The 72,089-nt window shown below is 32.2% G+C and overlaps 5 protein-coding genes and 1 non-coding gene across 6 annotated transcripts; 2 read left to right on the forward strand and 4 right to left on the reverse strand.

Moving 5' to 3' along the window:
* Window positions 1-972: 972 nt before the first annotated feature.
* Window positions 973-3,632, reverse strand: LOC112701470 (protein FAR1-RELATED SEQUENCE 5-like). The gene is made up of 4 exons (XM_025752221.1): window positions 3,621-3,632; window positions 1,894-3,510; window positions 1,128-1,793; window positions 973-1,041 (listed from the first exon to the last, which is right to left on the reverse strand). The coding sequence occupies exons 1-4, from the start codon at window positions 3,630-3,632 to the stop codon at window positions 973-975; spliced, it is 2,364 nt and encodes a 787-aa protein (XP_025608006.1).
* Window positions 3,633-4,476: 844 nt separating this feature from the next.
* On the forward strand, window positions 4,477-4,547 carry TRNAC-GCA (transfer RNA cysteine (anticodon GCA)). The gene has a single exon. It is a non-coding gene; the product is annotated as a tRNA-Cys (tRNA).
* Window positions 4,548-14,090: 9,543 nt separating this feature from the next.
* On the reverse strand, window positions 14,091-14,949 carry LOC112703101 (uncharacterized). Its single transcript, XM_025754418.3, has one exon. It carries the CDS (start codon window positions 14,840-14,842, stop codon window positions 14,234-14,236), a length of 609 nt encoding a protein of 202 aa, XP_025610203.1. The 5' UTR covers window positions 14,843-14,949; the 3' UTR covers window positions 14,091-14,233.
* Window positions 14,950-16,128: 1,179 nt separating this feature from the next.
* LOC112704090 (uncharacterized) lies at window positions 16,129-17,598 on the reverse strand. The gene has a single exon (XM_025755647.3). The coding sequence runs from the start codon at window positions 17,207-17,209 to the stop codon at window positions 16,631-16,633; it is 579 nt and encodes a 192-aa protein (XP_025611432.1). The 5' UTR covers window positions 17,210-17,598; the 3' UTR covers window positions 16,129-16,630.
* Window positions 17,599-18,920: 1,322 nt separating this feature from the next.
* Window positions 18,921-25,536, reverse strand: LOC112703102 (homeobox-leucine zipper protein ATHB-15). Its single transcript, XM_025754419.3, has 18 exons — window positions 24,487-25,536; window positions 24,240-24,399; window positions 23,924-24,024; window positions 23,724-23,814; window positions 23,455-23,550; window positions 23,259-23,372; window positions 23,041-23,124; window positions 22,739-22,894; window positions 22,573-22,647; window positions 22,319-22,425; window positions 22,053-22,245; window positions 21,448-21,633; window positions 21,269-21,349; window positions 20,515-20,649; window positions 20,088-20,413; window positions 19,648-19,753; window positions 19,340-19,489; window positions 18,921-19,246 (listed from the first exon to the last, which is right to left on the reverse strand). The coding sequence occupies exons 1-18, from the start codon at window positions 24,690-24,692 to the stop codon at window positions 19,100-19,102; spliced, it is 2,514 nt and encodes an 837-aa protein (XP_025610204.1). The 5' UTR covers window positions 24,693-25,536; the 3' UTR covers window positions 18,921-19,099.
* A 9,221-nt stretch (window positions 25,537-34,757) lies between these two features.
* LOC112703103 (GATA transcription factor 9) lies at window positions 34,758-36,161 on the forward strand. The gene is made up of 2 exons (XM_025754421.3): window positions 34,758-35,185; window positions 35,269-36,161. Exons 1-2 carry the CDS (start codon window positions 34,883-34,885, stop codon window positions 35,890-35,892), a joined length of 927 nt encoding a protein of 308 aa, XP_025610206.1. The 5' UTR covers window positions 34,758-34,882; the 3' UTR covers window positions 35,893-36,161.
* The last annotated feature ends 35,928 nt before the right edge of the window (window positions 36,162-72,089 follow it).

Genomic DNA, 72,089 nt, shown 5'->3' on the forward strand with positions numbered 1-72,089 from the left:
AACCGATGCACATAGCAATCTTACTGCAAGGTGCAAAAAATATTAAAATTTAACTAATAACTAAAAATCTTCTCATCATTAAAGAACAATGAAATGAGAGCACATAGTTTAAAGCACTATGTTATTAACATAAAAAGAAACCTGTCATAGAAATAGTCACAGAGATGATGATAGAGGATAACAAAGGACTATTTTACATTATTTTCTTCTATTTTTAGAGACTTCAATGTGTGAAAAAATAATTAACTCATCTCAATTTCTCAAAAATTGAGATGAATTAAAAAAATTGAGTGACTATTTTTTACTAACAGGATGCATTTTTGTAAGTCTCTTGTGTCTCATACTAGTGAAAAAGTAGCACTTTAAAATAGAAATATAATCATAAAACAGCAGACAACTTAGAATAATGAATTTAAAAGAGTCCATTGTTGTCTTTGTATGATCTATCACTAACTAACCTGCATAGCATAACTAATGAATGAATTGAAGTTAAAAGGATTGAGTTTTGCCATTGTATGATCTACCACCAACTAACTTACATAACATTACTAGTGCATGAATTTGAATATCCTTGTTATTATATGAAGAGTAATATAAGATCCAAGCATTCAGACTTATGAAACACTAATACCCAAAACAAAAGACAAGATGAAAAAATCCCTCAAATTTTAACATAAACACCATATTTATTCCCAGCTTTCATCTTTCATCTTTCATCAATGTAGCTTAAAATTGGTAATCAGTAACTACAAAAACTCAATTAGACATAATTAAAAGTTAGAACTTAAACCCAACATACACCAAATTAGACAGGATTAGTTTCCCACATTTGTGATGTATTTAAATAGAAGATATCCATATTTCAAAAAGACAAAAAAAAACTAAAGGTTAAATCAAAGGTAATTTGAGCTGGAACAAGTAAATAATACGTAATACACATTACAAATTAAATGAAACAAAAATAATATAGAACTAATTAATTTCATTGGCTCCATCGTCCTCATTTCCAAATTCATAATTAGAGTCATCTATCTCCATATCCTGAAATAACACAAAATTTATGAGCAACACATGAAAAATCTTAAAGTAGTCAGTAAATAAAATATCAAAGTTGAGAAATGTCTCACTTGATCTCTGCTAGATTCAGAACTAGAATTTACCGCACATTCACCTTCATCTTCCTCATAAATGAAGTCTTCTTCCTCATCCCACATAGCCTCATATGCATCATCATCTGTAGGTAGACTATGCCGTTCATGTGAACCCCTATCATACTTACTCCGATCTGGACATGTAGTTTTGTTATGTCCGAGCTCCCGGCATATACTACACCGTTGTCCGGCACGATCCTTAGCTCTTCTACGAATTGGGGGGTCACGAGGATCTGTATGAGTGGCAGGAATTGCACTATTAGAAGCAACTGCACTAGCAGTATCATCGGCTTTCATTTTATCCACTGTGTTTATCGCCCAATCCCTCATGCTCCTGAACCTATCATCTTTACCTGCTGATAGTGTAGCCACCAATCTAAACCAGTCCATCAAACACCAGTATTGGGTAGACTTTAAGCAATCCCAAGTGAACCCCTTTGTATCTTGTATTTGTTGTTTCACATTTTTGGTCCACCTATCTAGAACTAAACATTTTGGCAATTCACAAATGTCAAGTGTAACTAAAACAGATAGAATGTGTTCGCAAGGAATGCCAAATGACTCCATCCTCATACAAGAGCAAGTAAACTCCATTGGTAAATCACAGAAAGATACTTGCCATGTATCGTTAGGACTACCATACTTAACCACCGTGTATAACATATAAGAACCAACATCAATGCAATCTAACACTTTCATTGAACCAGACCTTATAATAATAGGGCGAAATAGAAAAAAATACCTCTCTTGTATATAAATTAGCTGCAGACTTCTCCAATGACAATAAATGAGTTTGCATCACAGGTACTCCATGTGCACATTCAAAGTCTGCTAGACTATCTTTGAAACGAATGTAGGCAACACATCTATCAAAGTGCTCTACAAAATCTCTTAAATTATACCTGGACTTGACATACTTTGCAATAACTGAGTGCAACCCCTCACATCGAGAAGTGGTCCTAAACCCAGCAAAGAACTTCCCACGGATATGTGCTGTTGCCCAACTATGACGGTTATCATACATATCAATTATCCATTGCTTGTCTTGCACATCAAACTCTTCAACCATCCGATCCCACTTACTACGGAATACACCAACCTCGTAATCACCCAGCATGCACTTCTTAAACTGCGATGTGAACCTAGGATTACCTACATTACTTGTGGCATTGCGAATAAGGTGCCAAGCACATAGGCGATGATGTGCATTAGGAAAAATTTTTTCGATTGCATTTTTCATTGAAAGGGCACCATCTGTGATAACTGAAATTGGGGCCTTCCCCTTCATTGCTTCCAGTAAACTTTTTAACAACCAAATATATGTTTGCTCTGACTCATCACACACAAGAGCGGCCGCAAAGACAACTGTGCGGTTATGGTTATTAACACCCGAAAAAACGACAAGCGGACAATGATATTTGTTCTTCTTGTAAGTAGCGTCAAAAGCCAATACATCACCAAACAATTGATAATCCATTTGGCTTATTCCATCACACCAAAATAAATTCTTTATCGAGTGAAACCTATCAACCTCATATCTTATAACCATGACAGGATCAATGGACTTCATCTTCCTCAAAAATTGAAGAGCTGCACTAGCATCACCCTTCAATCGTCGACGTTGCTGTGCGACTTGATTGTACAAGTCCCTGGGCAAAAAGGGAACATTGTGGTGACCACCAGATTGGCTTGAGAGTGCTGCAAAAATATGTGCAGTGCCTAATCCACCCTTCCTCATTATATTTATTTGCTCAATATCTGCAGCAGGTATTTTTCTGTGACCAGGAAGCATTGCAGTAAAAATTGGAGGAAGAAGGTCATGATTGTGCAAATCAGAAAATTTTGAAACAATCCAGCGACCACTAACAACGTCAAATGACACCTGAACCTTTGCCTTACAGCCACATCTAGTTTCAGCTCTAGGCTCTTGTTTTCTGGTATGCATATTATCTGCCTTTTTTCGTCGGAAGCCCTCGCGACAACAAACAAAATTCTGTCGATTGATTATCCCATTGTGCTTTCGCGTCTTACTTTTTCGACCACTAAATCCCTTTGACTTGGCAAATGCATTGTAGAAATCAAAAGCCACTCCTAGATCACTGAAATGATATCTTTTTATATCAACATCTACAATATTCAAGAACTCAGTCTTTCCTATGTCCTCCCACCCGTCAATCTTATAAGATTCATCCAATTGATCAAAATGGGTACCTTCATTGGATTCAGAAGCACCAACTTCTGCATTTGCCAAGTTAGCATCCATGAAGATATCATCGTCCAGGAGCTCATCACTGTTTCTCAAGGGATTCTCCAAATTCCCGTGAAACCCGTCAACATTATTGGTGTCATCTACATAATCCTACATGAACAAATTAATTTAGGCTAGGTATTTGATGGCATGATGCAAGAAATCTATCAAAATTAATCCTAAGAGTGTGACTTAGGGTTTCAGATTGATGAAAAACCTACCTCATTAGACATTGGGATTCAGATTACTTCCTCGCAGAGATTGAGAGATAAGATATACGCCGTAAATTTTATAAAGAAAAAAGCTTGTAAGGGTGTAAAATATGAAACTTAGGAGATGTATAGTTGAACATCAACAGAATTAATATTAGAGTGAAGAAGAAGATAATGATGTTGATGTTGACGAAGGAGACAATTGTGTGTTTAACTAGTTGGAAATTATGAAATTCAATTTTGTGTGTGGGTGAAATTTAGGATTTAGTAAAATTTTTTATGGAAATAACAAATTCTATTGGGCTGTAGTTCATATACCACTAATTGCAAAAAAAAAAATTGATTATAATTGACAAAATATAACCCACCGTTGGATCAAATTTAATAATGATCTAACCGTTGATTTAAGTTTTCACCACAATTGGTGAAAAAACAAGTGAGGACCACCGAATCATTCACCATCTTTTTATGCACTAGACAATCTCCATATCTTTTTTTTTTTTAGTAAATGACAATCTCCATATCTATTGTCTTTTCTATAGACTAACCCAAGTTGACTAAACAACTGTCTTTTTCTTTTCTCTTGGTCTGGAAGCAATTGTCGTGTACCCTAATAAAACTTAAGCCCAACAATCAGTTTTCGATTTAGGGCTTAGGCCCATGTTGATGTTAAAAGTTTCTCATGTCCCAAAAAAAGTTTCTAGTATACTGATGCCGTTATTAATGTTTATGTAAAACATTTTGTATGAAAAAATAATTTAAAAAATTAAATCATACCATCAAGATTATCATTTAGTTTGATTAACAGGAAAACATTTATTGTACATCATTTTTATTATTATATATTTAAACATTTAACATTCAAGGGTCCATAGCTCAGTGGTAGAGCATTTGACTGCAGATCAAGAGGTCACCGGTTTGAACCGGTTGGGCCCTAATGTATATATTTTCATCTAGCCTTCTATCCTAAATTCAAAGTTCAATTAATCATACTTGGTTATGGATAATCTACTTTTGCTTATTTAGGCCACAGGGTGTATCTTATGTTTGCCACTAACTATATATGAATGCGGCACATGCTTAACAAAGAGTTCATCTAGATTCTGAAGGAACCTATTACTTTATGTAAATAAATTAAAAAGGATTTTCAGAAAATGCGTTAAATTAAAATAATGGGAAAAGGCTCTAATTATGATCCAAATATCCAATCCTTGAACGGATAACGCAAAATTTTATCCAATCCTTCATCTGAATTATTGTGATGATGAGCAATGGATATATAGATGCTTTTCCACTTCTCAAAAGAGCAACCTATACTACTTTAATAACAGGTTCCAATCTTTGGATCTAAAAGATTTAAACATAATAATCCCATCTGGCTAATTCAGATAACCTTTGATTTTTGAATGGCTGGACTAAAAAGAAATTAAAAGCAATTGATTCTTTTGCATCCTAAGTAGTAGTGTGTCACTAAGCATACATAAACTAAAGTAATGGGGGCACAAACTTCTCCCATAATTGACAATTTAATCATAAGTATATTGTTGTTATAACCGGAAAAAAACAGACACAAAATAATGGATTAATTGCCCTTTAATTAGTTTTTAATGCTTGAGATGCAACTTTTGTTCTATGAGCTGCTTTTACTGAACAAAACTTTCTATTGTAAATTTAAGTAAACTTAACCTTGTTAATAAATGATTTTTTAAAAGATATAATTGTTGATGTATATTTTTTTTATCAGTTTAAGTTTTTGAAAAAAAAATTATAATATAATATCAGAATTGTTATGACTTAATAGTTTAGAATTTAATTTTATTGACCCCAAAAAATTAGCATAAAATAACAAAATTCAGATAGATTTAAAATAGACTTTTGCGTGAAGAGACGTAATTTAATATGTAATATAATTTATTTTTGATATGTTTTTTTCTTTGACTTGGTTTAGATGAGTCTGCGGCTATTGTAGTTGTTTTGATTTGAACTAGCTTTATTGTACTTCCCTCACTTTTTTCACTTTTGTGAGGTTGTAAGCATTGAAAAAAAAAAAGAGTATGTTAGAGATGTCATTTTTTATGTGAATTTCTTTTTATTGACAATAGAGGTAGTTTCGTGACATTTTTAATTAGTGTAACTACTTTAAAATTTTTTGTTAGATTAAAACATACATAGGAATTTTATTTATATATTCATGTGATTCGATGAAAACATATATCAAATTTAACAGTTTCAAAATATGTGGATGAAATTCTGGGGTACTACTCGGAAGCATCAAATAATAATATTGCAGTGTACTTAATGGTAGAGAGACATATTTCAGATTTAGTGATAGTTTTTGTTAATCCTTTGGATTCTATCTTTACCTTTAATTTTCTTGTTCTTGTTGTTCCGTAAATTCCGTGAGGACAACTAGTACCTCTTACTTAGGATTTAAGCAAAATTGGAACCCTCACATGATGCTTTTGTATATATAACACAAATAAAGTACAAGAAATTGAAGTTGAAGACTCTTAATTCTTAAACATGGCCCCCATTGGATAGGATATATATCAAAGTAAGACATTGCATGGGAGACCACCACTATTTTATATATATAAATATATCCTATTGTATTATTTTTTTAATTCTTACCAATTATTTTATTTATTGGATGGATCCATAAACTGCGAAATCTTTTTTTTTCTATCTCTATTTCTATTAGCGGAAATGAGCGTTTTGATTTTTTGTTGACTAATAATTTGAGCAAGTCTTGAATGGGTTTTCGAAAGTTTAATATATATAAACGAATTTTTATCCTACGTTTTTGAGTTATATACTCTAGTTTATTTTTGCTCATGATACTTTGATGAATAATAATTTAATTTTTTTTTCAGTTATTATTTTTTCTGTTTAATCTATATAGAATACACTATATTTTGTTATGGAAGAATATGAGAGAGTAAATAAAATTTATTATTTTTTATTAATAACTAATAATATTTTAAAAAATAAATTAAAAATATATTATTAAATTATTAGACTAAAAAATTAAATTAATAATTAAAAATATTAATAAAAATAATAAATTCTACTGCATCTTAATTTTTTTTTGTTAAGTAATAGAACCAAAGAACTTAAATTATTTTTGAGATCAATATTTTAAAACCAAAATGTTGAAACCTATATATACTTTATATATAGTTTGAATTGAATTAATAAACAATTATATATTTAATTATATTTTATAACATAAAAATTTAGCAATTAATAATTTATTGTGTATAAAATATATTTTTCATTTGACAATTCTTTTATTATACTATTATGAATAATTTTGATTATTTTAGTAGATAATTATTTAATTAAAAAATATGTAAATTCATATAATATAAAATGACTAATTAATTTTATAATTGATAATATTTTTGTTAGAAATTATTACGTTTCGTGTGTTGGCTAAAGTTTGGAATAAGGCGGCTAGGTTGGAATTTGCCACCACTAAATCCAACATACAAGCTTCCTTTGGTAACCAAAAGATTTTCATTTTTATTTATTTATTTTCGTTTTAAATTTTTTCTTAGTCCTATATATCGTTTAAACTTTAAAGTAATTAAGCACTAGTTTTATAACACTAGCTACTTGAAAGCTTTTTTGGCAGAGTCAATATTCAATGGTTGAGTAAACAATTATTTAATTATAGAAGTGGCCAAAAGCAATAAGCCAAAGCTCTTTTCTTCCTTAGCTTGCACTATGCTATATATAATAAACATTTTGTTATTAAAGCAATAATTAAAGAGAAACACAACCCTTAATATGGTAGCCTTCTATTAGGTATTTAAATATATTTTTAAAATTACTTGGTAGAAGGAAGTAAATCTATGTTATTATTGCGCATTATTTACCTGGTATAGATGTTTAATTTGATTAATCAAGTTCAAATTGTTTGGTGATACTATACGTGTAGTATATGCATAATTTTATAATAATAATACTTTTGGATGTTACTTCCATCTATATTATTGATTTTAATAATTTAGGTTGCGTTTGTTTCTAAAAATAGAATAGGATAAGATAGTGAGAATATAATAGGATAAGATACTGATGGATAGAAATTTAAAATTTTGTGTTTTTATATTTTATTTGATGATAAATTAGAACAAATTATGAAAATTTAATTTATTCTTATTTTTTTCATTAAAAAATTTGAGATGAAAAATATAACAATAAAAAATATAATTATGAAAAATTAACAAGAATAATAAAAAATAAAAATAAAAAATAAGTTGTGTCTCTTATCAGTGTCTCTGTGTCTTTTCTATTAAGATAGACACAAAATATACTAATTCAATGTCTTTGGACATATTATCTCTGTCTATGTCTCTTCTGCCAAATACAATTTTGTATTTTAGTATCCCTATTTCAGATCATGTCTCTGTAAATAAACACAGTCTTATTGTTAGTATTTATTTCTATGCATTCCAAGTGTCACAAATCGAATGGTTTGAAGTAAGAATATAATAATTTAGTTTTATGTGCCAGCCATGCATTACATATAGTAACTAAAATCAAATCATGAAGTTCCACTACTAAACCTAAAAAATTCAAATATTTTCGTTAACTTAATTTGTCTCTAAATTAGACAATAATTCCAACTTGAGTCCTTAGTCATAGGCCAGTAGGACAATAAACAGCGTACCAAAATCTCTAATAACAAGGTTATTATTGTAATTAATAGGAAAATTGAGGAGGAAAAGACATACAAAAGAAGAGTGGGGAAATAAGAGAATGCTTAGCATCAAAGAAAATGAACTTTTGCTACCTGCCCCCACTTCTTTGTGTAACATACCTTCTAGCACCATTGGCGTCTTCCCCTAGATTTTTGGAAAGAAATTAAAATCTAGCAAAATGCATATAAACTAAAAGATATAAAAATGTTTGCTTCCATGATATTTTTCCTTGACATCCATAGATTTTTCTTGTGGTCTTTTTCTTCAAATTTACGGAACTTGTACCGATATTTTCTTACAAAAAATATCATATAATTTAGAATCATGCTAATTAGTATTGAATATTGATTTTATGCAATTTTTGCCTAAAATATAATAAATAAAGAGATAATAATAATCTAAAATTATTTTATTTAATTTAATATTCATAATTTTATATATATAATACTTATAATTACATATTTATTATATCTTATATTATTCAATTATTCTATTGGTAATTAAAGTATACAAAATAAACTAATTTTATGCTGTTTTTGATTGATTTTTAATTTTATTGTCTCCAAAAATAAAAATATTTTTGTTTTAACATTGTGGTAACAAAATATTTAACTATTCACAATTTTTGATATTAAATTACTATAAGTTGATAACCATCCACAATAATGTAACATGTTCGTATAATTTTATTGTACGAAAATATAAAACAATAATTTTAGATAATATTAATTCATAGAAGTTTCTATGAAATAAAGCCAAGTGGATGCAGCGTTCTTCCTGTAAAATTAAACCAATTTGTTGGTGACCTTTAAATATTAATTCATACAAATATTTGCTCATATACAGCGACGTCCCCCCAAAATTGCGCGCGAGTGTACAAAAATGACACGGTTAAAATCTTAAACCAGATTTAATTACATTGACTTTAAATTAAATGAAATTAATTAATTTATTAAAATTTATTTATTGAATAATGGTAGGTGCTAGCTAGCTCAATCATAATTTTAGATTGCACCATGTTTATATACATTCACAATGATATTGACTGCTCAACCACCACTTCCAATTATTACAAGACAAAACAAACATTCGAAGAAAGAGACAAGGTTTATGCATGAAACGTTCAAAGTATTAAATAATGAAAATATATATATATATATATATATATGTATATATATATAATACACACTCGAAATTCCAATAATTGAGTTGCACGAAATCCGTTGCTAGACTCAGATTGCATTTTGAAATCCAAAAAATCTAACACAAGAAACTCGTAGAAATGACACATAAGTAGCCACATCAAACGGCGGAGTTTACTTAAATTGTTATAGAATTTCGTGGATGAAAACTCAACCACGTATTCTCGTTTAAATTGAAGGCAGGGAAGGAGATAAGGGGCGAGCGGCGGCTTCGACCCCAATTTTTTTTAATAGTAATAAGTTATTATGTATAATTTAATTTTTTTAAAAATTATTTATTATTTTATTTAATATAAATAAAAGTTCAATCTAATTTAAATATTAATAATTTTTAATATCTACAAAATAAGTAATAATATTAAAGAAATCTAAAAAAATATTATTACTAATATTTTTTAGTTAAATAAAAATTTTCAAATCTCATAAAGTGAATTCTTTTTCTTCTTGTGGTCATTTTTTTTATTCATTTGGTATTAATTTTCTCTGTTTCAACTGCTATAATTAAGAGATCTTTTTCAACTATGAATATTGTGAAAAATAACTTAGAGACAAAATAAAAGATGAATTTTTTGCTAATTGTCATTTAATTATATTGAAAAGAAAATTACTGAAAAATTTAACACAAATTCTATTATTGGTGAATTTTATGATACGAAGATTCGACCACTTCGTTAATAAAAAGTATACACATATTTTTTTTACTTTAAAATATATTCTCTGTCGGTATATTTTTGTAATACATCTTACATTATATAATTTTTTTACATAATTTTTAATATTATAAGTGTTTTTGCCCCCCCATAATATCATTTCTGGATCCGTCTCTGATTGAAGGGCAACCATATTTGATTATTTCTTCTTTTTGTTTTTTAACATTCCATTAATTAATAACTGGATTTTTTTTGGTAAAAAATAAAATTGTTATTAAATTTAAAAAAAATATGTTGTACATGATAATTTTTTTCCATTTTTTCGGGTAAAAAAAAATAATTTTTAATCTTTACCAAAACTTTACTCTTTATCATAATATTATTCTTAATCATGATTAATTAGTCTTTAAAAAATACTTAAGTATTATTGATGTAAATTTCTATATAAAAGAATTGATTAGTATTTGATTGATAGTCTTTTTTATTAAGGACTCAATACACTATTCATCATGATTTCCATAACTAAATATTTATCATGAATGAACCCTAAGTAATTAACCCGTTAAAATAATGATTTGAGATGCAAAGTATATGCAACAATAATATTAAGATTCTAGCATCCATGGGAGCTTATATATATATATATACAAGTCAACTTTTATACAAAGCTGCATCGACCCAAAAAAGAAAAAGCACATAAAAGCATAAGAAGTACTTTGAATTTTGCCATGCGGTCAAACAGTATATCATGCATGCTTTCCCGTTGTGCCTAATTAAAGAGACACTCTCTCACGTTTAAAACTATTCATTCCTCAAGCAGCCCCTAATTATAATTAAATGCAAGCTAGCACCATGCATTACTAATTATCAATAATATTTCGGAGGGAATAAAAAATCAATTAAAACATTTTAAAATGATCTCATTAATATTTATTAATTATCGTTAAAATCATTGTTTAGGTATAATAAATATATCGTTACGAATATTATGTTATATAAAATAATACTTAAAGAAGGATCACCAAGGAGCTTTATAACATATATATATATAGTAAGAAAATTTGTTCTTTAATTTGTAAGATTAAATTCATTTTAATTCAATAAATTAAGAAAAACCTAAATATCTGCTTTTTGATGATACATTAATAACTTGTGTTGATACGTAACAGGACCTGCAACAACAATTACTATATTATATATTAGCCTATTACAACCTAAAGTTTTCTTTAATTTAATTTCTTATACACACAATACACCATTTTAATTCTTTTTTCTTCTGGCATATGGTAACATGAAAACAATCATTTTACTATTTTAGGCATGTATTTTGAGCATACAATTATAAGTAGGATTATGGTAGGTAACCAATAATTTTTTCAAATAATATGAACTAAAGGTGTACATAGGTCGGGTCACACTGGATTTGGCTTAACCCAAACTCGGCTCGAAATATAGATCGGGCCTAATTTTTAGACTCTAATCCGATTTTAAATTCGATAAAATTTACACACTTTCGGGTCGGGTGAAAACTGGATAAAAATCATGTCTTTAGCATGTAAAAATTACTTAATCTCCAATTATTATTTTACAATTCACATAGTAAAATTTACTTAAAAAAATATAATAAGAACCAACCCTTCTCTAAAATTAAAGCATAATCATAATCAATACTAATATTATCTAATAACACCAAATATTTAAATCAATACAAATAACACTATTATGTATTAGTCTAAAATCTTATGCATTTTAAATATAAAATATTAACTTATAATCTTATAATGACTAATAACACAAAATATTAAGGTTTACAATATTTAAATTTCACATAAGAATAACCATAATTCATCACTAATAACACAAAATATTAATTGTGTATGATGATCGGGCCACTGGGTCGAGTTCGGGTGACCCGAGCTATGACCGGATCTATTTTTGAAACTTTTACCCGATCCTAAACCCGATGAAATCACACTAAATTAGTCCCTAAAGTGTTTGGGGCCGAACCGGGTCTTCGGACCGAACCGAGTCATGTACACCCCCTAACATGAACAACCACTAATTAAATTAAAACACACTACATCTTCAAATTATTCATTTAAATTTTAATATTAGAATAATCATTTACACACTTAGTAAAATAAACATCCGATATATTTATTATTTACATTATTTAGTATTTTCATTGTCTACCTATATTTTGGCTTATAAGTAATATATATCTAAGAATGATTGTGATGGCATGAAGATTGATTACACGTGAAGCATGTCGAAAATAGAAGGCAAAGGTGATGAGTTCTAAAAGTGACACATGTCTCCCAATCAAACTTAGATTAATTAATTTTTCCTTACAATAATTTCATAGAAAAATAGTAGCAAACACTTCACCTAAGCTTTTGGCTTTACGAGCTGCCACCTTTCAATTCAATTGTGATTGTTGATAAAAGTTAAAAATGACTAGGTCCTTTTATTTGTTTTAATTTAATTTGAGTGTGCCATCTTTTTTAATTTGCCCACAAGAAAGAACAAATCCAGGTATCCACCTCACCTACAATAATTATTTCCAGAAATTGACATTTTGGAATTTGCTGTTAATTATTTAACTATTTATTGTTCATAATAGCAACTCATCAACTTAACAAACTTTGTCTGACCTACCCCGCTATTAATTAAATCACTGTCTTATCATTTTCATTTGATTTGATATCAGCAGTATTAGTGGTGCCATTTACACTCTAATTTTGACAAATAAATCATGTTTAATAATTTCCTTTATTTAACAAGCTATCCAATATAAATCACAAGGCATTTCACTAATAATAAAAAGTTCCAGTTACTTTGAACATTTATGTAAATTTTGTATACATTTTTTTTATTTTTCTTATATTAAAATTTGTTTAGAGTCAATACAATTAAAATTGAAGTATTTAGATTATAAAAATTCTGGTATTATCTCATGAAATTATTTGTCTAATCTATAAAATTTAAGTTAATAAAATAAAAGAGAGACATAAACAGTTATATTTCTAATGTCTACTCTCTAATCCAAAATTTATGAATATATATTTAGTTAGTAGATGAAATGAATTAAAATGTATAATTAATTAATTGACATTATTAGTTCATAATAAAAAGTTATTTTCAAATTGCCTTGTGTTATTACAGCCTTGAGGCATGTAAATGGTAATGGGAACCTAAAAAACATAGCATGTTAAACAAAGTCAATATTATTGCCACCTTTTTCTTCATCTTTAATTTAATTTCTGTAGAGAGGTGACACTTTAGTTGATTTATTATATCTATATAGCAACCACTTAAGCATCAGAAAAGTGGTATATTGGAAAACTTGAAAATCTCATTAACTTGGCATGAAAAAGGGGAAGAAATAAAGAAATAAAGAGGAAAAAGCAAAAGTAAGGAAAAGAGAAGCAAAATTAAAGTTATTAAGAAAGGCAACAATATTTTGATGAGGGGCCAGCTATATAATTTTACTTAGTCATTATTATTATGTTAGTGGAATCATATGAAGAGTGGGGTTCGTTTTGTTGCTGTAAAATTAAACCCAATTTAATTAACTTCTAATCCAAATTAAAATATTTTGGATCACCAATCACACCAATCATATGCCATAAGTCCAAATAATTCAAGATTATGTTGCTAATGACTGTTGGTATAATATTGTGTTATTCATCATCTAGCCAGCTAGAGAGCATAATAAATATATGGAATAATAATAATAATCAGGATGATTATTAATAAAGCTTGATTATTATGCATGTTAGGAAAGAGATGCATTATTCATTGTAGATGCAAAGATTCAATATATTCCGAGTACAAGGAGGTGTACGCAGGGAGAAAATAAATAATAAATAATAAAGATTCCTTAAATTCCAATCCGATTTATTGGTATATTCACTCATATAGCTATAAATTATTGATTTTATTATTGTTTATTATTACACGTTGAAGTAGAATACAAACATGTATATCTTTATTAATTGAACTCAGGATCATGATGATGAAAACATATATCCAAAAATATGATGAACTAATAATAATTAACATTAATCTTGCTTCCTTAACTCCTTGTAGAACCTCTTGATGAACTCTTCCGCCGCCTTATCAACCTGGTGGTCATCTTTGTCGTCGTTATAAAGCGGGAACGGCGAGTCCGTCACTCTCAGCTGCCTCACCATTGGACTCCGCCCGAACCCTGGAAGCGCTGGCGAAGCCTCCACCATAGCCATCATCACCTGATCATTATTATTATTGTTGTTGTTGTTTAAGATCTCCAACACCGCCTTGAGCGCGTTCGCGGTGACCACGTCGTCGTCCAGAGTGGGTGGCGCGTGAGTGCATGCGAAGAAGTGGTGGTTGTGATTGCGGTGGCGCTTGCCGATTGGGAAGAAGTAGTGGTTGTTGGGAGTGTTGCTGCAGCTGAACTCGTACTCCCTTGGGGCGGAGAACTGTAGATTAGGGTTGTTTGAGTGGTGGTGGTGATGGAACATGAGGTTGTAGATGGCTTTTCCGGCGAGCTTGCGGCGGCGCTTGAGGAACATGTTGAGATCCATCATGAGCTTTCCCTTTGATATGCCTCTTCTAAGCATGAAAAATACTACACGTACCATGTTCCACACTTTCTTTGCCATTATTGGTATATTATTGCTTTCCATTTTTGAGAGAGAGAGAGAGAAAGAAGAGAATTGAAGAGAGAATGGATTGAAGAGAAGGGAAGGGGTGTGAGGACCTTATATAGTACTCATTAGGAATCAACTACCTTAAGCTTGTGAACCAAAATGTTATTATATGTATATAACAGTAGAAATTCATTTTTATTTAGCCCTAACTTTATAATAATTTACAATTTAAATCAAATAAATTTTAAAAAATTACTTCATGTTAACAAAAAAAGGTTAATTTCTTAACATTATTTTGTATATAAATATAAGAGTAATGCTTATCACTAATAAAATAAAAAGCTAAATATTAAATAATAAATTCTAAATTTTAAATTATAATAGTATAAAAATATTACTTATATCCTTAATACTTTTCTATAATAAGTCGATTATTCACGTCAATAAATAATTTAATAATTTAATATATTTGATTAAATTATTAAAAATAATATACGCATTTATATGTTATTATCTTTAATCTTCGTACGAAGACCCTTTTTTTAGATCAAGTATAGTCATTATTGTATAATAATACATCCTGTGCTAGAATTATAATAACCTAACCCTAATTAAGAAACCTGGGTGCATACACCACATACTAGTTTGGATACTTTATGTATTTCTTTTATTATTTTATTGACCCCATCGATCTATCATTATTGGTGGAGTGCTGCGCTTCCTTTTTGAGTTTGAGATATTTTGGAATAATTCATACCAGACATCCTTTTGGGGTTTGCTTTTTTATTTTATTTTTGAAAGATCTTTGTTTTCATTTCTAGATTGGTGGCTATTACTTAATATATATGTAACAGTGAATGACCTAAAGCCAAAGGCTATAACTATTTATGTGTTTACATCCATTAGAAAAATGTTCAAGATACATCAGAATTAAGAATTCTCAGCATGCATGCATATATATATGTGGTAGAATTAAGAATAACATATATATATATATATATATATATATATATATATATATATATATATATATATATATATATATATATATATATGAGACGTATGTATAGATAGGTTTAGTTTAAACAAGATGCACGTGACGTCTCTATACCATTTTCTTTATTTATTATTCTGCAAATTTATCAATCATTTATTCTATCTTTAACTTGATAAGAGGAATATTTTGCTTAAAGTCAAATATAATAAATTAATAATTAAATAAACAAGAAATAGTTTCTCTTCGAATTAGTAATATTGAAATGATATACACTCACAAAAGCTAGTAAGCGGGAGGATTATTATTAGTTCAATGTGCAATAAGCTAAGCAAATTGAATTTATTACACAATAAGAGCTGTATGTAAGATTGGCAATAATATCCAGAATACATTATACATATTATTTTAATTTATTGGATAAAACAAGAAATAAAAGACATGGATACCCTGATGACCTAAAACGCAACATGGACTATAACCCTCTCAAGTCTCAAGAGAAAGAAGGAAAAACAAGAAGTGGCACCACATACCAACTTCCAAAAACTATAATTTATGTATGCATGGGTTCAAAGACCTGAAAAAAAACCCTTATAATGAAGGTGACTTGGGTCTTCTTCCCATTACACACAAATTGAAACATCGGTCAGCAGAGAGAAAATTATAGGGAACAGGTAAACAAAGATAGTACATAACCATGTTCCCCTTAATTAGTACGAAAAAGTAGCTCATTGAAAATTATACGTATATAGACAAATTGTCTAAAATACATTAATTTTTCAATTACTACTTTTTCTAAATTGATAGTCAAAAACCGTTAAAGAACATAATTAATTTGCAAGAGTGAGATCACTGATCTCTCTTGTGATTGCAGGAATGCAACTTGAACTCCTTGCAATGGATCCTATCTTTGGTCCATTGTTGGTGTCCCTAGGGTTAAAGGACTTAGCCCTTCTCCCTTCCATTTTGTTCTTCTTCAGCATGGCTTTCATGGCTTCAGCTTGGAACAAAACAGGGAAAGCCCTACCATACTTGTTGAACCTAACACAAGCATTGATGTGTAAGTTCAGTGCTTCCTCCTTCTTCCCTCCGTTCTTCTCCAACTCTTCCTTCACCGCCTCCGAACACAACCCGCACACAAACTTGCCGGAGAATTTGGCGCGAACGCGGCCTATGTACTCCGGCGTGCACTCTTCGGACATGCCACAACACTCGCACTTTGCATCCTCTACCTCACTTATTGGTGTAAGTGTCTTCAAATCATTGATCTCTTCTTTCGCCAGCTCGAACGAGATGTCTGAGAAGGTCCGTTGAATATGATTATTATTACATAGTGACTGCTTCGGTGGCTTCGCAATGTTGTTCCTACACAAATTAGGGTTTGAGAAACTCTCTCCACAGGGAGCCATACTTTTGAATTGAATTGAAGTTGGTTACTTTGAGAGAAAATAAGAGCTTTGGTCTTGAATAATGAAACTACAGTGAATATATTAAGTTGTTGGAGAATGAAGGAAGGATCCTATTTATAATGAATCTACTTGTTTCTAAGGATGAGACAATTGTACATGTGTGGATCTTAGAAACTGGAATGTCAGTTTTCAAGATCGTGAACTCGCTAGATTTTTCAGGAAAGGATGTGATGAGTCGAGTAGCTTTTATTTCAAATCAGAGGTCTGTAATCTGTATACAATGCAACTGGACTAATAACTTGCAATCCATGCTGATGGGTAGTTGTGGCTACAAGAAAAGGTATGGTTCACCTGCATTAACAATTAATTATCATCATGATTTCTTTATCTAGCTAGTTGATCATACTTAAATAATAATGTATATACACACATTCAATATTTAATTTTTACATTATTCAGGGTAGAATAAAGACATTATTGTGTGAGTGTATCAAAATTTAGAATAATTTAAATTCTCCAAAATAAAATAAGTGTTACAAAAAAAAATTGATCAATATTGAATAATTAAAAGTTCATTTCTATATTTATTTTTAATATAATTTTGTGGGTTCTACTAAATGATTAGTTTTTCATCTCTTGTCCACTATACAAATATGCTCCATTTAGAGGATCTAAATATGTAGTATTTCCTAATTGTTACTCTCTTGGCCCTTCGGTATCCACTCATTTTAACTTTATCTCATGTAATTTGGATTGCCATGATGGCCATGCTTAATCAGCACACTGAAAAGAAAATCTTTCAAGAAAATGAAAAAAAAAAATAACTTCCTTTCTTTTTGTTAGGATGATGTACAAGGATCAATGTATCATATCCATGCAATAGGAAAGTTAGTTGACATTAATAAAAAGTTGTTCCCTTTGGCAATTGCATTATTCATATGTGGTCCATTGCAAGCAGAATACCAATTACTATAAAGTGTGGGGTGTATTCACATGTTGGCACGGTGAAACCATACATATATACTTTGGCTCTACTTTTTCTGCTTTAGTAAAATATAATTACATGAAGGAAGAAAGGGACTTGGCTATGTATGGAGCACGAGCTTTTACTCAATATATATATATATATATATATATATATATATATATATATATATATATATATATATATATATACTTTTCATTTCACGAGCTTAAAAGTAAGAAAGGAAAGTAAATAAATGAAGTTGGTTTCAGCTCTCATCTTTCAAGGAAGATATTATTCAATAAAGTTGCAGTCCCTATCTATCTAGTGAATCATGCTAGAGCCTTCAAGGTAAGGTAAACATGATGCAAGAATAATCTCCATGGATCCTCTCAATCAAATCTTGACTATATTTTGTTCTTCGCATAATAGTAAACTTGCCCCAAAAATGATTTGAATTTGAAATTTTAAAATAGTCATATTTAAAAATAAAATAAACTTGGTTGATTTTTGCTAACTGAGGCCTTTTTGCTCCATCCAACGGTTTAAATTTACTAATTATTACTAAACTTTTATAGCTTCCGTAAATTTGGTCACTGTGATGAGGCAACCAAATGAACAGGGTTTGGTGAAAGTACTGCCTAGTAAGGAAAAGTATCACTTATCTTTTATTTATGTGCATCTTAATTGTGTAAACGATTTCAAAACTTGACAGTAAAATTATGTACTATATATATAATAATAATAGACTGGGAATCAGACATTAATAAACATAATAACGTAGGTTAACACATAAAGTAGGTTTTACAGGCAATCCAAGTCTTAGGCATCAAATATAAGAAATTAAAACAACAGCAGCCAACAAAATATGTCTTGAAGAGTTGGTGTTCGACACTTGCGGTTCCTAGACTTAAAACACATAATGTTTAAACAAAAGACCAATTCATAAACATAAAGCAAATACAATGTGCATTCTCCTCTTCATTCAGCACCTTCCAAGCCACTACTCTTTCGTAAGAGATTGGTCGCCCCATACTTGAAAGACATATGCCACCTTGAAGGCATGCAAAACCCTACAAAGCAAGAGAAATCAACACAACGATCTATAAAGAGAACTGTATAAAGCAACAAAAATGCTGCAATCTGAAAAATAAAATGTAAAGTACCTGTTGAATGATTTGGGGAAACTCTGAGCAGAGAATCTTTCTGCCATGATCATCAAATATCTTCTCTAGAGTTATATCCTGCAGTGCAACTAAGGTAGTCTCCAGCATGTCAAGCCCTGCTTGGTTTGCAAAAGTAAACACTGGCAATGCCTGCAAAAACCAAGTTTCAATGAATGCTCTTTCTAATTGGTAAATGATTAAAATAACTGGAAAGAATCAAACTTGAAATCTGACTGTTATATTCTCTCAGGAGTTGCTTTAAGGTTTGAGAAATAGTGTTGTGAAATTGAAATAAATTCAAAGGATACCTTTAGAGTGCAGCACAATAATGCATCCGAGTGATGCCACAATGACTTGAGAAGAGATTCGTTCCCCTCATTATTCGATTTAAGTAGCTCAACACCCAAGTAGCACCTACAAATTAGAACTGTCAAACATCATTCTAGTGTTTGAAATTGCAGCAGGAGAAACCAGAAATTCACTCAATGTGCAAATGCAATACATGTAATCTATTAACTTATATGGATGTCTCAATCAATTGATTAATAATAAGAAAGGATCAGACACCAGAGATTATATATTAAAAACTGCAACATATCATGAATTGGTGCCACAAGTCCTTATTAAACACTTGGGCATGCACATGCCTAAAAAGAAATCAGTTCCTAATGTGAACATCTCACAGAATGTGAACTGCTGTACTAAGTTTCAGAACTGTGAAGGCAAATGACACGAGAATTTTACACACCTGTAGCTATTGCAGATCCAGCGAGCAAGAGTTTGTGCTTCAGGAGTGCCTAATGGTGTCCTAAGCCCAGCTTGTGAACTCAAATGAGAAGGTGAAAGCGCTAATGCTACCCTTTGGACTGATGATATAATGCTGCGAACATACTGGCGTGCCATGGAAGCTACATGCTCTTGCATATGGCTTTCAAATGCAAATTCAAATGCTATTGTCATCACAGATCTCACAGAGCCAGAATTTCCAGAAGTTTCATTCGAAGCTCTGTTTCCAGTGGGGCCAATATCCAGGGCAGATGCAAGGTCAAGGGTACGATTTGGATTGGATGCTTCCTGCAAATTTTGCATCACGATTTGAAAAGATAGAACCTTGTCTAAAGATAAGATATTAAATACAAACAAAATATACTACTTCAACAATAATTGAGGCTAACCTTTCCAGAATCAAGAGGAATGATGCGAAATCCTGAAGGCAGAAGGGGGGCATCATCAGCGAAGGATGCATCAATTGGAGCAAAAATAAGTTCAGCACAGGTTCCAACAGCATTCTCATCCATTCCACTACATAACTATCAAAATAAATTGAATAAACTGTAAGAAAGTATTCCAAATGGTGATTGGTGAGAAAATGACACTTCTTCCTGGACTCCACTAAGTGTCTATTAACAGAGAAAGAGAGGGGCCCCAAACCATAAACATTTTTCTCATAATAGATCATAGATAGATTAATACTTTGACTATAGACTTGGTCTACAATAACACATAGTATTCATGGCAATGTGTCGTCAGACGTGCATGCAGTTAAGCTTTAAGCAACTCGGTTAAAAAAATTCGATTCTAGCCAATGCTAACATACGAAGTCATCACACTACTTTTCTTTGAATTCCAATATGCAATCAAGTTTTACATGCTGCAAAGTGCAAATCAAGAAATAAACCAAATCCAAGGCTAAACATTAGAAGCACACCATATTTTATGGAAAATCAAAAGTGACTACAAAATCATTAAATAATCCAAATTGCGTCATATGAGGGAAATGTGACCTCAAGTTATAATAAAGAACCTAAATGTTAGCTTCTACATCTTAGACTCACATCTAGCAAAATCAAGCACATTAAGTATGGACCAGATGTTACAGGAGGAAGCAGTGAAACAAGCAAGATGGGGAAAGAAACTGAAGAAACTCACTTGCAGAAGAAAGACTTCTCTGGGCATCATTGCTTCTTCAGGAGAATGAGCAATTCCTTCCAATTTAATCACTTCCAGAAACTACCATTAATTAAAAAAAAAATTTTAAAAAAGAAGTTAGAATAGATCAATCATATAATTCTTGTTAGTTATTACAGATTTTTACACCAATATATTACCTCCTCATGCTCAATAGTGTGGGCTAGAGGAAGAATAACTTGACCCCCATAATTTCCTACGCGAGATCCTGATAAGCTACAAGGACCAACTTTAATGGCAGCAGCTGAGTACGCATCCATGTTATTGTCTGCCCATTCTGACCTGTGCTCCCGCAGGAACCTCAGAAGAATGGCTGGAGGCACATTCTGAAGAAATGGAAGACAGCCATAAAAGAGAAACATCAGAGAAATATTAAAACTTAACTATGTCTCCGGTACATTTAATTAAGAGGAGCATAATTAGAAAGGAGATAATAATTATCTTTAACTAGTGATGACAAGAGTGACACATGTTAAGGAATAGCTCAATAGAAAAGCTTGATAAATGATCAACCAAGTCTTTGTATGTCCCTTTCGTAAGGCGTAATTTAGTCAACTAAGCAACTGATAGCCATTATATTGTAACAATTTGAATTCTGTGATTCTTTTTCAGTTTAACAAAAGCTAAACTGGTCATACAAAAAAGTATTCTTGACATATAACTGTCTATAACATATTCCACAGCAATAAAATATTTTAGTTTATAACTTTAGGGAAACACAAGTGAAATTTCAAAGCATCCTGACCTGTAACAGCATTGAAGCTTTGGCACATAAAACTGCATTACTGACAGAAGGAAATCCATTGGCAAAGGAAAGATTCAGACCCATCAACTTGTCAGGTGATGAGTTCACTAGAATTGTAACATCATCAACACCATCATTACCAATCGTTGACCATCCCTCATCAGTAAATCCATTGAGTGCCTCATTGAAACCACTACAAGAAAATCAATGAGTTTTCTAAATTTAGATACAATAGATATCCACCAGAGTGCCAGTAGTATTTTTACCGGCTCAGTCTCTGGCCAAGTGCTCGAAGAGCGGCTGGTCGTCTGCCCCACCCAGTGACATTAGACTGAGAAACTTCATGTGAAATCTGCCTTAGCTGACGTAGGGCCTGAATGGAATGAACAATGTAAACAATGCAAACATCTTTTTATATAATATTGGAGCTCATAAGATGATAAATTTAAATTTAAATTTCAGTAGGATCAGTAATAGCCATGGTTGTACTGTCAATATTAATACTGATACAATATCATACTGCCATTGTCGTCTTCTGAGCCAGCACCGTTGATGATTCATACAGTGGACGCAATACTTCAGGAACACTCCAAGGCTAATAATAACATAAAAATTCCAAAATTATTTCTCAATTTTCTGTTAAATAAATACAAAAACAATAAAGCAACCAAGTTAAATTCATGTACCTCCAAATCCATATGATCAACAATATGAATGATGGAGCCACCTCCTTCACAAGGTCTTATCAGGTACCCACTAGGCAACATCTCTGCTCTAACAAAATGCTGCACAGGAGGCATGGTTGGACCATTTTGTGTATTCTTAAGAGACCTCTCACAGATCTACAGCAGGGCGGATAAGAATGATTATTATATATTTCAGGATTATGCAGTACAAATTTGGGCAAGTAATTGGACATTGGAATGAGGTTGACCATAATATCTTGCTATGGACAAATCTTAAGAACATAATCTTATAAGTCACATACCACTAAGCTTCCATCTTCCAACATAGATGTGTAGCGCAGCAACCAGAAGTCGCGAGCAGGTGCCAACGTGGTTGGCGCATATAGCTGATCATCAAGGTGTAACACATGCGTATAAGAAGTTTGCTAGCAATCAAGTTACATTTTTTTTTTTTTGTGAACATCAATTAAGTTGCATAGAACCATTGGTTATATCTCATACTAATCAAGTTTAAATTTACCTGCATATAAAGCAGCTCAATGGTTCCACCATTTGCTGTGGGCAGCACATTCAGCACATCAACAGCTCGGCAATCACGGAACCATGAAGGTCGATCTTTGAGTATTTCTGCAACCTGAAAATTTTGTGGCTCATTATGTTGTGGAAGAACACAAGCAAGAAAACCAGTTTAGAAAGAACAAATTTCGAGCACTTACCCTTGTGGGTTCTAGACCCACCAGGCCGCAGGCTCGTGCTGCCACACCAGTGCAACCATGAGAAATAGCAACGATTCCAATGGAATCCGGACCAGGCTGTCACATAAGCAAAATGTAAGAAACAATATTCTAAAAATAGCTTGATCTTGCAAACATTTCCAATAGAATATGAACGTCATCCATGCCTCGTTCAAACATGAGAGAAAAAAAAACTGAAAATAACTAATTGCTTAACCAATATTAAGAGTTGTTAATTATTTCAGGGTTACCTTCATTCCAGGCATTTGGACCCACTCAACAGCAGTTCCAGTAGCCTTTGAAAGAAACTCTGCTAAAGTCTCTTCTGCAATGGACAAAAGCCTGGGAAGAATGACAGTGATTGAGTAAGGTCAAGCATGCACAGACAAATTTTTCCAGACAGAAACAATGACATAAATTGGTCCCAACGATCATTAATATTCCCACTAACCCTGCAGGACTTGCATCCCTTGGGGGATGCTGATTTGTCAAGCTGCGTTGACCACTAGTCACGGCTGATTCACAGCTTGTGTCTTTGGTTGGCAGAGAAGTCTGCAGAGCCAAAAAAAATGAACGCCATTCTAATTGAATTCCAGTATGTAAAGGATAACAGAGAATAAAATACTTCCTATAACCGGAGTTGCTAATATGACATCTAATTAATCAGAAAAACCTATAGATTAGGAAACTTGAAGAATGGAAACCGTTAACAGAAAAACTTCAAGGTAGTTTTAAACTGAAGTAAACCATTTGAACATAAATCTTACATTTTGGGTATGCTGACGAAAGTAGCCATTTTCATACACCAACTGAGAAACCTGCTTCTGCAACCTATCATTCTCCTCCATCAGCAGCTTGTTCATGGCTGTCAGTTTCCTATTCACAGCCTGAAGTCGCAAAGCCTCTTTCCTCTGCTTCTCTCTACATCTGAATCCACATACAATGTTAGCAGTTCCATCACCAAGTAACAGACTATTCACCAGAAAGGGGACAAAGAAATGGTTTTGATAATACCTTCTGTTCTGGAACCAAACTTTGATTTGCTTGGGCTCAATGTTGGAGAGAATGGGGCACTCGCGGATGAGCTGCTGGCGGCGAATGGAGCTGGGTTTGGGGCAGTCATGGTAGAGCCTCTCGAGGGCCTCAACCTGCTCAGGTGTGTAACGGACATACTTGCCGTTATCCAATCCTGGTTTACCATCCTTGCAGGACATTGACATCGCTACCTAACTACCCTCACAACTCACAAACAACAACAACAACAAATTCAACAGTGTCTTCACAAAACACCACCCCCAACCACACCAAAATTTGTTAACACTTCCAACTCAAAACAAAGAAGCAAGCTTTACCCACCTTCTTCTATATACAGCTTCCAATAAATGATCTTTCAATGAGTAAGTAACTAAGTATACATTTTTTTTCGGAGATCAGTGACTTGGAAGAAAACTTATGAAGAAAACAGCGACGATCTGAATCCCGGAATCATCCACCACAACCTCTCCTGAAGGAAAATCGAAAATCCAGAGACAGCTTGAAGAAAGAGATGATACTGCCGATTGGATTGACGTGAAGAGCTCGGAAAACAGAGTGTTCCCTCCGAACCCTCGGGGATTCAGAAGGAGTTGAAACGAGACCAGTCCACTCCACCGCCGATCTTCATCATCCTCGAAGTGAAACTTTTCGAAGCTCAGCTGATCTCGGAACCATCGCTTTCAAATAATCAAACAAACACCATAGAAACACAACAACGCAGTAATTGAGCTGGTAGCATCAAAGACGACGGAGAGAATTTAAAAAAAAAAAAAAACACCTTTTTTGGGGGTTTCAGGGAAGTTGGTTGATTGGGGATTTGGGTTTGGGAATGAAAGGAAGACAACAAAGAAACCCTAAAGTGAAAGCGAAAGAGGGGAAGAAGGGTGGGGACCCTAGTGGCTAGTGGATGGTGGTGCTGGTTTTCTTCTTCTCTCTCTTTTTTTATTTTTATATTTATTTAATTTAATTTTCACTCTCAGATTTGCTCTGTTGTGATTGTCTTCATTTGTTCTTTCACTTTCGGTTCAAATGGAGAACAGCGCCATCTCTTTTTCTATTGTATGGACGAAAATGCCATTATTCTCGCGGCTGTTCTGACAGTGAATTGCGCCTTCAAGAGTCTGGGTCCCACCGCTCCACTATCATTATCCCTATGTATTCCCTTAAATACCCCCATAGCTCCAACCTTCTTTTTCCTTGGTTCTCATTTACTTACTTCATTAATTGTTCTTAATTATTACTTGTAGTACTCATTATTACACTACATAGTACATACTTTTCTTTTTTGATTTATCAGAGTATATGCCCATGCTACTATGCTACGCTTCAGTATTATAGTTGAACTAACTACTATAATTGTTTCCATCTTCAACTTAATTTAGCTACTTTGGATGGTATGCTAGATTTTCTCAACATTTTAACGCAAATGTTATTTTGGAATGACAAAAAATTAGACATAAAAAAATATCATTTTTTATATATACTAATCATCTACCACATGAAATAAAATTAGATTTATTTAAAGGCAATTAATTACTAGAAAAATGTTAACGCATTAGTAAATCATATATGTCATTTAAGAAATTTTATTAATGCTAAAATCACGTACAAAGATTATATTTAGTCACACAAAATATTCTTCGTTGAAAAACAAAAATTCCTACATGGACAACCATGATGCATGCAAAAAAAGTATATAATTAATCAAAAATATTTGGTAACTAAAAAAAATAAGTCAAAAACAATTATAATTTATTTTGTTTAATATTTATAAATTATTATGACAATTAATTAATATTAAATAAAATAAATTTTAACTATTATTTTCTTATTTTCCTAGCATTACAACCATTCTCCTCAACATGGGCTTTCTTCTGAATCATTCATATATATCACTTAATTTATAATGTTTGATTGCATATACTATATAGTTTCTTTAGTTTTGATACTTGAGCATAGTTGGATATCTCATCCCCTGACCCTTGGCCTGTTGACCATGACCTATGTTACACATTATTGGGAATGCGAAGGGTAGTATTGGGAAGTGAGAATGAAATATGAAAGGATGGTGTAATGAGTGGAGATACAAATAATGGCAAAAAGGGTAAAATGGAAGAAAGTAGAGGGAGCAGAATGGAAGGATAGGATGTGATGATCAGAGTCTTAAAATACACAAAAGGCAATAGCATTGGCATTGGCATTGGCAAGGCATAGTATAACGAGTTGAAGGTTGAAGAGCCACGAAGGCTTTGTTTATGTTATTGTATGTGTGGGTCACACGGACACCATCATGACCTTTTAGCATGCGTATTATTCTTTTTAAATTTCATTCATATTATTTATTTTCTCAAATATTTTACCGAGGTTAAATGAGAATCCGTATAGTATATATACGATGTGGCATATTATACCATAAGGTTAAATCATTGCATGACCATGATTGACAAGACATGTGACATTGGAGTGGTTGGTACCTGTATCCTACAAACATGGTGTAGTATTTGTATATATATACGTATTCTACAACTATTATTGCTACATCTTATGTAATGCATGTTTTGTGTCTACCCTTTTTGGCATTGTATATGAGATTCAAGAAATTGTATAAGAAAAAAAGAAAATGAAGAAGCAGCTGTAAGTAATAATTGGGAAGCGTCAAGAGCGCTGACATTTTGGTGTCACGCCATGGATAGATAGATTTTTTGTTGTGGTGGTGGTGTGTGTGCGTCATAGTTTGACCGAGTGAACCACAAAGGACTACTGCAACATACTGCTCTATAATCATTCATGCTTCTCTCTTCCTTTCTCGTTCGGTTTTATTCATTCTCAATTCATTGAATAAACCTAAGAAGACTCAACGCTACTTGCATTCATGTAATCATAGATAGTTACATACGAATGCGACGTGCCTATCTAATACTATAGAGTATACTTACATAAGTAGGCTTTTTTTTTTCTTTTATTCTTCGGGAGAATAATCACGACTTCCACACTGTTCTTATATATGGGCCAAACCGCAATCATCCCGTTTTCTTTTGCATTTACAAGCACACCCTTCATTTTTTATTTTCTGGGCTTATGACCCTTTTATCCAAAATTCTAATACCAGTTCATCAAACATGCATAAACATGGGCGGATGGGCCTGACAATACTTAGAACAACTTCGATGGTTGTTTTTTTGGAGTTCTCGTTACTGTGCATGTTAAAAAAGTTCCAATACTCCAGTGAGGTAAGAAGGAATTCCTTCTCTTGGATTAAGAAGAGAGAATCCCTTTGTATTGAACTCTATATACTCAATAATAACTTGTCATTTGACAAGTTATTTAAAAAATAAATAATTATAAAAATGTTAATTAGTTAAATAGTTATATTAAATAATTAAATAATAATTAATTCAATAATAATTATAATAATTAATTATATTAAATAATTATATTTTTATTTAATTAATAATTTATATTAATTATTTAAATAATAATTAATTAGATTATATAATTAAATTTTTATTTAATTAATGATTTATATTAATTATTTATATCATAATTAATATTAAATATTATTTAAATAATTATATTAAATTATAATTAATTAAATTTACTTACACCAAAAAATAAATTTAATTTTTACACTTTACAAAATAATTTTTTGTTGGGTTGGTTATTTTTATTTTTGAAATTTAAAATGCTAACCACATTATTAAAATTAGCAGTTGTAAAACTAGCCGTTGCAAAATTAGCCGTTGGAAATTAGTGTTACTATGTTACCGTTATTATTAATAAATTAATATTTTATTACTCTATATATACCACTTACATACACTTTTATTCTCACACTTTCTTCTACTCTTCTTCATCTTCTTCCAAGTTTACGAAATTAAAGTTCTGCTGATATTATTTTTTGTTCGAAAAAATAGATCCAAACCAACTCAATTCTTTTTTTAATTATTTACAAAATTTGTCTCAAACTGTAAATACCCAACAATCTCAAACCTCAAACTCTCAAGTTCCAAATCAAAACTTCACACTACCAAATACATTTCAAAATCCAAATCCACAAAATCTTCCTAATTTCAATTTTTAAGCTCTTTATAATAATCAATTTCCTATATTCCAACCACAAAATCAAAATTCACAAACACCACATATTTCATTTTCATCCATATCTAACCCCTCTATCGAAAATGTTAATCCAACATCTTTGCCGTTTCCAACTCAATTCAGTGCATCACGAAATAACTCATCTGGTGTTTGTGACTCTTCTAACCCATCCTCTCAGACTCCAATACAATATAATCCAAATTCACAATATTCAGATTTTGCCAACCCTAGTGGATTAGATGCTATCGACCTCAATGATGATGATATTGAAGATCGGAGGCAAGATAGTATTCAACACTGGCATTGGAAAGAGGATGAGATACTAATCAGTGCTTGGTTAAATATTTTAACTGACCCTATAGTTGGTACCAATCAAAAGGGAGAAACATTTTGGAGTCGAATTCACAGCTACTGTGTAGAATTTTGCTCCGACATGACAAGGGGGTAGTTGCATGTAAGAAACGATGGTATAAGATCAACAAGGCTATTGCATAATTTGCTGGTTGCTACGATCAAGCTAGTCAAAACATAAGGTATGGTTCGAACGCTGATGATACAAAGGAGTTGGCATATAAACTTTATTCCATAAATTATGGTCAAAAATTCACTTTTGAGAGGTATTGGAACATGTTTCGTTTGGAGTAAAAATGGAGAAGTCAACTACCTACATAAAGTGGAGGCTCAAAGAGAACCAAGGTTAGTGCAACTAGAGCATACTCATCCTCATCAAACCCAGATACACTGTTGGCAGACGAACTCGGTGTGGACTCTCCCGTTCGCCCACAAGGATCAAAGAAGAGCAAGCAAAAAAGGTAAGGAAAAAGCACAAATGTCTGATGATCTTAACGAAAAGAAATCATCGATTGTTAAAAAACTATCTCTCATGAAAGATATTAAGAATGTTAGAGAAAAGGAACTAATGGATAAGGAAAAAGAAAGAGAAGAGGAGAGGCACATATAGCAAAGATTATGGCAATGAAGGAGAAGGAGTTACAAATTCAAGCGGCAATGAAAGAACAAGAATTACAAACTCAAGCGGCAATGAAAGAACAAGAATTACAAACTCAAAGGTATATTAAAGAAATGGAGATAAATGCAAAAGAAAGAAAAATGGAGAGGATGGCTAAGGAAAGGGAAAGGGAAATGGACATGCAAATACTTAATGCTGACACGTCTACAATGAGTGAATAATGATGAGCTCTTCATGAGATTACATGTGAGAAAATAATCGCGAAGTGATTTACTTAATCGTTCCTTGTATTCGTAGAGTTACGTAGTATGTTCTTAGTTTTATTGTGTATTATTGGTATGTGATATAGTCTGTTTTATTCATTTCTGATGTAACTTTTCAAATTAGTCAATATTATTGTGCCGTTATTGTTCATGAAAGTGACCGTTAAGTAGCAGTTACAAAACTAGTCGTTAAATAGTCGTTGCAAAACTATCCGTTAAGTAGCCGTTGTAAAACTAGCCATTGAGAAGTAGGTACTTATTGCAGACACACTTATAAATATCAACTATCAATAACTTTGCAACTCCATTTCAACTCTTGTTTCTCACCTTGAAAGAATACTAAAAATTACAAAGAGCAAAGATTATGGCTAGAAATTTTCATGACATGTTTAATGAGGCTTTGTATGGTAAAAGAAGACGGCAAGATAACACACTCATAGATAATTGGATCGATGAGTGTTTATTCAAAGATTTAGAAGAAGAAGATATCGTTAGAAGCTCTGTCCCAACTCCTCGTAGATGGATCAACAGAGATTGAGAAGCAGGACATGATCGCCTTTTCCAAGATTACTTTGCAGATGAACCGGCGTATAATGCTGACATTTTCCGACAGAGATTTCGAATGAGAAGGCATGTGTTCCTTCGGATAGTAGACGTTCTCTCTAACGTCTATCCGTATTTCCAACAGAGAGTTGATGCAAGTGGAAGAAGAGGCTTGTCACCACTCCAAAAATGCACCGCTGCTATACGGATGTTAGCATATGGCATAACAGCTAATGTTGTTGATGATTATATGCGCATAAGCGAGAGCACTACAATTGAATGCTTGGAAAAATTTGTTGAAAGTGTCATTTCGGTGTTCGAGGATGAATACTTGTGGAAACCAAGTCTGACTGATGTACGACACCTGCTACAAATGGCGGAGGGTCGTGACTTTCCTGGCATGTTGGGTAGCATTGACTGCATGCATTGGCAATAGAAAAATTGTCCAAAGGCATGGAAAGGTATGTACATGAGTGGTTATCGTGGGGTTGCAACCATAGTACTTGAGGTTTAGCATCTTCAGACCTTTGGATATGACATGCGTTTTTTGGAGTTTCTGGTTCAAATAACGATATCAATGTGTTAGATCGTTCTCCAGTGTTCGATGATATTCTACATGACCGTGCTCCGGAGGTAAATTATACTATTAATTGTAATAATTAGACTATGGGATACTATTTAGCAGATGGTATTTATCTTGAATGGGCCACATTTGTCAAATCAATCTCAAAGCCACAAGGGGAGAAACGCAAGTTATTTGCACAATACTAAGAAGGGTAAAGAAAAGATGTGGAGCGAGCATTCGGAGTGTTGCAAGCACGCTTTGCAATTATACGTGGTTCAGCTCGCTTTTGGAAAAAGAAGAAGCTCGCCAACATAATGAGAGCTTGTATTATATTGCGTAATATGATTGTTGAGGATGAAAGAGACACTTATGTAGGAAATTTTGCTTAAAGCTTAGAGTATGATGATGTCGAAAATGACTTATGACAACCTCAACTCGGAGAGGAAGATTTTGCACCATACCATCAATTTCTCCAAAGAAATGCCCAACTTCAAAATAGGCAGCAGTATAGACAACTGAAAGAGGACTTGATTAAACAAATATGGCAATTTCAAAATGCTTGTCGTCAATTATAGAGTTTAATTATGTTTTTCTTTATATTAAGTAATTTTAAAAATTAGTGTAATCCCGAATTATATATTGTGTATTATTGTTATATATGAATTTATTTAATATTAATATCTTTTAATAGTGAATTATTTTTAAATTTATAAATTTAAATAATATTATTAAAAAAATTAATTACATTAATTTTAAGTATTTTAATTAATTAATTAAATAGGACCACAACAGGGAGTAAAATTAGTTCCTCCTAATGGAGAAGAGAGAGATGCTTTGAGTTCCTATTTATTGTTTATGACGCAAAAGCTGTGGATTTACTTTTTATGACAGGTGGACCATAAATAAGGACTGGGATGAGTTCTCTACTGGAGATGGTCTTAACACAACCACTCAACAAAGTCCAAAAAATATGAACTAAATTGGGTTATTCTAGTGGTTAATTAACTAGTCTACTTAAATAAATAGGGATAAACATGGATTGGATATGACCAAAATTTTGAACCAATTCGTACTAAAATTATCGGATCGGATTCAATATCCGCTGTTTTTAAGCTTAGATTTGATCTACGGATCGGATACCGGATATATCCGCAAAACAAAAAAAATATTTTTCAAAACTTATTTTTATTAAAAAATATCAATAAAATTTATTTTTTCTATTCTTTTAAATATGTTTACTCTTAAAATAATATCAAACATACTTTTTTAAATAATAAATTAAAATAATGTAATATATATGATAATTATTAGTTGAAATAAAACATAAAAGAATATTTACTTATTTATTTCTTTATTTTAGCGGATACGCGCGAACCGGATCCAATCTGATAACTTTGTGGATTAGATTCATTTCCGCAATTTTCGGATCGGATTTGGATAAACACGGCAGATATACGGATCGGATCTAATCCATGAATACCCCTATAAATAAGTGTCAGGGATTCGAATATTGTGCATACAGCAATCCATTTGCCAGCGGCAAACCCTTAAATAGAACTTCAATCCGCGACGAATTAGTCTTTAGCCTGTCAGCGTCGGTTTGGGAGATTCCGTCAGAAATAAAAAAAGGTCCCAAAAAGCATGAAGACACGATCATGTATATGTTCTTCTTGAAAGAAAAAGCAAAGTGAAATGCCTTTTTTGTGTATTAATGGTTGCAAATGAAATTTGATCCGTATGCTCAATTTCGTGTGCTGATGGAAAACCAGATAGGGTTGAAATTAAGGGGGGAATTAGGAAAAAAGAAAGAGGAAAAGGTAAAAAAAAATTTGGTAGGAGGTAATAAATATTTGAAGCTACAGAGAAATCAATGGCCCAAGTTCTTGCTACCAGTAGCGGAACTTGAAACAAATTTTTGGGGGCCATGATAGAAAATAATTGTCAAAAAACTTTTGATATGAACTTCATTTAAGATAAATTCGTCTAATTTCATCTCTCTGATTTGGATGATATTGCTAAATTTAAAGCTGTTTTCAAAGTCTCGTTCCAAAAAATTAAGGTCAAACTCATCAGATGTAACTTTTGAACTTTTGAAAGTTGTATCTCACTTTCTTCGTGATTCATTAAGGTAGAAGAACTATCTACAGGTGTTGATATTGTAAAAGTTATATGTTCTCCTTTTTAAATATTAGCCTTCTTAAAAAATGTATCAATTCTTTGATTTTTTTATTATTATTTTATATAAAAATTAGAATATATATCCTATAGAATATGTAAAGAAGAAGTTAGAAGGACAAATATTAAAATTTATAATATTTATTGATTTTTTTATCAATTTTTACAAATACAATAATATTAATACTTATTGAATATTCTATTATTTTTTATCATATAAAAAATTAAATTAAATAAATAGTAAAATATAAAATAATATTAAATTAAATAAATAAAAATATCTAATTTTTTATATTTGAACTTAAAGGTAGAGAGAGTGTTGCTTATTGAATTTATTGGGTACTTTAAGTCATAGTAAAGTATGTAAACTAATTGAACTATTTTTTATCTTTTAAAAAAATATTACTAATTTTTTTATAAAAAGTTTGGGGGCGATAACCCCTTTGTCTGAACTAAGCTTCACCACTGCTTGCTACCATTTCTCTTTGCCCATAATATAATACGTTATATTTGGGTCCGATGAAATAAAAGACGTCCGTTTAATCTTGAATCTAGATTTTTTGGGCTACGAGGATATTGTGGGCCATCTGACATTGGGCTTATACGGTAGCATATGGACTACTAACACTAGAGGTTGAAGCCCATGGTAGTCGATGACCAAAAAGAGCCCATGGCAGTGTGTTGACTGTTGACTACTTTCACTAGCCACGTGCCAATAATGCATGTGTCAGTCTTAGCGGACTATAGTAACGTGAGAAGATAAAGTATACTAAGTACTAACGAGGGTAGAAAAGCACCATTAATTAAGTCAGATTAAAAGCAAAATAATATTGGTATTTGGTAGTAGTAGAAGAGGAATCTAGCTTCAAAATTTGGACACCATTGGTATTACCATAATAATGTGACTACTGCTACACTAGTACTATGGCAATGCATAATTGTGTTGAAGAGCTTTGCTTCTTGTTTTGCTACAATAATGGTGTGCCCAAAACTCTGAAGGACATGAAGCAGTGCGTTTGAGTGGGTCTCCGGTTGTTTTTATTCTGCAGCAATGACATCGCAGAAATTCACTATTAAATATTAATGGATTCAGAGTTTTGGTATGTGCAATAACTATTATACAACATACCAAATGCCAAAAGTTGCATATAAAATTACAAAAATATGAAAAGCAAGGAAACACCAATGTACTGAAATATGAAAAGGACAGTTGGAAATTGTCTTGTGTAGTAGATGGTTAATAATAAAACTAATTGATTGCAAATTACTTCATACATATGCACACATGTGCCTGAACTTTGATTATTGCCTTTTGTGTTTAGGCCGAAGATGATCACGTGGTTGTTATTTATCGACCATAATTATAAGGTACTATGATCATTATTTTCCAAGTTGTTAAGTTTGGAGCCAACTACTCCACTTCTTGCTCCACAGCAGTAAAAGGAGCAAGGGGCTAAGCTAATACTAACAGTAAAAGTTAACTACCATTGAAAAAAAGAAAACAACAACATAATAATAATAATGGAAGCGCATAATTAACTTTGCAGAACTTGCAAGTCAGTGACAGTGAGTTCCCTAGAGTAGAATACATTTTCTGCATGAGAAAAGATGCTACATGATACCAAAATGTCAACTATGCCCTTACTTCACTCCTCAAAACCCCACCAGTAGCACCCCTCATCTCACTTCTCAGATAGTCTCTTTCTCAATTCTCACACTCAAAAAAAAAAAAACTTCTCATTCTCTCGTTTTTTTTTTTTAATGGAATTGCCGGAATACTTCATTGCGGGATATTTTGCCGCCACTCCGGACCAACTCTCGTCGGAGAAGCGTCACGCTGACCAGAAGCCCGGCGAGGTTTTCACCATTGACGACCTTCTCGACTTCTCCAACGCCAACACCGACGCTATCACATCTGACGGATTTTTCAACAATACCGCCGGAAACTCCACCGACGTCTCTGTCGTCACCGCAGTCGACAGCTGTAACTCCTCCATTTCCGGCAGCAGCTTCCGCTGCTTCGCCGGAGTGGATCCTCAATTCTCCGAAGAGTTCTGCGTTCCGGTAATTTTTCAAAAAAATTCCACAAACAAAAAAAATCAATTATACATATGATGAATTATTATTTTCTTTTTTTGTCTATACAGTATGATGACGTGGCGGAACTGGAATGGCTCTCGAATTTCGTTGAAGAGTCCTTTCCGGCGGAGGAGGAGCTGAAAACCCTTCACCTTATCTCCGGCGTGAAGCCTCAGACACCTCAATCGTCTTCTTCTTCGGATGCTCGAAACGCACCGTTATTCCATCCCGAAACGCCTCTCCCAGCCAAGGCACGAAGCAAGCGCTCACGCGCCGCGCCTGGTGATTGGTCCACGCGCGTGGTTCGGGTTGTTAAAACGGACGCGGAGCAAAGGCCCGCGAAGAAGAGAGATGGGGCGAATTCCGAGGCATCGGGCCGAAAATGCCTGCACTGCGCGGCGGAACAGACGCCGCAGTGGCGAACCGGGCCCATCGGCCCAAAGACATTGTGCAATGCATGCGGGGTAAGGTATAAATCTGGGAGGTTAGTGCCGGAGTACCGGCCCGCTGCAAGCCCAACGTTTGTGTCCACGAAGCATTCAAATTCGCATAGGAAGGTGTTGGAGCTGAGGAGGCAGAAGGAGATGCAGCATCACCGTTTGATTGGTCAGAGTTCGGTTTTCGACATATCCAGCGGTGAAGATTCGTATTTGATTCATCGCCACAACTGTCCAGATTATAGGAACGTCTAACTTAGCTTTCACCGTGGAGCCCTCTTTACATTTAACTTTTTCTTTTTAATTTCACTCTTTTTCAAAAGTTTTATAAGCTAAATTTGAAACTATAGAATTGTTCTCGTCTTTTTGGGACTACAAGTGAGTGCAACTCAAAAAAGCAAAAACTGCTGTATAATTAAAGGAGAATATAGTAGAGTTGTAGAAACTAGATTGTATTTCATCACTCCGATTTTTTGTCGAGATTGGTAAATTTAGAATAATGTTACAAAGAAAGTTTAGAATAACACTTTTATTAAAATTTGGCTAATATTTAAATAACAAAAGAAAAGTGAATAATTTTATATTATTGAATAAAATTTTACAGCATTAAAAATATTACCGATCACTAAGTAATGACTATATTACAGTTAAGATCTTGGCCCAACTTTTACCAAAAGGATCAGATTGGCGAGTGGCAACAAATACGGTCGTATCATTTTTGAAGTTTGATTATGACATATCATACGCGAATCGAGATGAATGATGGCATGAATTTCAGCAAAGTTTATTACTCAATGAAATTAAAATATTTGATGTTTAGCCATTAGCATTGGCCAGTTAGACATCGTCCTTTGTACGTACTACATAGAAAAAAGAAAAAGCTAATAAGGCCCAAGGGAATTTATGAAGCTAAAATGAGAGGACCAACTTGAAAAGAATAAAATAAAATAAAATAAAAATGTGAGTGATGCTGAGCTAGCTTGCAAAACGGTGCGGCAAGGTCATGTGAGTTGAGTTGTGGGGCGTAGTGATGATAAATATAAAAATAAAGAAAGAATTAGGTCACACATTGAGTGTTGATATAACTCTCTCCACCGATTTTGGACAAGGGCTCCACCCTTTCATCATATTGCAATCTTATTAGCTTCTTCTTCCTTGGTTGCCATTACCGCATTACATATAAATTAAACAAGTTAATCAGTAAAGTCAATTTTGAACTGACGAAGGCCTAATTATATACTTAATTATTTAGGAACGCACTAGAATTTCTTATTAACTATGAAGTATGTGAAGCCAAGCCATTATACAAAGACCAAAAAGTGGGGGTTAAGTTGGGAAGGCTAATTACATTGTAGAAAAGGAACGAATGAGCATTGCTCTTTGACGAGTTGTTCAGTACTTTGTTGAATGACCATGTGACATATTATTCAAAGGACTATACATGAATGATTTACATACGAAGCTTTTACATGCATCATTGCAATTTGCATGTGTGTGGTTCGGTATCTGCCTAACGTAGAATTATTATAGAATCAACAAATACTTTGGAAGAAAAGAAATTAAAGTATATAAAAGTACACATGGCAAGTACAACAGTCAATGTACACTATTGGTGTGTATATGGTTACTACTTACTAGTGTCGGCAATGTCCACTCTTAATTGATTTAATTTATATATAGTGAAGATGATGATGAGATGAAATTAAATGTAAGGCTTATATTATCATTAATAAATTATTGAATAATGGTAATATAGTAAAATGATATATATATATATGTGTGTGTAGGTGGGTGTTATTTGCAATTAATTGCATGTGAACAATGAAAGGCAAGCACATGCGGTACGTGACGTGCATGACTGGCTGCATTTGCTGATATTAATACATATAAAAAAAAAATATAATATTGAGAGTATGGTATTGGTGCTGCATGTTCGTCTGTGAAGGGATCTTCCCATGTTATATGTGTAAAGAGGTCGATGCTGAATATTAACAATATTGATAATAATAATAATGCTGGTCTTGTCGGCACTTACCTCTCTCCTATATATCCTTTGGGTTTGAATCTATCTATCCATATAATAATAGGTACGGTAGATAAGCCACCTTTATTTACTCTTTTAATTTACATAAAAGGTGCATGCTAAACCATATATATGCACCTTTTATGTTATGTTATTCAGTGTTATATATTATGAAACACCACTATTTTTACACATACATGAGCATCTAATCTTATATTACTGTATCATTGGAAGCATTTGGTTTAACTAAGTACTTATTATTTTACACAGAAATTTTTGATAGTGAGAACAAAATATATATAATATAATAATAATGTTTATAACAAAAATAGTATGTTTATATAAAAAAATTAATTATTAAATTATTTATTATAAATTTATATATAAATACATATATCATTTAACTTATTTTTAATGTATATTTTATATTTTAAAATTTGTATTTTAAAATTTATTTTGTATAAATGATTAGTTTATGTATAATTATATTTTATTATTATAAAATATGATTAAACTTTAAAATATCTAATTACAAATTAAAATATTAAAATAGTAATTTAAATAATAACATATAATTTAATTTTTTATATTTTATATTTTAAAATCTTGACAATATAATTAAAATGTCTTTTTTTTGTATATGTTGTTAAATAATTATTTAAAATTCAATTTTCATACAATTAGCTCTTAATGATATTCATAGTTAAAAAAATTCATTTAATTAGTGTAGTTATTATGGAAAAAATAAAACTAATTTTAAAAGAAAAAATACAAATGAATAGATAATATTTTTTAATTTCGAGTCGATTTCTAAGAAAGAATATCAATTTTATTTAAATTTGAAACTTGATCATTATAATAGACATCTAATATGAAGTTCTCATATTGGCTATCAAGTGTCGAAAGTTGAATAAAAAATTATTGTGGGGTCAAATTTAATAATTTAGTGGGGACAAATAAATATTATTATTATATACTATTTAATAAAATTTGAAATTGTAGTGAAGGCACTTGTCCCCACATCCTAAGAAGTGGATCCGTCCCTATTTCACTAGTTACATAATTTTTACAAATATTTATAATTTTTTCCATTTCGATGCATAGTAAATAATCGGTCAAATTCGTTACTAAAACATTATTCATTTTTTAAATTGGCTTTTGAAAATTTTTTTAATCAAATTTATTCTTTAAAGATTTTGAGTTGATCATATTAGACTTTATGTTTTTTTTTTTTATTGATGGTGTCAAAATTTGTTAATATAACATGTTAAGTGTTATTACTTATTACAATATACACATAAAAATTTTAATTGACTATTAACTTGATAAATTTATGAAATTAAATCAAATCAAAATCTAATTAAAAAAATTAAGACATTAAAATCTTTCAATTTAAAATTTATTTGATCTAATTTTATAAATTTATTATGTTAATTGCCAATTAAAACTATTAGATATATGTTGTGATATCATTTAACACATCACATCAATAAACTTTGGTGTAATTTCATAAGTCTTCACTATTGATTATAGTAATGCACTGAGTTATTAACCTTAATCCTATTCCACTATATATATAATTTTCATTGTGATTATGCACCTTATGCTGTTGCCATGTATGCAAAAAAAATCGTGAATAAAATAACATAAATTTTTTACTTAATAATTACCAAAAAAATTGCTTCAAAGTTCAACCTATGGCACACACAAAGGTTACTGAGTGGAAAAGAGTTCTGAACAATGTAAGAAGTAAGAGGTGCAGCTATTTGTGTGCAAGAAATATACCTTCCACACAAATGACCATGTTTTCAGTGTAAAAAGCAAATATGCTCTTGCACCTTTCAGTAAGGCCTGTCAAATTTGCAACTATGTTTCAAAATGTCCTTTCAATTTTAAGTGATGAGTGACTGTTTAATTTCAGCTATTCAAATGCTGTTAAAAAGTATGGCATGCCTTCTGGATTTGAGTTGGAATGCTTACTCTTTAGATGCTAGTGGTTGGATTTTATTTCTTCATAATGTTTCATTCTTGTTGGATATATAACTATGTAGCTATGTTTTTGGAACATCATATATATTAACCAAAGGTTCATCAATGGTTCTGTGAAGCTGGTCATACTCTAGGTATTTGAGATTACGGTTGTCCTGTTAAATGGTAAAAAGAATGAAATTTGCAGCCTCTAAAACAAGAGAGGATGCTGCATGATGTGAGCTTCTTTTCGGATAATAAATACATGTCCTAGAAAATTTTCTTCACGATTTTCTTTATTATCAAAATGTAAGATATATGTCGGTAAGTTAATATATACCAAAAAAGAAAAACTAAGTGTAAGAGATCATCATTCAAGTCGCTGGAATACAAAAATTCATAAATTAATCACTATCAAAGCTTAATATGTTCCAATGATGATACAATGTGTTTAATTTTTCACTTGAGCAAAATCTTGTTTTAGAGTTTTATAGATTTATGATAAATCATATCTGCTATTTCAATTATCGTGAAGAATTGCAATAAAAGTAAAATTAATACTCTTTAATGTAATAAAAATAAAATTTTCCCTTTATTTTTCTCTTGTATTTAAGACAATATTAACTATTTCAATGTTTTTTTCACTAAGCATCTTGGTCTCTATTATTTTCTGATCTCTCAAATACTTTATGCATGTCTAGCTGGAAATCATTTTTGATAGTGGAAGCAAATATATGTCTCTAAAACAAAATAGTCGAGCTTTTTTTTTTTAAAAAAAATACATTATTTATGCAGTTGTCGCATTACCATTATCATGCAAGAGAGTTTTACATTGCACCTTCTTCTTTCCTCACTGCCATCTAGATTTGTTTTTAAAACCTATATATTCTAAATGATATTTTTCTCTATCTTGACAAACCTATATATTTTGAATGATTTTTTCTCCTATCTTGACAAATATAGTTGGTTTCACGCAAGTATGAATCACTTCTTTTAGTTTTTTTGTTTTGTTTTAACCTTTGAAAACGTTTTCAACTCAAAATACGCGGATTTTTAGTTTTGGAATTGTGAGGGAGAGAGAAAGAAAAGGAAGGCTAAGAAAAGGAAGGCTAAGAGTTATTATAGGAAAGTTTTGTTTCTATCCATTGAAATTATAGCATATAACCACTATATAAACGTTTGTAGAATTTCAATTCAATCATCATCAACAATAACAATTACATTCACATCTTCTCTTCATATTATTATTATTTTATTTTATTTCCTTTTCTCTTTAGTAATTATATAGCGAGTGTATTATTGTGAGTAGTGTTCAATTTCATATTACTTTGTAGCTATTAGAAGTCAAAATTCCGCTGCAGACTCAACAATTGGTATCAAGAGCCAACATTATATTATTCATTATTTGAGTGGTAAAATTCAATTTTGAATATAATGGCTTCTACTAGTAGTAATGTCAAAGTAGGCAAATATGAAATCGAGAAGTTCAATGGGAAAAATGATTTTTCCTATTGGAGGATGCAGATGAAAAATCTGCTTATATCACAAAAGTTACACAAGGCACTAGCAGGAAAAGAGAAAAAGCCGGAAGGAATGGAAGATGAGGATTGGGAAGAATTAGATCTTGAGGCACGGGCTGCAATAATCTTATGCCTTGAGAGGGATGTTGCTTTCTTGGTGAACGAAGAAGCAACTGCAGCAGGCGTCTGGTTAAAGTTAGAGAGTAACTTCATGACGAAGACTCTAACTAACAGGATCTACTTAAAATCCAAATTGTATACATGCAAGATGGAGGAAGGCACCTCAATCCGAGAATATATCAATAAGTTCGACAGGATCATATCAAACTTAAAGGATATAGATGTGAAGGTTGATGATGAAGACCAGGCACTCATATTGTTACTTTCATTACCGAAGTCCTATGAAAATCTGGTGCAGACATTGATGCTGGTGGGTGACACTCTGACCATGGATGAGACGAGGGCATCACTTTTAGCAGATGATCTACGTAAGGTTGCTACAAGTGTAATGTCATCTTCAAATGGAAGAGAGTATAATGATCAAGCACAAGGATTGTTCGCGGCCAGAGGAAGGACTAATGAAAGAGGAAAAGGTAATAAGCGTGGAAAGTCTAGGACAAAATTTAGACCTCACGCGGAGAGAACATGTTTTAAATGTGGTGAGGCTGGACATTTTAAAGCAAATTGTCCAAATAAGAAGATAACTTTCAAGAAACAGAACAACGACAACCCAAAAGAAAAGCAAGAAGCAAGCTACGTCTCAAATGATGAGGAAGATTGTTACTCTGTGACAGAACAATCTTATGAAATCTTCGATAAGTGGATTCTTGATTCAGGAGCCTCTCACCATATGTGTCCAAATAGGAAGTGGTTTACTACCTATGAAAGCATAAATGGTGGCACAGTTTTAATGGGCAATGATCATGCTTGTAAAACTGTGGGATTGGGTACTGTAAGAATCAAGATGCATGATGGTGTCGTAAGAACCTTAAAGGATGTGAGACATATTCCAGACTTGCGGAAAAATCTGATCTCCATAGGTTTGTTGGAGAAAAATGGTTGCAAAATAGTTGCGAAAAATGGGGTACTGAAAGTTGTTCGTGGTTCTTTGGTAGTGATGAAAGGAGTTCGTCACGGTAATCTTTATTCCCTTTTGGGGACAACAGTTATAGGTGAGTTAGCAGTTGGAATCGGTCGAAGTAGAGATCAAACAGATTGCACGAGAATATGGCACATGCGGCTTGGACATATGTCAGAGAAAGGTCTATCATTGCTTTGTGGACAAGGTTTGCTGAAGAATATGAAGAAACCACAAATGGAATTTTGTGAGCATTGTGTGTATGGAAAGGCACATAGGGTGAAGTTTTCTACAAGCAAGCATAAAAGCAGAGGGTTGTTAGACTACGTGCATACTGATGTTTGGGGCCCGGCTAAAGTTACTTCCAAGGGTGGTTCCAGGTATTTTGTTACTTTTGTTGATGATTATTCCAGGTATGTTTGGATTTACTTCCTCAAACATAAGAATGAGGTATTCGATACTTTTAAGCGATGGAGAGCAATGGTTGAAAACCAAACAGGTAGGAAGCTGAAAACTCTACGATCTGATAATGGCACAGAGTACACGGATGGGGCTTTCAAGGAGTTTTGTGACCGAGAAGGCATTACAAGACACTGGACAGTTAGAGAGACACCACAACAGAATGGAGTCGCCGAACGACTGAATCGTACGCTACTTGAGAAGGCAAGGTGTATGCGCTCTAATTCTGGGTTAGGCAGAGAATGGTGGGCAGAATCGATTGCTACAGCTTGCTACATAGTGAATCGATCCCCACATTCTTCTCTAGATGGAGACACACCTTATAAGGTATGGTCAGGGGAACATGCAGATTACGAAAAACTCAGAGTCTTTGGATGCACAGCCTATTATCATGTTAAAGATAATAAGCTTGATGATAGAGCTAAGAAGGCAATCTTTTTGGGGTATCCAAGAGGGGTTCAAGGCTATCGCCTTTGGAGTGTAAATGATTCTAAGTTTGTAATTAGCAGGGATGTTACCTTTGATGAACGATCTATGGTAGCTTTGTCTAAAGATGTGGTGCCAGATGATGGTGATGTTGGAAAAATTTCAAATACTCAAGTGGTGGAGATAGAGTCTAAATACCAACAAATAGACTCTAATAATGTTCAGGTGGAGCATCCTAATGCTACTCGAGATGACGCAGAAGATGAACTTGATCATGAGGAAATTCAGCGAGAAAATGCACATGCATTACAACAGCAGCAGCAGGATTCTTTGGCATCTACTAGGCCAAAGAGAAATTATAAATTTGTTCAGAAGTTCGGGTCAGACAAGCCTTTGAGACATTATGGGCAGCTAAACCTGGTAGATTATGCACTCTCAGTGGAGGATGATGAGCCGGTCACCTTCAAACAGGCTATCAAAGACAAAGATAGAGAGAGTTGGTTTGTCGCTATGGAGGAAGAGATGCAATCTCTTCATAAGAACAAGACATGGGATGTGGTCCCATTGCCCGTGGGAAAGACTGCAATTGGTTGTAAGTGGGTGTATAAAAGAAAAGAAGATCCTACTAAGTCAGATGGTACAAGATTCAAAGCTAGGTTAGTAGCAAAGGGATTTGCACAGAAAGAAGGTGTTGATTACAATGAGATATTTTCTCCTGTGGTGAAACACACTTCCATACGGGTGCTTTTAAGTCTTGTCGCTCATAGTAATCTTGAGTTGGAACAACTAGACGTGAAGACTGCATTCTTGCACGGTGACTTAGAGGAAGAAATCTACATGTATCAACCTGAGGGTTTCAAGGTTGAGGGTAAAGAAAGTCAGGTATGTCGCTTGAGAAAATCGCTATATGGATTAAAACAATCTCCTCGGCAATGGTATAAGCGATTTGACTCCTTTATGTTAAAACAAAGTTTTTCCAGAAGTAATTATGATTGTTGTGTATACATTCGTAAGCTTCCTGGAGGTGATTATATCTATCTTCTATTGTATGTGGATGACATGCTTATTGCCTCTAAGAGCAAGGTAGAGATAGATATGTTAAAGGTTCAACTTGGTAAAGAATTTGAAACAAAAGACTTGGGTGCTGCACGAAAGATATTAGGCATGGAAATTAAAAGAGAGAGATCAAGCCAAAAATTGTTCTTGAGCCAAAGAGGATACATTAAGCGCGTCATTGAAATGTTTGAAATGAAAAATGCTAAATCGGTGGTAACGCCGTTGGCTCCACATTTTAGGCTCTCTGGTAAACAATCTCCCACAACAGCAGAGGATAAGGCTTACATGGAAAATGTACCTTATGCTAGTGCAGTCGGTAGCCTAATGTATGCTATGGTATGTACACGCCCAGATATTTCACAGGCAGTCAGTGTCGTTAGCAGGTTCATGGCAAACCCAGGTAAGGCACACTGGGAAGCAGTCAAGTGGATATTAAGATACTTGAAGGGCACCATTGACACAGTTTATGCTTTAGTGGAAAATCATGTCAAATCAACGGCTTTGTTGATTCTGATTATGCTGGTGATTTAGATAGAAGACGTTCTACGACTAGTTATGTATATAAAATACAAGGTGCTCCAGTTAGTTGGCGATCGATGTTACAAGCTACAGTGGCACTATCTACTACAGAAGCTGAGTACATGGCAGTAGCAGAAGGGGTGAAAGAAGCATTGTGGCTAAGAGGTCTTCTAGATGATTTGGGGTTGAAGCAAGATTGCGTGGATCTGAATTGTGATTGTCAAAGTGCAATTCATTTGGCTAACAATCAGGTTCATCATGCTCGTACCAAGCATATTGATGTTAGATATCACTTCGTGCGTGATGTTATGGAGAAAGGTGACATTTCTCTTGTAAAAGTACACACGGATGAAAATCCCGCTGACATGTTGACTAAAGTGGTGTCAGGAAGCAAGTTCCAACACTGTTTGAAATTACTCAATATTGTTCCATGTTAGGCAGTCATTGTCAAATGATGCAACCGAATACGAATACAATTCTTTAATCGTCCAAAATTTGCATAGATTTCAAATTGTGAACGAGGTGGAGAATTGTGAGGGAGAGAGAAAGAAAAGGAAGGCTAAGAAAAGGAAGGCTAAGAGTTATTATAGGAAAGTTTTGTTTCTATCCATTGAAATTATAGCATATAACCACTATATAAACGTTTGTAGAATTTCAATTCAATCATCATCAACAATAACAATTACATTCACATCTTCTCTTCATATTATTATTATTTTATTTTATTTCCTTTTCTCTTTAGTAATTATATAGCGAGTGTATTATTGTGAGTAGTGTTCAATTTCATATTACTTTGTAGCTATTAGAAGTCAAAATTCCGCTGCAGACTCAACAGGAATAAACGTTTTAACCTCTCTTCCTCTTTTCTATATATTTGTTGAGTTTTTTAATTTTATTTAATATTAAATACATATTCTCCAAAATAATTTCTATTTGTTGAATTCATTTATTTTTTTACTTTTATTCTTTGAGAGACAAGAGTTTTTGATTTAAAGAAATAATTTTATCATAAAAATAATTATTTAAATTGACAATCAATTATAAAATATCAATAATTAAAATTAAAAATACATAAAAACTTAAAAATATTGACAAGAGAGTTGGCTTTGGGAGGGTGGTGTTATACTAATTCTAAAAGCAATAACTATTTGAAATGTTTATACATCCTGGCTACAAAAGATTTATGCATACGAGTTTTGCAACCCATTCACAGGGGCCATAATTTTCTTCTCCCCTATACATGATCAGAAGAATTAAAAGGTCAAAAATCCATTGATACCACTACAAGAAAATAGAATTATTTTGACATTTTATTTTTTAACATCATAATTAAATGTCAAAATTAATATATATTTTTGACAAATATCACAAATGTCAAATTTTCTATATTTTCATAACAAAAAATTTGACCGTAGAAAATTACTACTCATTCTAAAGTAGTTTAGGATTATACTACTCATTCTTTATCTTCAAAATCTCAATTTATTCTTTAGTTTCAAGATCACATCTCATTCTTTGTTAAAATTTTTTGTTGAGAATATTTTATAGTCAATAAGTGTCAAAATAACTAGTATTTTTGACAATTAATAAGTATCATAGAAAATATGTTCTCAAAATTTTTTAACAAATTATTTTTGACAACCAATATTTATCAAAATAAGATTTAAATTTTTTTCACAATCGCTTATATGTTAAAAATACTATTTTTGACAAAACTTTTATTAAAATATTTTCATAGTTAAAATAGTGTCAAAATTTATTTTTTTGACAAATTTTAATTTTTTTTTATACATTATAACCCTCAAAAATAATCTATATTGTTGTAGTGTACAAGAATAATAAGAAGAGGATTTTAAAGGAGAAAAAGTTGAGCAAACATGAATTGATCACCATTTGGTAGGCCCTGTATCATAGAGAAGCAATTGTTGCAACTATCTTGTAAAATAGTAACATCTTGCTAAAAGATCAAATCGAATAAGAAAAATGCTAATGTTTTAATTAATCATATTTTCTATTTTTAATATTTATTACGGTAAACTTTGTAACTACTTTTATTTTTTTACAAACTAAATTATAAAATTTGTAACAATTTTTTGTGTACTAATTTTTAAAAAATAGTAAAGTTTTTAAAATTAATTAAATTCACTTTAATTATTTTTTTTATTCAAAACATTTAAAACTCATGTGTTTCATGTCAAAAACACATCTAAAATTAAATAAATAACATAAATATATTTAAAATTATGTATTAACACATCTAAATTATTGTCATTGTAGTTCTAAATTACATATTGAACACAGACAAAATTAAACTCAAATATACATCTAAAATTATAAGAATGTACTCTAAATATTTTATCAACACATCCAAAACTCATGTAAACAAATTTATATATGTATATAAGAACATAATAAACAACATAAACACATCTAATATTATAAGAATACACTCTAAATATTTTATCAACACATCAAAAACTCATGTAATATATATATATATATATATATATATATATATATATATATATATATATATATATATATATATATATATATAAAAGAACATAATAAACAACATAAACACATTCAAAATTAAGTATTGACATATCTAAATTAAGTTAACATTACAACTCCTAAATCAAATATATGAGTGCAAAAAAAAAAGAGTAAAAAACAAATCGATTCCTAACCTTTTTAAATGCGGACATTTTCGTTCCTCAAGATTTAAAAATACATTTAAATCCCTCACCTTATAAAACGTGGGACAATTATACCCCTCCGTTGAGTTGGGGTTGAAAACAGCAACGGAGAATGCTGATGTGACTGGGGAGAGTCTCAGCTGTCCTTTTTGGTTGCTGAGCTGGATGGGAAACAAAATTTAAATGGACAAATCGATCCTTGTGACTCAAAACGACGTCGTTACCATGCCTGAGCCCTATTTGATCGAAATCCTTGGACGAACCCATGGGCGTTGATGCTACGATCGTCCATGACGAGTGAAGGGGATTCTTCATGCACAAGACCTGGAGGGGCATCTTCATGCGCTGTGTCAGGAGGATATGAGGGAGATCGGGTTGCGCCAAAGTGCTTCCGCGGCGTCTATGGCATTATGTACAAGTCAAGAACAACTAGTAACCCTAATAGAATGTTTCTCGGGTGTCCATTCTTCAAGGTAAGTGAATATTTTTTCAATAGTTGGATGAGATTGTATTGGGTGTTAATGGGTGATTCTCTGAAAATTTTCTCCAGGCTAAAAAATGATACTGCCGGTACTTTGTCTGACTGGATGAACACCTGAAAAAAATTAGGGCCATAGAGCCTCAAGCATTGGGTGCTGCGGATGAAGCTGAGGGAATAGACGTTGAAGAACAACTGTTTCGAAATCAGGGTATGGAGAAAAAAATGGAAGAGTTGGAGAGGAAGCTATTGTATATTGAAAGAAAAAAAAATATGAGTTTTTGGCATATTACTGTGATTGGTGTAGTAGTAGTAGTTGTTGTTGTATGTATCTTAAAGAGGTAAAGATGATTGATGTACATGGAGATGTTGTAATGAAAATTGCTATTGCTTGCTTTTTAATGAAAAGTCTATTTGTGGACTGAATCCATTTTTTTGAAGTTAGAACAGCTAAACAATATTGCAAGTATTATATAAGATAGTAATTTTAGATAAATTGTAACCAAAACGTTACACGATAATGTATCTGGCTTAATCCAAACATAACTAAATAGCATAAGTTTACCATAAAATAAGAAAATGTCTGGTTGGCATGTAAACAAGCTTGCCAAGCTATGATAGCTAGAAAGCATTGTTCAACATGCTAATAACTAGGAAAAAAACAAACAAAAATCATGCAATTGTGTTCACTTCTTTTGATGCTTGAGAATTTTTTTTGTGCCACTGCTAGCTGCTTTCAAGGTCTCCTTGGACAGTCCTCTACTGGTGCTTTTGCTTTGAGTTTGTTGTGTGTGTGGTGGTGGATCTGGTGGTAGATTTGTACTTGTTGGGAGCTTGACAATTGGTTGCTTGGGTCTGAATTTAGGGGCAGCAGCATTGAATTTTGGTTGGTCCACTCTTAACAGCTTGGATGGAGGCCTGAATGGAGTCTGTGCTGGAGCAGATAGTTGGCCCATAACTGGTGCAGCAACTGGTGCAGTCCCAAATGCTTCCCTAGCACTAGGGTCAGCAAATTTTTCACCCTGTGATTAATTTTAATCCTATGTAATAAAGATATAGCAAGGTAAGCAAATTGGGTAATTAATGCTTAAGAGATCTGTATAATGACATCATTGTTTTTACCACTGACTAATTTTAGAAAGTACAAAAAGATCCTAAAGCATTATTGGTGGTTGCTTACCTCTAGTTGAGGGGCTGATTGTGAAAGGGGAAGCAGCACCAAAGCTTGTGAGTTATCAACTGTCTTCTTGGATTTTTTTCTTCTTTGCTTTTCAGTTGGGGTTGCTTGGAGCTCCTTTATAAGTTTTATAGTTATGCCCTTTCTCGTTGCACTTACTACATGTAACCTAAAAACTTCTCTTCAGCTTGTCCCCTGAATATGAGTCTCAGCAGGGTCTTTGTTGTAGTTGTGCACCTTTGGCCTCCCAATAGGGCGCTTGATAGGTGGCGGAGCAGGCCTCAGCTGGTCAGTGACAGTCCAGAATTCCTCACTAGGAACGAGCTTCACCCCTGCAGGCAACTCTCACCCTTTCCTTACCATTTTTTATCCACAACAGTTCCCTCCCTTCAGATATGAATATATCTCTAACCACTTCTTTGAAGCCATCAATGGTTGCAAACTTGGTACCAACCTTAAATTTACTCTCTCCAAACCCATACTCCTCATTAAACACTGAAAATTCATGCTTGTCTCCCTCATCCTCTGAAGACACTGGTGTGTGAAGATCCTCATATTCATACTCATAAATGGAGTCATCCTCATCTGAATCCTTCTTATTGACATAGAGGCCGATTGGAGGCCTATCATTGGGTTGCACAGTTGGGACATCTTCTTTAGCATGCACAGAAGCACCAGTTCTTTAGGACTTGAGATTAGGCCCACTTTTTTTGGGCTTGGCAGTGGGCCTGGTTCTTTTGGGCTTCCCAGTAGGCCCAGTTCCTTTGGGTGTCGTAACTGGCCTAGTTCCTTTGCCATCAGTCTCACTTGCACTCTTTGGTCCAGCTCTTTTTTTGCTTCCACTTGACTCTGCCCCTATCTCTTTCTTGACAGTCACCTTACTTTTTGGCAGAATTTTCTCCTTTCTTTTCAGAGTTCTTCTTTTTTTCATACCATCATTCTCCTCATCACAGCTAGAACAGCCATCATTAGAACTAGTTCCAGCCACATTCGAAGGAGGTTTATACATCTCGTCTTTCCCACTTTCATTTCCATCCCATTCTGTGGATGGTGATGACTGAAACTCCCTCATGATGCTGTCAACATCAACGGAATCATCAAACTCTTCCGCCCCTTGTTCTGCATCAGCATCTTCTTCCACAATCTGTGGCTCATCAACAGGGTGATTGAAGTAAATATAGAACTCGTTGATAGTTGAATTCCTCAGCTTGTTCTCTCGCATTTCATTGATTCCTGCATCCCTTCTCAGAACGTGCAGGCCAGACTCAATGTCATTGCTTGTTGGGTCATACCAATATACTGCCATGTATATTGCATAGCCTAGACCCTTGAACAGTGTAACCAAATCCCCAAAATTCACAAAGTCCAAATCCATCTTCGAAAAATTTTCAACCTTCCCATCAATATACTCAAGAGTGCCACTAGGTCCTCTACCAAAATGGCATTCATGATGAAAAACAAGTACCGCATATATATCAACCATCTGCATTATGCACAAATACATCAATCAGACATTAAACTCTAAATCAAGTGTCTGAGATTTTGAAATCAGTAAAATCCCTAAAGCTTTTTCTCAGTCTTTTCCCCGAAAGAGAACATGCGATCACCCATAAGCCCAATCCCATGCATTATATTCTACCAAAGAGTTAAACAAGAACAAACGTATCCTCCACTAATACCCTTACCTCTGTAGCAGACGGCAGCTTCTTACCAGACGAAGCTTGTCGTTAACTTCGCCACCCACAACGTCCACTGAGCACACCATCACTTTCTCAACGGGATGAGAACGTTCTTTTTTTGGAGGGAGAAAGAAACTATTTGTCTTCTGGTAGGATTTTCGGTAATAACTGGAGTGGCTTCTGGGTGTTATGGGGATTACATTTGGTGAAATAAGCTCAGGCATGGTAACAATGTCGTTTTGAGTCACAAGGATTGATTTGTCCATTTAAATTTTGTTTCCCATCCAGCTCAGCAACCAAAACGGACAACTGAGACTCCCCCAGCCACATCAGCATTCTCCGTTACCGTTTTCAACCCTAACTCAACGGAGGGGTATAATTGTCCCACGTTTTATAAGGTGAGGGATTTAAATGTATTTTTAAATGTTGAGGGACGAAAATGTCTCCGTTTAAAAAGATCAGGGACCAATTTGTCTTTTACTCAAAAAATTATAATCACAAACACTTAAAAAAAATAAAACACAGACATATTCAATATTATACATAAATTAAAAAAATAGAACCTTTTCTTAAAGGGAAAAAAAGGAATAACATATCTTTATGAATGAACGCAACCAAATTTTTTTAGAATTTTACAAGTAGAACTACCAGACAGAGAAGAAGTGCGACGTGAAAGAGGAGACAGGGAGAGACACGGGAGGAGGAGGCGGTTGTGCGTGGTGCAAGGAAGGAGACCAGGAACGGGGAGGAGCCCATCGATGGAGGAGGTGCTGGGATGTGCGCTCGTCGCGAGAAGGAGCGCATCGCCAAAGGAGGAGATCTTGCGGAGGAGGTGCGCAATGCGGGAGAAGACAAAAACGATCATAAATGAGGAGGGGAAAGCGCTGCAGTTCTAGATCTTTATGGAAGGAAGATTTTACTAGTGATGAAAATTTGATATGGAATATTTAGGATCTTATTTAGGATTTGTTAAGATTTATAAGATTTAAATTTAAAATTTGAATTTGAATTTTAGTTAATCTGTTTTTGTAGTTTTTTATTTAAATTAAAAAAAATAATAAATCTATTTTGATGTGTTTGTTTTAATTTTTTTTTAAATTAATGTAATGAAAAGGTGGAATGAAAGACTAATTTAAAGGATAACTAGTTGAATTGATCAAATAAATACACAAAATGATAGGATTTTTTTAAATAAATAAAATATTTTATTAAATAATTTGGAGATTTTTTATTATTTGTATTGCATTAAATATCTCATTTATAGTGTAAACGAATTAATTATGTGTATTGGTATAAATAAAATATGTGAAATACGCCTATTTTCACATATTTTATTTACCGTGTAAATATAAATGAGATATATGTTTATAAATATATAAATATATTTTTTTAAAATAATAAAAATATTAATAACTTAGTTTAAAATAATTTAGAAAATAAAAATTGATATATTTTATTATTATTTAGATTGAATAGAATATTTATCATTAAATTTAAGAGAATTTAAATTTAAATATGGAAATAATTACAAAAATTGTATTGTTTTGTTGGCGTTAAATTTTTCTTTTAATATGTGTGATTTTTTGTATATTTTTTATTTTTATTATTTACGTCTATGACATTTTTTAATTTATTTTTGTTATTTAATTAAATTTAAAATTTCCGAGTACTAGCAGCGTACAACGCATTGTATTTAATTATATTAGTGTTAAATTCGTGCGATGCACGGGTTTATATTTTAATTTCACATGATAAATAAAAAATAATATTTTATAATTATAAAGTTTTCAAATTTAGTACAATATTATTATTGTCATTATATAATAAACGTATTTAATATGTTATTTTATCTTTGTTTAAAGTAAAATACAAATAGAACATATTAAAATTTATAATATTCTTAAGCCATAAAAAAAAGAAACCTGAAAAAATAAGAACATATATAACTGTAATAATAGTATGTTAATTTTACACTAAACTGTATATTATAAGACTAATGAAAATTTATCAACAACCTAGTATTTTATTAACCTCATTAGAAAGGTAATTGACATATGATGTTGTGCTCCATGTTACACATTTTATTTCAAGTCTAAAAGTATAGTTAATAAATTAGTTATATCTACGACAAATATTTGTATAAAAGTGCAAATCATAACATGTTACTAAAATGAAAATACTATTTTCTTGTCTAAATATTATTAAAAATTTTGTTGAACGCGACATTTGTTGTTGATGAGTTTGGATTATTGTCTTTATTTAGAATTAGAATGTTCAAGCCATTGCGACTCTTAATTCTTGACCAAATAACGTAAAGTTGCCCATTGATAAACACTGATTTTGGCAAGTAAAGTCCTACATGCGATAATGATTGACCACATAGTGAAATATCTTGATTTTAATGTTTTTCTCCTCATATATGGTATCCTGTCAACCAATAATGTCTAAGTTACATTCTAAATATGTTTTAGTTTGTTAACACTATTAGATATCAACAGCATCACAAACAGTTTTCTCAATTGATGACCAGGCCTCGTTAATAGATGCAATGAATTTTCTATCGTCACACAGTAGTCCCATAAAATAACAAATTGATTTGGAAACTCAGCATACGTTAAAGTTTGACCTGCTTCAAATTCTTTGTTGGCCTCCTGTAACAGTCCAGACCACCCATTAGCATGATATTGTCCGCTTTGATACACAAGGTCTCACGGTTTTGCCTTTGACAATAGGAATGGTAGCTGAATCCCTCCACACTCACTCATCAAAACGCGTTATGCTAGGGAGAGGTATCCACACCCTTATAAGACATGCTTCGTTTCCCTCCCCAACCGATGTGGGACCTTATAATCCACCCCCTAAGGGAGTCCAGCGCCTTCGCTGGCACATCAATTCGGGTTCTGACTCTGATACCATCTGTAACAGCCCAGACCACCCGCTAACATGATATTGTCCGCTTTGGCACACAAGACCTCACTGTTTTGCCTTTGATGATAGGGATGATAGCAGAAGCCCCCCACGCTCACTCGTCAAAACGCGTTATGCTAGGAAGAGGTATCCACACCCTTAAAGATGATATTTTGTTTTCTAGGTATATAAAAGATTAATCTCATAACTGAATATTATAAGCCAAAGTTCTCTATATAGCCTCCCATGTAGATAAATACCCACAATCATAAAATTATTTGATCTTATAATACTTTTTTTAAATATGTTTTATCTTTTATATTTTTAATATTAACATACCAATAATAATATTTTAAATAAAAAAATAAAAAATATTTATTCACAAAAATAATTTTTTTCTCGACAAATTAAAATCCTTCCAGTACAAAAAAATTTAATATTACAAAAATATTTATTACAAAATAAAATTAAAATAACAATTTAAATAAAGAATACTAAAATAAATAAATTTAAATTTATAGAATATTTGATAAGATCGATAAAACGACGTAAAGTATTTTTTTAAAAGTATATTTATTTTTTATATTTTAATATTAACATATCAATAATAATATTTTAAATAAAAAAATAAAAAAAATATTTATTTAAAAAAATTAAAATAATATTTTAAAATATATAGACTTACAATGAAGTTAATATTAAAATATAGACTTACAATGAAGTTATATTTAAAAAATAATAATTGATTATCCATCATCAATTTCTCTTAGCAAATTTATGAATTGAGTCACAAGAGCCCTCTTAACTGAGATATGTATTTTTTTAAAATTTTTTTTAAAAAATTTAATTATAAGAAAATAACTTAAAATTAAAAAGTAACAACTTAAACAAATAATAATAATAATTTATAATTTAAAAGTGTAATCTGTAAATAACTTAAAATTTAAAAAAATAACAAACTAAGCAAATAACTTAAAATTTAAAAAATAATCACCTAAAAAAAAATAACTTAAAATTTAAAAAATAACAACCTAAGCAAAATAACTTAAAGAAAAAACTAAGTTTAAAAAATAACAGCCTCTTTTAAAGATGACGTTTTGTTTCTGTTTTCAAATTTAAGCTCTTATTATTTTGTTTTCGAACTTGTTTCTTACTATTACTTGCTTTTTGTTGTTTTGTTATTACTTTTAAATTTTGATTTCATTATTAAACAACCGTCTTAATTTTAAAATAATTTATAAATAACTTTGTTTAAATTAGTTCAATAATATTAAGATTTAAATATCTAACTATCTTATTAATAAATTCAAAAATTAAATCTTTATTGATATCAAACAATCTAACCAAATAATTTATTAATTTTTTTAAATTAGTTTAATAATATTAAGATTTAAATATCTAACTATCTTGCTAATAAACTCAAAAACTAAATCCTTATTATTATCTAACAATTTAACCAAATAATCTATTAATTTATAAATAAAATTACAAAAATTTCTAATAACGATATTTAAGAAAATAATCTCGAAACCCAACATATGAGCATCACGTCAGCAAAAAGTCTCCTCATTTGTATTCGGTCTAGAGGAAAGATTATTTTAAATTTAAAAAGTAACAACTTAAGCAAATAATAAATTATAATTTATAAATAATATTTTAAAAAATTTTAGTGATGACACCTAAGCAAATTATTAGTTCAACAATATTAAAAATTAAATACCCAACAATCTAAGAAAGTGTATTTAAAAATTCAAAAGGTAACAATATAAGTAAATAAAATATGTTATAATTTATAAATAAAATTTAAAAGTTTCTAGTGTCGACATTTAAACAAATAAATTCCCAAACTCAATTTATGAGGACCACATCAGCATAAGAAGAACTCCCTATTTGTATTACTATTGCTATAAAGACAAAGATAAAGATAAATATACGCTTATGAAATGTGTAATATAATATAAAAATATATATTTTTAAAAATAAGAAAATATTTGATTTATTTTATTTATTTAAAAAATCTGTTAAGCATTTTATCGAGAGAATTGTCATAATACTCCAAATTACTTTTCCAAATATTTTTGTCGAAAAGTTTAGTTATAAATATATTTTAATCACAAAATATTTTATTTTATTAGATAAATGAGTTCTAATATCAAAATTCTAGTAAAAAATTTTTAACAAATAATAATAAGTTTAATCTCACAGTCAATAAATTCAACTAATAGTTAAATTTTTTTTTATTTTTTAAAAAAAATAAAAAATGAATAGCTTATAATTAAAAAGAGAGAAAAAGATGAAAGTACTTCTATTGTTGTATATAGACAATATAAAAAATAACAATGTAAATGGAGTAAAGAGAAAATTTATAAATGTGACAAATAAAAAAATTAAATTTAAAAATCGATACGATTAAGAAGTCACTTAATTAGGAATTAGTATTAGAATTTCAAATTTCAAATTTTTAAGTAGAGTTTGCTAATTAGCTAGTATAAAATTTAAATTTTTAAATAAAATTTTTTAATTAAATGTTCGTTGTTCATCAAGAATATATGAATTTGTTAATTTAAGAATGATTTTATTAGTTTCGTCATAAATAGTATCAATCCTATTATTTGTCGATAAAAAAAATAAAATTAAATACAATCTAAAAATTAATAATCTTATAAATTATGTAAATTTAGAAAAAGTATTTAAAAAGAGAGAAAAAAATGAAAGTACTTCTATTCTGTAAAAACAATTTAAAAGATAACAATGTAAATTGAGTAAAGAGAAAATTTATAAATGTAGCAAGTAAAAAAATTTAAATTTAAAAATCGAAACGGTTAAGAAGTCACTTAATTAGGAATTAGTATTAGAATTTCAAATTTTAAATTTTTAAATAGAGTTTTTTAATTAGCTAGTACAAATTTTAAATTTTTAAATAAAATTTCCTAAATTAATTCAATTTTGTCAAAACAACATTAGAAATAGAATTAAGTATAAAAAAATGTCAAATTGATTTTTTTTAAATAGTATAAATAACCTTACATTTTAATAAGATTGATAATTCTATTTACTTTAATATTATAATTTAAAAAGTAAAAACTTAAGCAAATAATAAATTATAATTTATAAATAACATTTTAAAAATTTTTAGTGATGATACCTAAGCAAATTATTAGTTCAACAATATTAAAAATTAAATACTCAACAATCTAAGAAAACGTATTTAAAAATTTAAAAGGTAACAACGTAAGCAAATAATAAGTTATAATTTATAATAAAATTTTAAAATTTTCAGTGACGATACTTAAACAAATAAATTTTCAAACTCAATGTATGATCACCACGTCAGCATAAGAACTTCCTATTTGTATTGCTATAAAGATAAAGATTTTTTTTTAAAACAGTATAAATAACCTCATATCTTAATAAGACTGATAATTCTATTTACTTTATTATAATCCTTTGTAATTGGCATAATAGCTTATAAATTATATAAATTTTTAAAAAGTATTCTCAAACCCAATGACTTACTTAAAAATTCAAAAAAATATTTGAATTTAAATTTAAAATCCTAATTAAACATAACACTTGAATTAAAAATTATAATTAAATTTTTTTAAAATAAGTACACATTAAAAATTAATAACTAACTTAATTGTATCAACAATAATTCAAAAAAGAAATTTATAACTTTATGACATTAAATATTAAATTAGAAATTATCAGAATATCAACGGTGAGAATCAAATTAAAAATAAAACCACAAGTAATAACCAAATAACTTCAATTTATATTTTAAAAAATTCTAAATTCCAAACATAAAAATCGAAAAGAACTAAAAGAAAAACAACAACTCAAGAAAAGACAATATTTCCACCAAAACAAACGTATGCTTGGCATTATTCTATTAGATAGACTCTAAAAGGGATTCCAAAATATGTGCATCCAAATTCCCAAGTTTCATTCTCAATGTTGATCTTCTTGCAAGTTGAGGTATCTCCTTCCACCTTCAAATCTTCCGACTCCGAGGATAGTCGCTTAGTTGGTGTAATAGTATTTTTCAACACTTCAAATTCACCATTGGCCGTAATTTCATTGGAGAATTCAAGTAACAAATTGTGTACTTTTACCACATTAAATTAAAGACTTCTTTCTAACCTTTGATTTTATCTCACTAATATTTTTTTAATAAAATTAAGATCTAATTTTGAGAGAACAAATAAACAAAAAATTTATTTTTTGAACAAATATCCTAGCACCTTCTACTTTCTCCCCTTCAATGATTGAGGATGCCTTTAAAATTGAAAGCAAACCACCGGTGCAGTCAACATTCTCAAATTATAATTAATTATTAATTATTATTTATAAATTAGATACTACTAATGACCAAAAAAGTAAAAAATAAACTGATTTTTAATAGAAAGTACACTTATGATTATACTCACAATTTGAATAGGGTGAGCATCTTTGAATTTATTAATGAGGTCCACATTATTAGTTATCTTCTTAACTTTATAAGAAGATGAAAAATGTGGATTATCAGATATTTGAACTTCAATGATGAAGAGAAAGGTCTTATCAATTAGGTTGAGAAAAAGTGTAGGTGTATCCGATAGATCTCCTTTCTGCAGGATATTACATAATATATTAATAATAAATAATATAAAAATTACCATTAAAAATATCTTCACTAATATTTTTAGAAATAAATATTGGTTAGAACTTACCAATAGGAATGGATCAAGTATCTCTACACAACTCTTTCCCAAAACTTGTTTTACCTCCTTGTCAAAGACTACAAAATATACAAAATAAAATAAAATAGAATTGATGAACAAAAATCACATAACGATTAGATAGGAATAAACAAATAAATTTAAAATATAAATAATATAAATTTAAAATAAAATAGAAAAATATTAGTAGAAAACTCACGTCTTCATCGAGGCAAATCATCTCAATTGAGTATGCTAATGAAAAATTTCTGTAACTTGGTAGTGTTTATAACTGTATCACTCGTATACATACACATATATTGTCGATAGTAGGATTAATGCCTGCAATTTTGTGAATACCAGCCATTGGAGTAAGTAGATTGATTTTGAATATATGTAAAGAAAGGGATTGATGTACTTTAAATTGTGGTGCTTTACATCTCTCATAACTTATACTTTTATAGTTGACTCATAACTAAAATTTTTTAAATTTGATTGACTTTAAATTAAAGTCAATCAAATTTAAAAAAAATTAGTTATGAGTCAACTAATTTAAATTAAAGTCGATCAAATTTGAAATTTAAAAAATAACAACTTAAGTAAAGTAACTCAAACAAATAAAATAATTTAAAATTTAAAAAATAACAACCTAAATAAAACAATTTAAACTTAAAATTTGAAAATAACAACTTAAGCAAATAATAATTTATAATTTATAAATATAAATCTTAAAATTTCTAGTGACGACACGTCAATAAATAAACTCTCAAACTCAACGTATGAGTGCCACGTCAACAAACGAGCTCCCAATTTGTATTACTATAAAAATATATTTCCATCTACGTTATAAAGACACCATTGCACTGGTTATTGTACTGGTCAACCGAAATTGTGATCAAAGCATTCTTATTTGCACAAGTACTTCCTATACTTTTTGTAAGAATGCATTGTTTTTAATTTTTAAAATATTTTTTGTTTTGGGATAAACATCAAATCTCTCTTATTATTTTTTTTATATATTTATTGAATTTTTTATTTTATTTAATATTAAGTACATACTCCTTAAATTAACTTTTATTTATTGAATTTTATTATTTTTTTACTTTCATTCCATGAAAAGTAAGAGTATTTGATTTAAAGGCAAGAATATAATACACTTAAGGCAAATAAAAGATTAACATAAAAATAAAGATGTCCACATTTAAACCCTAAAAAACTCAGCTATTGTCACTTGATTCACTCATTCAACATACATTCAAGTTAGTTAGGAACTTACTGATTTAATTGGTTAGCATGTACATGCATTAGTTGGTAACTAAAGTAATTAGTTAGTTAGCTCTTAGACATTTTTGACAAGTTGATTAAGTTAGTTGAGAAAATTGTTAATTGGCTGGACATGTATATATTCACACAATGTAACTAACTGCAGTGATTCTTTTCCTTGCTTAATTCATTTTTCTCTGATTTCACATTCAAGAACCCTCTCTCCATTCTCTCTTTCTTCATCTCAGTTCTTCGCTCCTTCTCTCTCTTTCTTTCTGATTTTTCAACTTCTCATCTCCATTCATGTCTTCTCTCTGGAACTCACTCAATAGAGATTGATGAGAGCTCATCACCTTTGCACGTTTTCACATGGTGCAGTGAGCGTGGATGAGGTGATAGTTTTCGATCAATGAGTTTAAGAGAGAAAGTTTTGAATTCACCTCAGCGAGTTCATCGATCAATCTCTGAATCAATTCTCCAACATTATTTGTCTTTAATCTCCTGACGTTCTTGATCTCGATCGAAAGGTTGAAATCGCGGTGAACAATGACTGACGCCGGCCGAAATCCAACTGATAGATCTTCAAATCCACTGCTGCTTAGATCGATGGATGTTCATCAACTCGCCAATCTGCTGAATCAACTCTCTATGCTGCAAGCTCAGATCTCAAGAGCTGGTGTGAGTCCGATTACTGATCCCGTGAGTCCGTATTTCATACATCCAGGTGAGAGTCCTAGAACGCCTTTGATCTCGGTTACTTTGAATGCCAGTAATTACCATAGTTGGAGTAGAAAGATGCTGTTAGCCTTGAAGTTGAAAAATAAATTGCAGTTTATAGATGGATCAACAAGAAAAATCTTGGGAGAGATGTAACACTTTAGTGGTTTCATGGATAAATCATTCACTTAGTGCTGAAATTTCTGCGAGTGTGATATGGAATAACGTTGCTTCAGATTTATGGAAGGACCTTAAACACAGATATTGCCAGGAGGATAGATTTAAAGTGGCTGAGTTAGAAGAAGAAATGTATCAAATGACACAGGCGAAACTTACTGTAACAGCATATTTCACCAAGTTGAAATCAATATGGAAGCAACTTAGTGGATTCAGGCCAGTTCTTGATTGTGTCATGTGCTCCGAGACGTGCAAATGTGGCCTGGCCAAAATGAGGGAATATAGAGAAGAGAGTTACACTGTGCGACTCTTACGAGGACTAAATGAACAATACTCAAATATAAGATCAAACATCATGCTGATGAATCCTTTGCCAGATGTGAACACTGCATTTTTATTGCTTACACAACAAGAAAGGCAGTTCGACATTGTGGATCCTAGCGATTACAAAGCTCTGCTTCAAAATGCACAAATCAACTATATGGATGGTGCTGGAAGAGGTAGAGGAAGAGAATAAAATCGAGGTGGAAGAGCAAATACTAGAGGTAGAGGCAAAGGATCCAAAATGCAGTGTACTTATTGTGGCAGAATGGGGCACATTGTGGATACTTGCTACAAGAAACACAGCTTACCTCCGCACCTAAAACAGAAGCAACAAACAAACATAAATTTCACAGCTGCTGAAGAGAAAAGTGATGAAATCAGTGGCAGCAACCACTCTGTTAGTCAATTGAAAGAGAGTGAAACCACAAGTGTTGAATTAACTACTAGTTAAAGGCAAGCTTTGATGACACTTCTCAAAGGACAAAGAGCTCATCAGATTTCTCACAATGCACATCAGGATCAGAATCCATTCGAACTCATTTAAGGCCAAGGTAAAATCCATGTATTACAATTTAATGCAATGATTTTATCACTAGTTAGACCAAAATCTCCTCTTTGGGTCATTGACACTGGAGCTACAGATCATGTCTCTTTCGATTTGACTGATTTCTTTACCTATCAGAAAGTAAAACTATTGATTGTTAAATTGCCTGATGGCAGCTCAACAACAAGTAGCATTGTTGGCTTCGTCATGTTCTCTAACAATCTGATTTTAACTAATGTGCTCTTCATTTCTACATTTGATTTCAAATTGATTTCGGTTTCAAAACTAACCAAAATTTCAAAATGCAAATTGCTTATTGATGATGAACGATGTGAAATCCAGGATCGAGCTACATTGAGGACGATTGGTGTAGCTAAATGTACAGATGAATTATATACAATGAGCAATCCTGTAAGGCATTCTAGCAATTTAGATTCTACAGCATTACCATCACATACCTTGAATACATTAATTCATAATAAGCATTCAAATGCATTGCCCATTGCTGATGAGCAACTGTGGCACCTTAGATTAGGTCATTTACCTTTGAATAAAATTGTAATGATGCAGAAAGATTTTTCATACATTTGTTGCAAAAAGAATTCAAACTCTATTAGTCACTGTGATGCATGCCATATGGCAAAACAAAAGAAATTGCCATTTTCACATAGCTTCAGTGAATCAGAAAATTGTTTTGATCTTATACACATGGACATTTGGGGACCGCTCTCAGTCCCTTCAAGTTCAGGTCACAAATACTTCTTGACAGTTGTTGATGACAAAAGTCGATACACCTGAACTTATTTTATGAAAATGAAATCTGCAGCATCAACTCTTTTACAAAATTTTGTGCAATTTGCCAAAGTTCAGTTCAATGCACAAATTAAGTGCATCCAAACTGACAATGGACCTGAATTTTTACTCAGAGAATACTTTGCTAGGAGTGGAATTATTCACCAAACTACTTGTGTTGAAACCCCACAGCAGAATGGAATTGTTGAGCGCAAGCATCAACACATTCTGGGTGTAGCTAGAGCTTTGCTGTTTCATTCAAAACTATCAAAATTTTTTTGGCAATTCACCATAGCTCATGCTGTTCACCTAATCAATCAAGTTCCAAGTATTTTGTTGAACAATTGCAGCCCCTATCAAATCGTTTTTCAACGCTTACCTGATCTCGCTAATCTGAAAAATATTTGGTTGCTTAGCCTTTGCTAGCACCCTCACACAGGGCAGAACCAAATTAGATTTTCGATCTAGAAAATATGTTTTTCTGGGATTCAAAGATGGTACCAACGATTACCTTCTATTCGACATTCACACAAGAGACACATTTATTTTTCGGAATGTAATTTTCTACGAAAATCACTTTCCTTATTCTGTACATGCCACCTCTCCTGATTTTAACACTCCCACTTAGTCGTCTACTACCACTCACGCCATAAATCAGGATCATCTATCATTTTCCGACGCAAATCCTTTTGATTACACTACTTTTAATTCTATTCATCCCATGCATTCCATTAATCATTCATCTGCACCTCCTTCGGTTGATAATTCCTCAAGCACATCTCAACGCACACAGCATGTCATTGATTCTCACATTCATTTAGATAATTCTGCATCTATTACCATTTCCACATCTGTATCTAGCAGGCCCTTCAGAGTTAGGAAACCTCCATCATACCTCAAGGACTATCAAAGTATGTTAGCCGGCACAGGTTTAGTTCCTCCTTCTACTCAAAAGTATCCAATTTCTAACTACTTATCATACAATAAGCTCAATTACAATTACAAATCCTTTTGTTTGGCCACTTCTTTCAATCCCGATCCTCACACTTATGAGGAGGCTGCTGTCCATTCTTGTTGGAGAGAGGCAATTCAAAGTGAGTTGGAGATTTTGAAGTTAAACAACACTTGGAGAATTAGCAAACTTTCACTTGGCAAGAGAGCCATCAGTTGTAAATGGGTCTTTCAAACTAGGTTTCATGCTGATGGGACCATAGAGAGAAGAAAGGCCAAGTTGGTCGCAAAGGGGTTCACCAAAATTGAAGGGGTTGACTTTATTGACACCTTCAGTCTGGTAGTTCGCATGACCACTCTCAAGCTTGTCCTTGCTGTTGTAGCAGCCAGACATTGGCATCTCAAGCAACTTGATGTCAACACAGCCTTTTTGCATGATGACTTGAATGAAGAAGTTTATATGAAGCTTCCTCCAAGCCTACAAGAGCAACCAAGGATGGTTTGTCGATTGTGGAAATTCCTCTATGGATTACGTCAAGCAAGTTGCCAATGGAACTTGAAGCTCGCTGCCACGCTCATCAATTCAGGTTATAAGAAGTCCATCTCAGATCATTCACTTTTTACTCGCATTTCTAGCTCTGGCATCACAGTCATTTTGGTTTATGTTGATGATATGGTTCTCACCGGTGATGACATCTCGGAAATTAGCTGCATCAAGGGTATTCTCCATGATAAATTCAAGATCAAAGACATTGGTGACTTGAAATATCTTTTGTGTATGGAGATCGCTCGCTCGAAGTCAGGTATTCACCTCTGCCAGCACAAATATGCTTTGGACATCCTTGAAGACTTTGCTTACTTAGACTACAAACCTGCAAGCACTCCCATGGACTATTCCACCAAATTATCCTCTGAAAGTGGGACTTTTCTTTCTGATTTCACCAATTATCGACAATTGATTGGTCGATTGATGTATTTAGCTAACACCCGCCCTGATATTTCTTATGTCATGGGTCATCTGAGTTAGTTTATTGATTGCCCCACAACAGTTCATCTCGAAGCAGCCTTTAAGGTCTTTAGATATCTCAAAGGCTGTCCCACCCTTGGTCTCTTTTTTCCATGTGACTCAAATTTTAAGGTTTCTGAATTTTCCGACTCTAACTGGGCAACTTGCATCGACACTCGATGTTCTGTTACAGGATATTGTTTCTACCTGGGCAATGCTCTCATTAGTTAGAAAAGCAAGAAACAAACCACTGTCTCTTGTTCGTCTTTCGAAGCTAAATATTGCGCTTTGGCCAATGCCACTTGTGAAGCACAGTGGCTCTCCTTCATCTTCCAAAATCTTGGCATGCCTCTGACATCACCCATCACTGTCTTCTGTGATAACCAATCTGCCATTCACATTGCTGCAAATCCAATCTTCCATGGACGCACTAAGCATATTGAAACCGACTGTCATATCACTCGCGAAAAGCTTAAAGCTGGGTTGATCTATTTACTGCCAGTGTCATCCTCGGACCAGCTGGCTAATTTTCTGACCAAACCATTAACACCAGGGCCCTTCTCTGCAAATCTGTCCAAGCTAGGATTGCTCGATCTTCACACCCCTAGCTTGCGGGGGGTGTGACTTGATTCACTCATTCAGCATACATTCAAGTTAGTTAGGAACTTACTGATTTAATTGGTTAGCATGTACATGCATTAGTTGGTAACTAAAGTAATTAGTTAGTTAGCTCTTAGATATTTTTGACAAGTTGATTAAGTTAGTTGAGGGAATTGTTAATTGGATGGACATGTATATATTCACACAATGTAACTAACTGCAGTGGTTCTTTTCCCTGCTTAATTCATTTTCCCCAATTTCACGTTCAAGAACCCTCTCTCCATTTTCTCTTTCTTCATCTCAGTTCTTCGATCCTCCTCTCTCTTTCTTTCTGATTCTTCAGCTTCTTATCTTTATTCATGCCTTCTCTCTAAAACTCACTCAACAGAGATTGATGAGAGCTCATCACCTCTACGTATGTTTCCACAGCTATCCTATCAGAACATGGTGCCAGGTCTCCGGATGATGTAGGTGGTGGTAGCGGTGGCACATCATCCCTTGCAGTTGTAGTCTACGCACCCTTAACAATAGCTACATCAAAAACTATAACAAACGCACTGCTCGTGGCAACTATATCCTTTGTTTCGTTTTTTATTTTATTTAATATCAAATAAGTACTCTCTGAAATAACTTCTATTTTGTTGTGATAAACACAAAGGATATGGATGCCCGTTAATATCATGGGTGACTCAGTATTCATGTTACCAAGAAAGAATTTACATTTAATGAAGGTTCAAAATATGAACCCTATACATGTATAAATAGGAGGTATGGTACGACAATACACACAGCAATATTAACAACAAATATTCTCTCTCTCTCTCTCTTTCTTATACAATAAAATACTTCTTTACTTTCTCTCTTCGTATACTACTAATATGATATTAATATATTATCTTTATAGTAGTATAATAGTATTGGTAAATACTGATAGTAGTATTTTTCTATTTATACTTTATTTTATTACCTCTTCCTTATTTATTTTACAACACGTTATTAGCACGAGACTCTGATCAAATTTGTAGGAAGACTCAGGTAACAAAATTTTATTATGTCGAAACTCTCTCATCTTGAGTTCAATGCTCTTAGATGCTGAAATCTATATTGATTCCATGGATCTTGGAGATACCATTAAGGCTGAAAATAATGCATCCAGAAGGATAAAGCCAAAGCCATAATTTTTCTTCGTCGTCATCTTGACGAAGGATTGAAAAATGAATATCTCACATTAAAAGATCTTGCAGATCTTTGGAAAGACCTTGAAGAAAGGTATAATCATAAAAAGACGGTGATACTTCCTTAAGCCCGATATGAATGGACGCGCTTGCGTCTACAGGATTTTAAGTCTATAAATGAATATAATTCTGTAATATTTTGAATCACCTCACGAATAAAATTATGTGGGAGAAAAGATAACTGATCATGATATGTTGGAGAAAACTTTCTCAACCTTCCATGCCTCGAATGTGCTCCTGCAGCAGCAGTATCGAGAAAAAGAATTTAAAAAATATTCTGAGTTAATTTCTTGCCTTCTTGTTGCTGAACACAATAATGAGTTACTCTTAAAGAATCACGAAGCGCGTCCTGTTGGCGCCGCCCCATTTCCTGAAGTAAATGCGGCAAATCATTACCCCAGAAGAGGTAAATGGCAAGGATTTAGTAACAAGAAAAATTATGGAAGGAAAAGGAATTATGTTCAAAAGAGAGGATCTCACCAGAAGTGGGATAAAGAAAGAAATATCAGGCAAAATAAATCAACGGAGGATAAGTGTTTCCGTTGTGGTGGAAAGGGCCATTGGTCACGTACCTGTCGTACCCCAAGGCACCTAGTTGATCTTTACCAAGCATCTTTGAAAAAGGATGACAAAGAAAAGAAAACAAATTTTGTTTTAAATGATGCTGAAAATTTCACCTCTCATTATGATGTATCTGATTTATTTGAGGATCCTGAAGAAAATATTGGTCATTTGATCAATGATGGGATAGTTTAATATGTGAGATTGTTAAGTATCCATGTAAATAAATAATGTAAACAACTTATTGTTAAGTTTTATTTTCTATGCATTTAAGTTTCAAATATGATGTATATAAATAATGAAATATTAATGTTTATGAATTTTAAAATCATTAAATGTGTCAAGTTTAAAAATAAAAGTTTAGTATATGACATTATTTTTATATATAGTGTTTCTTAGAAAAATAATTTCGATCAAGTATTCAATTTAAATGTGCATACTAATCATTTTATTATTATTTGTCTTTGAAGAGAATGGCAAGAATATGTAATGAAGATGTATGCCTTGCGAATAGTACAAGTTCGCACACTATTCTCAAAAGTGATATATATTTTACCCATCTTGTGTCAAAAGAAGAATATGTTAATACTATTATTGGCTCAGGAAATGTGATCGAAGGCTCCAGAAGAGCTATAATTTTGTTTTCCGGAGAAACAAAATTCATAATAAATAATGCACTGTTGTCTACCAAGTCTCTAAGAAACTTGTTGAGCGTTAAAGATATTCACCAAAATGGATATCATATTGAGACTATGAATGAGGGAAGTCATGAGTACTTATGTATCACAACTCATGATTCAAATAAAAATGTTATATTAGAAAAGTTGCCCTCACTTTCATTTGGGTTATATTATACCAAGATTAGTGTAATTAAAACACATGTCACTGTAAACCAGAAGTTTACTAACCCAAATGGATTCATAACTTGGCACGATCGATTGGGTCACCCGGGAACAACCATGATGCGGAGAATTATTGAAAACTCTCATAGACATTCACCAAAGAACCAGAAGATTCTTAAATCTAGTGAATTTTGTGTGCTGCATGTTCTCAAGGGAAGTTAATTTTGAAGCCATCACAAGTAAAGATTAGATTTGAGTCCCCTAAATTCCTAGAAAAAATTCAAGGTGATATATATGGAGCAATCCATCCACCATGTGGATCTTTTAGATATTTTATAGTCCTGATAGACGCATCTTCGAGATGGTCACATGTGTGCTTATTGTCTTCTTGTAACCTGGCATTTACGAGATTACTGGCTCAAATTATTCGATTAAAAGCACAATTTCTAGAAAATCCAATCAAAGCAATTCGTCTTGATAATGTTGGTGAATTTACTTCCCAAGCTTTTGATGCTTATTGCTTGGCTAATGGAATAAGTGTTGATCATCTAGTAGCTCATGTTCACACCAAAATGGGTTAGCAGAATCCCTTATTAAACGCTTTCAATCAATTGCTAGACCCTTTCTTAAGAGAAAAAATCTCCCAACCTTGGTTTGGGGGAATGCTATTTTACATGCAGCATCACTTTTTCGTTTGAGGCCAACGAGTTATCATCAGTTCTCTCCTATGCAATTAGCATTTGGCCAGCAGCCAAATATTTCCCATTTAAGAATATTTGGGTGTGCGATATATGTTCCTATTGCACCACCTAATCGCACCAAAATGGGACCCCAAAGAAAGTTGGAAATATATATTGGATATGATTCTCCCTCTATAGTAAGGTATCTTGAGATACAAACTAGAGATGTATTTAAATCCCGATTTACGGATTGTCATTTTGATGAATCAAAATTTTCAATATTAGGGGGAGAGAATAAGCTTCCTGAAAAAGGAACTTAATTGGAATGCATCATCGTTGATGCATTTAGATCCTCGATCAGGGCAATGTGAACTAGAAGTTCAAAAGATTATACATTTGCAAACAATAGCAAATGAATTGCCTTATGTATTTTTCGATACAAAGAGGATAATGAAGTCGTATATACCATCGAAAAATGTCCCAATTTGAATTGATGTCTCGGTTGGACAAATTGCCAACGAAGCAAATACACGCTAGAAGCGTGGTAGGCCTGTCGGTTCCAAAGACAAAAATCCTCAAAAAAGAAAAGAGGTAAATACAATTCCTGTTGAAAAAGACATTGTAAAGACACCTGTAGTTGTCCAAAATTCTAATATGATTTTAATGCTAGAAGACGTTCAGGTACCTGAAAATTATGAAAATGACGAGATCTCGATAAATTATGTCTTTACAAGAGAGAAATGAGACCGAAATAAGACAATTGTCAATGAAATATTTGCATATAATGTGGTATTAAATATCATACATGAAAGTAAGGATCTTGAGCCTAGATCAGTCGAAGAATGTCGACAAAGAAATGATTAGCCAAAATGGGAAGAAGCCATGAAGGCTGAATTAGACTCACTTGCAAAACATGAAGTCTTTGGACCTGTAGTCCGTACACCAGAAGATGTAAAACCTGTTGGATACCGATGGGTATTTGTGAGAAAATGAAATGAGAAAAATGAAGTTGTGCGCTATAAAGCCCGACTTGTGGCACAAGGTTTTTCACAAAGGCCCGGTATAGATTATGAAGAAATGTATTCCCCTGAAAAACTGAAGATTGATGGTTTAGAAGTTATAGTAAACTCTCGTTATAAGTATAGTTACTAAACCAAGCAATCAACCTTTCTTACAAACGTTTTGGTTGTCACAAGTAACAAACCCTTTTTAAAATTGATAACCGAGTATTCAAACCTCGGGTCGTCTTCTCAAGGAATTGCAGGGAGATATGTTCTTATTATTGGTTATGGGTTTTGTAAATTGGGATTTTGAAAGTGGGGAACAAGTAAATTAAAGGACAAATAAAATAAATAATTGACTATAAAATAAACTCTTGGCAAGATATGAAAATTCGGAAGTCCTATCCTAGTTACTCCTATAAGAATGGAAGTTAATCCCACTTAGTTAACCTTTGTGTAAGCAAGGGAAAGTCAAGTGAACCAATTGGTTAGATTTTCCAAGTCCTAGCCAACTCCGAAGGAAAGACTAGAGTTAGTGGAATTCCAGTTAATTAGCCAACATAACAATCAATCCTGAATAGTTGATAACTCAAGAGCTTCCAGTTAATCAATTAAAGCCAATAATATAAAAAGCTAAATAAGAATCATAAATATCTGGAGTACCTCAAATAACATTCATTCAAAGCAGTCAATTCTAACATGAAAAATATTCATAAGCCAATTGGGCAACATAAATCAAACATAAATAAAAGCATTAAAGTATCTCAAAGTAGAAGAGAGGTCAAAATAAAGGAATATTGAACCTGGAGCTCAGAAGAAATTGTAAGTTGAAATAATAATAAATCCTAAATCCTTTAAGAGGAATCCTAATCCTAAATCCTAAGAGAGAGGAGGGAACCTCTCTCTAAAAACTACATCTAAAACCTAAAATTGTGAATTATGAAAAGCATAATTATGAATGGATGCATTCCCCCACTTTATAGCCTCTAATCTGTGTTCTCTGGGCCGAAAACTAGGTCAGAAATAGCCCAGAAATTGCTGATTGTGAAATCTGGTACGTATAGGTCGCGGCAAAGTGACATGGAAGCGTCATCCATGCGTTTGCGTGGAATGAGATTCGCAGATGCGACACCTCCACGTGGAGCGCGCGTTCGCGTCGCCTATCTGTATGGCCACTATGACGAATTATATATCAAATCGAAGCCCCGGACGTTAGCTTTCCAACGCAAGTAGAACTGCATCATTTGGACCTCAATAGCTCAAGTTATGATTATTTTAGTGCGAGAGGGTCAGGCTGACAACTTTGCAGTTCCTTCAACTTCTTGTATTCCTTCCACTTTTGCATGCTTCCTTTCCATCCTCTAAGCCATTCCTGCCCTGTAATTCCTGAAATCACTTAACACACATATCAAGACATCTAATGGTAATAAGAGAGGATTAAATAAAAGGAAATAAAAGCCAAAGAAGCATGTTTTCAATCATAGCACAGAATTAGGAAAGAAAATATAAAACATGCAAATCATATGAATAAGTGGGTAAAGAGTTGATAAAAACCACTCAATTGAGCACAAGATAAACCATAAAATAGTGGTTTATCAACCTCCCCACACTTAAACATTAGCATGTCCTCATGCTAAGCTCAAGAGAAGCTATAAAGGAGTGAAGAGGAATGATAGAATGTATGAAATGCAACCTATCTATATGAATGCAACTACATGCAAAGATGATTCTACCTATTTGGTAAAAAAGTAAATAAATCTTTCAAGAACAAATATGAACTGGATTTCACTAATTCAAATCACAAAATACAATACAAATAACTTGCAAGAAGAAGATAGCTCATGAAAGCAAGGAACATAGAATGAAGCACTGAACCCTTACTGGTAGTGTATATCATCCTAACTCTCAAGTGTCTAGGGTCAATTCTCTCAATTCTCTACTAATCTTGCTTTCTATAGCTTGCTCTTCATCTAACAATCAACAAAAATTTAATGCACCAATGCACAAATCAAGAGGTCTTTTAAGGGTTGTAATGGGGTTAGGGTCAAGGTAGGATTGTATTTGGCCAAGTGGACTAAAATCTGAATCCTTAATTAACATAAACTTTCCACTTAACTTAAGACAATCCATTCAATTAAAATGCAAAATCTAACTTCCCATTAACTGTGTTTTCCACATATTCATGCATCCTCAATTTGAGTTCAGAACATATGCATTGATACCAACACTTACTTTGGGGCATTTTGTACCCTTTTATTATTTGTTTTTTTTTCTTTTTCACTTTTTTTTCTTTTTTTCTTTTTTTATTATTTTTTTCAATGCATATGATTAAAGTATTGAATGCAATAATATGTGCTCAACTATTATTTTGCACATTTTCACTAAAATATACAACACCCAATTACTCAAACCAAATATTTTCAAATCCAACTTTCCCACACTTAAATCATGAGCACGTTTACTAGTCTAAGCTAATCAAGGATTCAAATTAAGGACATTATTATTTTTTACTTAGAGTTAGTAATGAGCTAAAGTAAAGAACAAATGGGTAAAATAGGCTCAAATTGGTTTGTAAAGGATAATGGAAGGGTAAGGCCATATGGGTATATAAGCTTAGTGAAACAAGGCCTCAATCATATAAGTGCATGCATATATTAAACAATGGAAATATAGAATTAAGCAAGATAAATATTACATTTTAGAGAGAATAGCACACACCAAAAATAAAATATTGGTTGATAAGATGCAACCAATCAAATAGGCTCAAAATCTCACTGGTTTTGTGTGTTCGAGCTCTAAACTATGTTCCAAAATAATATTTCTTCATACAAGTTTTTTTTCAAAAAGTTTTTAATTTAAATTAGTGAAATACTATAAAAAGTTTCTTGAAAAAGAAAATATTACTTCAACCAAGTGGTAAAATATGCACAAAATCAAACAAACATGCAATCAAACATGCAAATGCAATAATGAAAAACAAAAATTGGTGTTGAAAAAGGACTAACTAACCCGTGGAAATTGGTATCGACCTCCCCACACTTAAAGATTGCACCGTCCTCGGTGCATGCAA

The sequence above is a fragment of the Arachis hypogaea genome, chromosome 7 (genome assembly GCF_003086295.3).
Source record: "Arachis hypogaea cultivar Tifrunner chromosome 7, arahy.Tifrunner.gnm2.J5K5, whole genome shotgun sequence".
NCBI classification, from domain to species: domain Eukaryota; kingdom Viridiplantae; phylum Streptophyta; class Magnoliopsida; order Fabales; family Fabaceae; genus Arachis; species Arachis hypogaea.

What these genes read in the sequence shown, in the direction of transcription:
- LOC112703103 (XM_025754421.3), top strand. Translation starts at nt 34,883, where the DNA reads ATGGAATTGCCGGAATACTTCATTGCGGGATATTTTGCCGCCACTCCG. An exon ending in CCGAAGAGTTCTGCGTTCCG is followed by an intron (nt 35,186 to 35,268) that starts GTAATTTTTCAA and finishes TTGTCTATACAG; the next exon opens with TATGATGACGTGGCGGAACT.
- LOC112701470 (XM_025752221.1), bottom strand. An exon ending in CTAATTTATATACAAGAGAG is followed by an intron (nt 1,794 to 1,893) that starts GTATTTTTTTCT and finishes ACGGTGGTTAAG; the next exon opens with TATGGTAGTCCTAACGATAC. An exon ending in CTGAATCTAGCAGAGATCAA is followed by an intron (nt 1,042 to 1,127) that starts GTGAGACATTTC and finishes GTGTTATTTCAG; the next exon opens with GATATGGAGATAGATGACTC.
- LOC112703102 (XM_025754419.3), bottom strand. Translation starts at nt 24,692, where the DNA reads ATGTCAATGTCCTGCAAGGATGGTAAACCAGGATTGGATAACGGCAAG. An exon ending in TGGGTCTAGAACCCACAAGG is followed by an intron (nt 23,373 to 23,454) that starts GTAAGTGCTCGA and finishes CAAAATTTTCAG; the next exon opens with GTTGCAGAAATACTCAAAGA. An exon ending in TGGATCTGCAATAGCTACAG is followed by an intron (nt 19,754 to 20,087) that starts GTGTGTAAAATT and finishes TCTAATTTGTAG; the next exon opens with GTGCTACTTGGGTGTTGAGC.
- LOC112704090 (XM_025755647.3), bottom strand. Translation starts at nt 17,209, where the DNA reads ATGGCTCCCTGTGGAGAGAGTTTCTCAAACCCTAATTTGTGTAGGAAC.
- LOC112703101 (XM_025754418.3), bottom strand. Translation starts at nt 14,842, where the DNA reads ATGGAAAGCAATAATATACCAATAATGGCAAAGAAAGTGTGGAACATG.